Genomic DNA, 69,466 nt, shown 5'->3' with positions numbered 1-69,466 from the left:
CAATGAGTAATCCATCTCCCTCTTCACACTTACAGGGAAACTGAGGCCCTGAGAAGGGAAGGGTCTTGCTGAGATCACATAGCAAGTGGAGGGGGAAAAGCCAAAACAGTAATGCTAGGTGAACATAGAGTGAGGTGAGGGGAATGGATACCCTCCCGGGTTGACGATAAAAATGATCTGTGTTTAGGACAGCACATAAAGTGTTCATTTTTGAAGGACTCTCAGAAATCACCCAGTCCACCCCTGCCATCGAGTTGTGCAGATGGGGAAACCGAGACCTCAAAGGAAAAAAGAACTCTCTCAGGGTCACATTGCAAGTTAGACCCTAAGTCTGCCACACCCCCACACCATATATTTAAATGTCATTCCATGATTCCAAGATGCCCCATTTACTGCCTTCACCCATCCCACCTCCTCTGTCCCCTAACCTGAAGGCAAATTTGCAGAGCCACGGGTTATCTGGAGAGCAGTTTCTCTCCCTGCCACCTGAGAAAACCTACAAACCTCTGGAGCCTGGAAAGTCTGGCCAACCCACCTCGGAACAGAGCAGGGCCTGGTAGGAGCCTTAAAGTGTGGTCCCCAACTCTGCTACCAACTGGCAGGTCTTGTCTCTTGTCAGGGCTTCAGTAACCCCCTCTGCACCTTGCAGGCATTGGCTCTGACCCGGCCTGGGACCGGGCATGTGGGAGGTAAGTCCCAGACACCACCCCAGGCCGATGCACATAGTCTCTCCCACCGGTGCAGCGTCGGGGCTCTGAAAGGCCCCTCCACGCATGCAGATGCCCCTCCCTCTCAGCCGAGCCCCTGCCACCCCACCCCCTCACCTTGCCCTTTGTCAATAAAGCTGGTGATGGTGTTGGCCAGGCCAGCCTCCAACTTCACGCTGCTGTTGCCTCCCTTTCTGTCAGCATCAGACAGTGTCCTGTACAGCGAGAGCATGTACTCGTGGGGCGTGATGGGGGGCGGGCGGAACGGCTCCTCGGGCTCTTGAGGGGGCCTGGTCTCCCTGGCCTTCTTCAGCAGGAAGGGGCTGGGGACAGATCCTGCCTTTGGAGGTGCCTTACCCCCAGGAAGCTGTCCTTTTGGGGTCACCGTCCGCGTTGCCGCCTGCTTTGTCTGGGGAGGGTGTCCTGGCTTGGGTTCAGGGCCGCCCGATCTTGGGGGCAGCTTTTTGGGTTCATCCTTCTTGGGCTGTGTCAGGCCTCCTGTCTGCCCAGTGCCCCCCTTTGCCCTGGCATTGGCGGCCCCCCCACCATAGCTGTGACCCCCTGGCCTAAAGATGCTCCGGGCCAGAGGGGGCCTCTCCTTGGCTTCTGCTTTGGCCAAGCCTGGCCTGGCCCCCTGGGGTCTCTGGCCCAAGTCAGGGGCACCCAACACAGTGCAGATGATTTCCAGGTCCAGCCAAGCCAGGTGCCAAAGCAAGAAAGTGAGGAGTTTGGGGAGTCTCATCCTCTGGCCAGCCTCTGAATGACACCAGAGAGAAGGACGGCAGCAGCGAAGGTGACTCTGGTCTGGCAGGAAAAACCATGAACGGAGTGGACCCTCAAAAGCAGCGGCAGCAGCGGGAGCAGCAGAAGGAAAGGCTTTCTCCTCAGTCTGAGACTCTTTAAGTCTGCCGGGCGTGTGTTTGTATCCAGTCCCATAGTGGAAATGCTCTCGTATCCAGACGTGCACCGTCTCCAGTCAGCAGCTGAAAATAACTCGTTCTTGAAAGGAGAAAGCCGACCGCCCCCTTTCTCCTGCACAACTGACTGAGGGCTTGAAGGAGGCTTGTATAAGGCTGAGGGATTTTTCCAAGAAGGAAGAATGGCGTAATGCTGCCTGTGTGCTCCAGTTTTTTTTTTTTTTTTAAGTTTTGAATCCTTTCCAGTGAAAATACTTCACACACACACACACACACACACACACACACACACGCCTGCAGGTGCTCAGAAAAATCTTTTACAAACCTGAACTCAGGAATTGGAAACGGAATTCCAACCCAAACCAATTTAATTACTCTCTGATGTCATGCTGTCTAAACTCATTTAAGTGCGATATATTTATGTGAAAAAAATCACCGCTGCCCTTTCGAGGCCATGGCTCACGGGGGGCTCTTGGCACAGAGCCCTGCGGCAGGGCTCTAGGCTTAGGGGGCCTCTCAGCCCATGGAGCAGACTCAGGGGTCTTCACCTCCACCTCCAGGGGCAGCCCACCCCACCTTCCTGAGGAGAGATACTAAGGAATGAGCTCAAGATCTTAAGCCCCAGAAGCATGGGGAGTGTGGGTTTTCAGTTAAGTCCTTGGGGTGTTTTAAAGCAGTTTCAACCCCTGCGTCTAGTCTGGGGCCTGATTTGTTGTTGGGGGGGCAGCACAGATGGCAGCATTTACCCACAGTTGCTTTTATTTTAATAAACTTGTGGTGACCCAGAGACAGAAAAATGTCTGTCCCCACTGCACCCCTCCCCCCGAGTGCCACTGATGGAGCTCAGATGATTTCTTCAGGCTTCAGGGAGCACTGCCACCCCCGAGCCCACTCCTTCGATGGAGGCAGGTCTGGGGTGTACCTCACTACCACCCCAGCCAAGACAGACGCGCCCGAGTTTTGTTGGGAAGGACTGGCTGAGCCCAGAGGCTGTAGCCTCAGCCTGGGGCAGCAGCGGCCCCTGCAGGACGCTGGAAAAATGACATCACACTTGATGTTTTTCTGGTAGCTCTGGAAAAAGTCTGATTTTCAGCAGGACTCCTGGGGAGAAGCTGTTCCCTTCACCTGAAATATCAGCTCCCACAACTGGAGGAAGTCCTCCTCATCCTGAGAGCTTCAGCTGAAAATTCACCTCCTCTGGGAAGCTTTCCCTGATCCCCAGATAGGACTAACTACCCCTTCTTGTACCTGTTGCCATGACATTTGTCACACTGTAGGAAGCAGCGTAGAAGGAGTAATCAGGAAAGCTTCCCTCTTAATCTGAGATCCTTTGAGCCTGCTTAATGGGGATCTGTTCTCACTCTAAGGTCACCAGATTGGTTTCCCAGCATGACCTGGCAGAGTAGAAGCTCAGCGGGTGTTTGACGAATGAAGGATGAGACAGGGCTGGAGTGTCCAGGTGCTTGACCAGCCTTTTCATAGTGATGCTCCCAGCTCCTCGCTGACCTTCAGAGCACAGCAGCATAATTTGGCCATTTCAAGCTTTCTGTGTGCTCCTGGGCCCGAATACCCTGTAGAGCTCCACCTCCCCATCTCAGAGGACCAAAGCACCATCAGACACTCTTTGGGGCAGCTTAAAGAAAGAGCTGAATTCATTACTGTCCCCCACTCCCAGTTGCCCACATTCACAACACTCGGTTTCCCTTTGGCTTGTCCACACTGAAGCAGTTATCTCTGACATTCCTCCCTCCTGTCCATCCCCCACCGCCTCACTATCTCGGTCCTTACCGCCTGTTCTACTATAATTACCTGGTTACTGGCTTCTAGGCATCCAGGACCTCTCTGTTCCAAAGCTACCCCTCTCTAAAACTTACCTGTTGAAAAGTGCCAGCTCATGTGCCCTCTCCTCCAGGAAGCCTTCCCTCATCCAACAGAAAATATGCAGTCCTGAATTGCTATCACATCTCTGTGCTCCTGCCCACTTTGGCAGCTCGGACCGTACCCGGTCCTGCCTCTGCCCCGTGTTTTGAACACAGTTCATTTCTTCTACTCCGTGTATGTACGTTTTTCCCATATTTTTATTTTAAAAAAAATTTTTTTTAAATTTTTTTTATTTTTAAAGATTTACTTATTTGACAGACAGAGATCACAAGTAGGCAGAGAGGCAGGCAGAGAGAGAGGGGGAGACAGGCTTCCCGCTGAGCAGAGAGTCCAATGTGGGGCTCGATCCCAAGACCCTGGGATCATGACCCAAGCCGAAGGCAGAGGCTTTAACCCACTGAGCCACCCAGGCACCTCTCCCATGTTTTTTAAAATCATAACTTAATCTCTGACAACTGAAATAATTTATTGAAATTTCTGTCTCCCCCATTAGATGATGACTAGACTGCACTGTATTTATCTCTCACCTACCTCCAGTGCTGGGCACGGGGTCCAGCACATAGCAAATTCTCTGTGTGTGTGATATGGATGAATAAACCTCTAAGTGGCCCTTATATACAAAAGCCATAATTTTCTACCTCAAGGTATAGTGACTTATGGACCTGTCATGACTTCCCTGCTGGACTCTGAGTTTCTTAAAGGAAGGAATTCTGTCTTGCCACTTATCAGGCGCTTGACTAAATGAAGGGATGAATGAATCAAACAACAAAGATGTCCCAGCACATGGTTTGATAAGGAGTAAGGGCCCCTGGAGACACTCTGGTTTGGTATCCTGGTTCTGGTAGATGCTTTCGTGCATTGCATGATTTTTGGAAACCTCTAAACCTCTCTGAGACCCTGAACAAGAATCATGATAGTACTCACCTCCCAGGGTGTTTGTGGAGATTCAGTTAAATGAATCATAAAAGGTATCAGCCTAGCACCTGACAAATATTCATAATAGATACTATTTATTAAGCAGGTAGTCAAATAAACGAGACTCTGGCCCTCGTAGTCTGCTGTACTTCGTACCTTATTTATCTTCCCAATAATCCCATGATGAAGGTGTTCCTGGTATCCGCGCTTTGCAGATGAAGAAAGAGAAGTTCAGAAAGGTTAAATTGCTTTTTAAGCTGAATTTCTGCTTTGACACATTTTGTGCCAAAGAATCCTAACCTGGTCCGTAGAAACACAAGAAGAAGTAAAGGGGTGGTGGGGTGATTCTGGTACTCTTGGCTCTCAGTCAAGGTCTCATCCAATGGCCTGGGACGTTGGGGACATGGAGGAGTCTCAGAGCAGGGCTGGGACTTTGGGGACAGGGAAGAGTCTCAGAGCAGAGACTATTGTTGGAGATCAGGGAACTCCAGAAATGAGATGAGAGCAGGGAAAGGGGACTCTGAGCTTGATGAGAAGGCCCTCTCCAGGGAAGAACCCAGGGGACCGACGTGGTTCTCACTATAAAGGTGACTAATCACTTCAGTCCCCTCTGGTAATTGCAACCAGATGCTGCCGCTGGCAGGACTTCAGTCCCAACATGTTTAATTACTGGGATGCAGAGTCCCTTGGTCTCCCGTGTCCCCCTACCTCCCCTCCTCCTGTCAGCAATATTAATGTCAAACTTGAGGTAGAGGACGGGAGCCTTGGGAAGCCACCAGCATAGAAATAATCTTTATGGTCCCCTCTGCCATGCAGAACCTTTAACTTCTGTATGTTTCCCCATCCATTATCTCATTGGCAGTCCACAAAACATCCTCTTAAAGTTGGTGGGCACAGTATTATCATCCCCATTTCTCAGATGAGCAAACAGTGCACTGAGTAATAATAATAATCCTTTGCTTTTTTCAGGCACTTAGCAGTTCCTACAGTGGTTTCACATCCGTGATGCTATCATGGAGAGAGCCAGTCCGGCAAAGCACAGTAGCTTACAGCAGAGCCTCTAGCCTCAGCTGGCATCCTGCCTGTGCCTCTAGCCAATTCAGTACCCACGGATACTCATTCATTTATGGACTTAATTATTCAGCAACTCTCTGTTGGGTGTCTACCATGTGATAGGTCCCACACCTGAGCACTGGGTTAGACAAGACAACCAAGTCTGTGCTTGCATTCTGATGGAAGAGACAGACAAACCAGCAAACAAAAGCATAATTACAGAGAGTTCCAAATGCTGTGAAGAAAAATTAAGTAGGGTCAAAGGAATGTCTGTTTTAGATAGGAATGTCTCTTTGTGGGGGTGAAGTTTGAGCAGAGATCTGGATGTAGTGAGGGAATGAGCCATGCAAAAGACTGGAGGAGGGACACCTGAGTGGCTCAGTGGGTTAAGCTGCTGCCATCGGCTCAGGTCATGATCCTGGGGTCCTGGGATCGAGTCCCACATCGGGCTCCTTACTCAGTGGGGAGCCTGTTTCTCTCTCTGCCTCTGCCTGCCACTCTGCCTGCTTGTGTACTCTCTCTCCCTCTGACAAATAAATAAATAAAATCTTAAAAAAAAAAAAAAAAAGACTGGAGGATGATCATTCCAGGTGGAAGGAACAGCAAATGCAAAGGCCCTGAGGCAGGAATGTGCTCCGCATATCTACGAACCAAGAGAAGTTGGTATGGCTGAAGCAGAGTGAGCAAGCAGGAGAATGATAGGAGATGAGGTCGGATCATGTCGGGACCACTTCAAGTATGACCTTGCAAGCCAGAGAAAGGATGTTGGATTTTATCTTATTGTGGTGGGAAACTCAATGGAGAGTTTTAAGAAGGAAAGTCTGATTTGTAACATGATTAAGAGCCAGGCTACCTACCTTTAATTCCTGGCTCCCCATTTCACCAGCTGTGTGACCTTAGGTTAATTTAATCTCTCTGTGCCTCAATTTCCTACTATATAAAATTAGAATAATAATAATATGCCTACCTCATGGAATTGTTATCAATTGTAAGTTCATAGAACAGTGTCTCGTGCATAGTAAGCAGTACATAAATGTTACCTATCATCTATAGTTTTAAAATTTTTTTAAAGATTATTTATTTATTTCTGTGAGAGAGAGATAAAGAGAGAACACAAGCAGGGGGGGTAGCAGAGAGAGGAGAAGCAGGCTCCCCACTGAACAGGGAGCCCAACGTGGGGCTCAATCCCAGGACCCCGAGAGCATGACCTGAGCCAAAGACGGACACTTAACCAACTGAGCCACCCAGGCATTCCCTCATCTATATTTTTTAAGGGCACCTGGCTGGCTCAATCAGTAGAGCTTACAACTCTTGATCTTGGGGTTGTAAGTCTGAGTCCCACATTGGGCATAGAGATTACTTCAAAAAAAAAATCACTTCTTTGGATCTGCTTCTTTACCTATAAAATTAGGATTAAAGGGGTGCCTGGGTGGCTCAGTGGGTTAAGCCTCTGCCTTCGGCTCAGGTCATGATCTCAGGGTCCTGGGATCGAGCCCCACATCAGGCTCTCTGCTCAGCAGGGAGCCTGCTTCCCTCTGTCTCTCTGCCTCCCTCTCTGCCTACCTGAGATCTCTGTCTGTCAAATAAATAAGTAAAAAATCTTTAAAAAAAATTAGGATTAAAATGTCTTTATTTATTTATTTATTTATTTATTTATTTATTTATTTATTTTTAAAGATTTTATTCATATATTTGAGAGAGTGAGAGAGAGCACAGAGCAGGGAGGGGCAGAGTGAGAGGAAGCCGACTCCGCTGAGCAAGCAGGCGAATGCAGGGCTCAATCCCAGGACCCTGGGATCATGACCCGAGCTGAAGGCAGCCGCTTAACCGATGGAACCACCCAGGTGCCCCAAAATATCTTCTTTTAAGAACTAAATTGTATTTACATATGTAAAGCACCTTTCTTTCAGTGACCAGCATACAGTAAGGTGCTCCATAATTTACAGTTAAAAAAAAAAAAGATTCAGTTGTTAATATGCTAACCTTGTTCACAAATGAGGAAAATGAGTCTCAGAGAAGTGAAGTGACTGCCACAAGATCACATAGTTAGAAATGCTAGAGGCAGGACTCAACGCATACACAGGACTCAGAATCCAGTGCTCTTCCTGTAAGAAGGAAGGTTGATCTTTTGTGGTATCACCCTACATGCTAGGGTTTTGGACGGGAAGAGGGCCCAGAGCCCCTGACCCTCCATGTTTCTTCTGATCTGTGAAGCCTGATCTGTTCCCATCAACGGAGCCCAGAGAGCCCCGCAAGAGCAGAGCCACGTAATCCTCCCCTCCCCTTTCTGGTTTGTGTTGTTTAAACTTCCCAGGAGCTGCCACTCCTTGGGGCCCTCCCCTAGTGAGCTCTCAATGGCTCCCCCAGCTGAGCTCCTCTGGAACTGCATTTGGTCAGAGCCAGGGCCTTCTGTCCTAGGTCCATCCATGCCAACTCCTATAGTCTGGAAACTGTGTAGGTGTATGTGTGTTTCTGTCTGTTGCAGGTGTGGGGCATGAACAAAGTAACCATAATTTTTCACTTTTATTCTTTATCTCAAATATTTTTGTTTTAGAAGTAATTTAAAAATCCCTTCAAAATTACACATATTAAAGAAATAATACAAATTTGTGATGAAAAAAAATTTGAACAGTAGTACAAAAGAATAGGCAGAAAGACCCAGTTCTTCCGGTCTTTTCTGGAAGCAACCACTCTTATCAGTCTCCTGGATAACTTTTTATGCAATATGAGATATTTTTTAAAACTTTTTAAAAAAAGATTTTATTAATTTATTTGTCAGAGAGAGAGAGCACAAGCACGAGAGAGAGAGAGCTCAGGCAGAGGGAGAAGCAGGCTCTCTTCTGAGCAAGGAGGCCAATGTGGGACTCGATCCCAGGACCCTGGGATTATGACCTGAGCCAAGGGCAGATGCTTAACTGACTGAGTCACCTAGTCACCCCTTTAAAACTTTTTATTGAAGTATGATACCCATACCGAATATATTCTAATTACAAATTAATTCATGTTTACTGTAAAAAATTTTTTTTCAAACAATACCAAAGCTTTTTTTTAAGGTTTTTTTATTTATTCATTTGACAGAAAGAGACGCAGTGAGAGAGGGAACACAAGCAGGGGGAGTGGGAAAGGGAGAAGCAGGCTTCCCGCCAAACAGAGTCGGATATGGGGCTCAATCCCACGACCCTGGAATCATGACCCGACCCAAGGCAGACGCTTAACTGACTGAGCCACCCAGTCACTCCAATACCAAAGTTTTTTAATTAAAAGAGACAATCCCCCTTCCTCTTTCTCTCTCTGCCTGCCTCTCTGCCTACTTGTGATCTCTGTCTGTCAAATAAATAAATAAAATCTTAAAAAAAAAAATAAAAGAGACAATCCTTTTGCACAGCTCCCAGGTCTCCCTTGCTAGAGGTAAGCACTGTTAATATTTGGGACATGAAAACTTTATTGTCATTCTTAAACTCTGAAAGCTCAGATTCTTGCTAGAGTTCTTCTACTCCTCCCTCCCTTCATCTCATCTCATCTCCCACATTGCAAATAAAATTCCAATAGATAAGTATTATTTATCCCCATTTTGCAGCTGAAAGATCTGAGGCTCAGAGAGGGCCTCTGGGGCCGGATGCTCAAGGACACATGGCAGAGCCACAAGTTCAACCCCAGGTGAGTATGTCTGCCTCCAAGCCCAGTGCTCTTTCCACCATGTTCCTCCACCTGATTCCTGTCTGAATCTTGGAGCTTAGTTGCTGTGACACATGAGGCAGCAGGTAAAATCTCAGGTTAGAATATAATTAAGGGCTCTTTTTTTTTTTTTTTTTTTTTTTTTTTTTTTTGAAGGAGAGGGACCTGGTTCTATGGGAACTGTCACCAAACATCCTTTATTGCCCAAGTCCGGAGTGGCGGAATGCCACCCACTTTGAGAAATGTCAAGCTTGCATGAGTTAGTTGCTTAGAGCTTGACTTTGTCAGTAAGAAGGGGCCGGGACTAGAACAAGACTTGTCCCCTGCGGCAGGATCAGAACCAGGGGGGAAATTTGCAGCAGACGGAAGGGTCTGTCTTATTATCTAATTCTCCAATCCAAGAAAATTCATACAATCCTAGGGGCAGAATCAGCAAGAGGAGCTCCTGGAGGAAATCCCCACCCTTCCCCAAACATCCTAGGCTCCCGTACACTACTGTGCCATGCATACTGCTTGGAACGCCCTTCCTGCCTTTCTCTGCTCAGCAGATTTACCCTTTGCCATCAGGTTATGGCATCACTACCTCTCTGAAGACAGCCACTCCCTCTTTATAAAACTTACCACACTGTGTGTATGAAACATGTTATTTTCCTGACTCCTATGTGAGTCCATGAGCTGAAGCTCTAGGCAGGGTCCATGTGTTACTGATCTTTGGGTCTCTTCCAGTGTCTAATTCAGGATTTGGCACGTAGTAGGTGCTCAATCAATATCTGTTTAATGAGGAAAGAATAGACTCAGATGGGCAGCAGCAGGTGGTTCACAATCTATTGTAAGATATTATGTTTTTTTGGTGCTCCGAGCTCTGCTTCAGACTGGTGGCTTGGAGTGAGAAAGGGAGGAATGGGTGGGATTTTTCCTCAATTTCTTCCCCTCAGTCATCCTCAGCTCACTCCAGCCACTCAAGGTGTTGACATGGAGAGGAAGATGGGGAAAGGAGTGGCAAAAGTCTTCTTTGAACTCATAAGTGGCTGGCTTTATGCTTTCCGGGTCTGGCTGACGTTTATAGCTGCTCCTGCCCATCATCAAAACTTCATGGGGATAAAAAAAAAAAAAAAACTTCATGGGGTGCTTTTACAGGCTCTTTAGGGGTTCCCTGCTGAGCCCCTGTCCTGAATTCCCCCTTAGCAAAGGCATCTCTGTTGCCAGTGGTCATTTGTCTTCTTTCTTCTGGGGTCTCTTTTTTCCTCTAGGTGGCCCTACTGAACAGGAGCCAGGATGGGCCTATGCAAGCTTTCTCTCACTTAGCCCACATCTGGCCTACAGAAAACATTTTCTGGAGTGCCTGGGTGGCTCAGTAGGTTAAGCAGCCAACTCTTGATTTTGGCTCAGGTCGTGATCTCAGAGTTGTAAGGTTGAGCCCCAAGTTGGCTCCATGCTGGGAGTGGAGCCTGCTTAAGATTCTCTCTTTCCCTCCCTCTGCGCCTGTACCCAAAAAACAAACAAACGAACAAACAAAACATTCCCTGACAAATTCTGGGAGAGCAGGCCAACTCCAACACAGCAGCACTCTCCTGGGTCTGCCAGCAAAGCAGTTACCAGGCTTGTCTCTTATTGCTAGATTTCCAGGGCAGGAGGAAGATCGAGTCCCTGTGTTCTCCAACTGCAATGGGGGATAGATTTGGCACCTCCGACCCTTCTGGAAGTTCCCTCTTTCAATCACCTGGCTTGAGCAGTTAAATCTTCTCCAAGAAGGGTGGGGTCTCAAAGCCAGAAATAGCTCCACACAACTTCTCTATTCTCCACTCTCTTAACCCCATAGATAAGGGATTTAAGAACTTTAAAACAGGGGCGCCTGGGTGGCTCAGTGGGTTAAGCCTCTGCCTTCGGCTCGGGTCCTGATCTCAGGGTCCTGCGACCAAGCCCCGCATCAGGTTCTCTGCAGGAAGCAGGAGCCTGCTTCCCCCTCTCTCTGTCTGCCTTTCTGCCTACTTGTGATCTCTGTCTGTCAAGTGAATAAATAAAATCTTAAAAAAAAAAACAAAAAACCTTTAAAATAGATTTTAGGCTGTTAGGGGGGAAAAGTGTCTTTTTTTTTTAGCACCTCACTTTGAAATTTCACATATATAATTCTAAAAAGAAAGAAAGTCAGTCAGTGCAGGCAGCCTCTTGGCATGGGGTAGGGAGAATATCTATAAATAACAAGCAAGGCTGGGGTGTACGATCCATACTTTAGCCCCAGGAGAGGGTTAGGATACAAAGCATGTTCCAGAGATGTAATTTGGAGCATAAAGAAAGAAGCCCAGTTCACCTGGAGGGAACCAATGCTGGTTTTCTTTCCACAGATCCATTCTCTCTCCCTTCAGTGCAGGCTCCTTTGAGGACCTCTCCCTACTCTGGTTCGTCAGACAGATTCATCATGGCCAGATGGATTAAGTCTTTCCTCAGATGGCACTAGGGCCTCAAGCAATTCAAGTGATGTGTATTATTATGCATTTGCTTGTCTCAAAAGTTCCTGGCACTTTGAAGAACATTTGAAGGCTGATGTATTCTCAAAGTCTGGAGAACCTCTGGGGGGGAATATTAACCACCTTCACACATCACTGAACTCCACTTTCTGCTCTGGCCCAGACAAAATACCCAGTTGTACTACTTTATGTTTTGATACAATTTCCAACTTTCTCTTAATACATTGTATTATTATCCAATACTAGTACATAATAGGCATTCAGTAAATGTTTGCTGGGTGAATGAATAAACAAACAAGGGACTGAATAAACAAATCCCCCCTTTGCAAAGACTGAAGATTAGTTTGGCTTTAATCCCCTTCTACTACATTTACCCTTTATTGGTAGTATGAAACCTATATTCACTCCTCATGGTCTTTAAACATATTGTATAGTTTGCTGATGGATTTTACGTTATCAGTCTTTGTAATACTGAGGCTGACTTGATTCATTCATTCAATTGATGCTTATTTAACACCTACCATGTATCAGGCTCTGTGCTAACTGCTGGGAATAAGTCAGATATAGTTTCCTCGCCTCATGAAGCTTAAACTTTTAAGGTGGAGAAAGATAATAAGTAAACAAAAAATGATAGTAAGTGGGAAATGCTATGAAAGAAACAGAGTACTGTAATAGAAAATGATAGGATATTATATTGAATAGCATGGTCAGGGAAGATCTAGCTGAGGAAGTATCATCTAAGCTGAGGCCTGAAGAAGGGAAAGGTATCAGTTAAGCCTAGAGATGGGGGAAAAGCCGTCTAGGTAGAAGGCATAGTATACGCAAAGACCCTGAGCAAAGAGGTTGTTTCTTTTCTCTCCATTCCAAATATTGTTGTAGTGAGCATTCTTGCACAGTTCGCATTGCAGGAGTATTTGCCTGGGGTGGATTCCCACACCACTGATTCTTTGCATCTTTTTCTCTGTCCAGTGTCTCTGATGTTTCTTCTTTTCTTCCAGGATAGTTTGCCTTTCAGAGTCTGGGTCCTCCCCCTCTTCTTTTCTCAAAGTAACTGTTAAGAACTTTTTTTGTTCTTATAGGAGACAAGGTACACTTATCAAAGTGTTTCCTTGTCAGGTTCTTTGGCTGCAGATTGTGTTTCACTCCTACTGTCCATTCATCCACTTACCTATTCACTCAGCACTTACTGAGCACCTATTTTGTACCAGGGATTGTGCTGAGTGTTAGAGATACACAGCCTTATCAGTGCTGCTCAAATGTGTCCCTGATGTATCACCTAAGGTATTTGCCAACATGCAGATTCTGGGGTTTCACCTTGGTTTACTCACTCTCTAGGGATGGAATCCAAGACTTTGCATTTTAAGAAGTTCCCCCATTTTTTTTAAATTCCAACTAAAAATTTAGAACCACTGAATGTAAAAGAGGCAGGTAAACGAAATTTACTATTCCAAGATGTTTTGAATGATAATGCATTGATAATTTAAGCACAAAACGCTACGAAATAACAGTGGACCATACAGTTAAGAACGAGTTCCCCAGAGGAAGTCAGGTTTACACAGAAAATTAGACAAACTGCAGTTCTCCGGCCTATGACATTCACGCAGACACCACTCTGTGCAAGACCTGCGCAAAAAAGTGCTGTGCGTCCGAACAACACTAAGTATGCTATGAGTGTCGTGTTGCCTGAGGCTGCTTGGAGCTTCGCGATCTGAATGTGAGAAAACCCAAGAACTGGTCTCCCTGCACGTTTTACCCAGACCGAAGCGCGGGTTCCCTCGTTTCTCACGCAGTTGTTAATTGCATTCCGATTTGTGGGGGGAGCAGTGAGCAGGCGCACATAGAACCGGGCCCCAGACACATGCGCAGTGTGTAACCCCGAAGCCAAAAGGGGGATGATTGAGGGCAAGATTTCTCAGTTACCAAGACTTCCCTTACTCGAATCCAGCAACCCTGGCTGTCGTCATCTCTGGCCAGGGACTCTTACATCTCTTAATGTAATCCCACTGTTCCTTCTGGGCCACTCCAGTAAGTCGGATGCCAGTACTCAACATGGCGGCAGGCCCCGAAGCGGCGCAATCCGACTGCGGGCTCCGGGCTCCGGGGGCGGGGCTCGCCGCCCGGCCGGAGTCGGGGGGGGCGGGGTCTTGGCCGGGACTGGGGGCTGGGCTCCCGCCCCCGGCCGGGCCTTAGTGGCTGCATCTCCCGCTCCCGTGCTGAGGATCACGCTGGAAATCGCGGGAGCCGAGCGTGGTGAGGTGGGGCCTCAGGGCAGGCGGGAGGTGCCCGGGTTAACGGTCCGAGGTCCAGAGACGCTCCCGAAGAGGGCGCCTCAGGGAATCCCGTTCGAGCAGCGGCTTCCCATTTCCCGGGAGGAACCCGAGGCCCAGAGCGGGTCTGGGACCCGTCCTAGGGATTCCGGCCCCTTGCCTCCGCCTCCAGCCGCGGCCACCACTCTGGGCTCCAATCCGCGCAGAAAGGGATCTTCCCGACCCTCGTATCCACAGCTGCCGAGTCCGGAGGTGTCAGGAAAAGGCGCTGTGCTCTCCTTCCTGCGCGCGTCTAGCTCCCGGCTCCCAGAATTTTGCGACTCCCTCTGTCCTTGGGGCTTTGCACGTGATCTGTCCTAAAGCCCAGTCGCACCCGCCGCCCCGCTCCGGAACTCTGGTTCTCCGCGACCCGACTCAAATATCACTTCCTTGGAAACATTTCCCAACCGCTTTCTGCAGGCGCTGTTAATTCCGCAGCTTGGTTTTTGAACTCGTTGCACGGAGTTACTTTTCCTGCCGCCTTGTACACCCGTGCACTTGGGGTGTTATGCCTTGCCTTTTTCATCTCTAGATAACAGAGCCTGGCACATGATGACACTAATAATATTTCCTAAATAGTCACGAAGCGTCAAGTGCTACTAAATGCATTACAGGTGAAGACCCGTTTAATCCTCACAGCAATTTCATAAAGTGGGTTCTATGTCTTCACATTTTATGCATGAAGAAACTGAGGCATTCGAAGATCATTTTGCCTAGAGTTCCACAACTAATTAGTGAGTGGAATGAATTCTAGTGTGTGTGTCCCCACAGTGATAATTTCACTGGATTGCCTTTGGGTTTGGTAAATGTCTATTGCATTGGTTTTTACTTTAACGCCGTGTGTTATGGTGGCCACGGTTATGATGTGCATTTTGACTGAGAGGGCTTGGAAAGAAGATTTGATATCGCCAAATATAGGGAGTGAGTTTGGGACAAAACCCGGGCCAGAACCTGCTTCCTGTCCTCTGTTCCTCAGGCACACTCTACCTTTCTTTGCTCCTTTTCCATCAGAGAGCTGCAGACCTAGACCTCATCATTTCACAGGCTTTAGAAAGTACCCCTCACAGAGCTGTGATTTCATATGTCATGATTTAGGAGGCAGCTTAATGTAATGGATTAAGCCTAGAGTTTGGAAGCAGATTGGGGTTTCATGTTGGCTTGGCTACCAGTCACTTATATCCCTTCCATTTTCTGAGCGTTATTTTTCTTGTCTGCAAAATGAAGACAATGATCTTATCTCAAAGGGTTTTTTGGTGAAGATAGCAAATAATTGTTTTGAGAAAATAAAGTGCTATATAAGCCACATGATCCTTTTTTTGCTTTTTAGAAGGTTGTAGAGCTGTAAGCGTTTTGTAAGACCATTGGTGATGTGGATCATGTTACCTAATGCCCTTCTCTATTCTTTCATTCAGTCAGTCAAATATTTAATGTGTACCTACTCTATACCAGGCACTGTTTTAGGAGCTGGGAATATAAGTCAATAAAACTATTCTTGTACTTGGGAAATTTGCATTCTGATACGTATATTACACATAATAATCAGATAGCGACAGATAACACGTTATAAGGTAAATAGAAATACCAGTGTGTGTAGGGGTGTTGGTATTTTATATTTGGAGGTTAGGGAACAACTTTAACTGAAAAGGTAACACTTGAACAGAGATCTGAAGGTGGTAAGGGAGCGAGTGAATCAAGAAGATAACTGGAGGAAGAGGCCCAGAGATGAGTGGGTGGCTTGGTGTGTTCCAAGCACATGCCACGAGGAGGGCTGTGTGGCTGGAGAGGAGTAGGAAATGGAATTAAAACCATTGGAGGCAGGGATCAAATAATTAGGAACCTCAGGGCCATAAAGATGATTTTGGATTTTCCTCTGTGTAGCCATTGGAGGGTTCTGAGTTGCATAATCTGTCACTGTTTTATTTATTTTTTTTTAAAGATTTATTTATTCATTTGACAGACAGAGATCACAAGTAGGCAGAGAGGCAGGCAGAGAGAGGGGGAGAAGCCGGCTCCCTGCCAAGCAGAGAGCCCCATTCGGGGCTCGATCCCAGGGCTGGATCCCAGGACTCTGGGATCATGACCTGAGCGGAAGGCAGAGGCTTTAACCCACTGAACCACCCAGGCGCCCCAGTCTGTCACTGTTTTAAAAGATCACTCTGAATACTCTGTTGAAAAAGAACAAATTCTAGAATCAGGGGTTCTACAACAGTCTAGGAAACTTTTCCAGTAATCCAGATGTATTAATTCTCTGTCACTGGGCAAGAAATCACCCCCAAATTTAGCAGCTTGAAATAGCAATCGTTATCTCACACAATTGTGAATTAGAAATCTAGGAGTGGGGCACAGTCGGGTTAAGCGTCCGGCTCTTGGTTTTGGCTCAGGTCCTGATCTTGGGGTATGGGATCCAGCCCTGCACTGGATTCCTTGCTTGGGATTCTCCCATGCCCTATGTCTCTCCCACTCATGCTCTCTCTTTCTCTCTCCCTCTCTCTCAAAATAAATTTTAAAATCTTTTAAAAAAAGAGAAAAAAAAAGAATCTAGGAGCAATTTAGCCAGGTGTTTCTGGCTTAGGGTTTCTCAGGACCCTCTCAGGAGATGGCAGTCAGGTTCCCGGCTGCTTTGCTCCCAAGATGTTTCCTTATTGCTGGGCCTTTTCACAGAACTGCCTGAGTGTTCTCAGGACCTGGTGGAGAGAGTGAAGAGAGAGAGAGAGAGGCCATGGTGCCTTTTATGACCTTTTCTTGAAAGTCATTTCTACTTTATTCAGCTTTATTCTAGTTCCTACCCAAGGAGAGAGAATTAGGCTCTGCTTCTTGAAGGAAGGAATATCAAAGAATTTGTGGGTGTCCCTTAGAGCCACCACACCAGGCAAGAGAGAGTGGCTTGTCTTGGGATGGTGGTGGTGAGGGGTTGAAAAGTGATAGGATCTGGTAGAGCGAACAGGTTTGCCAATAGATTGGTTACAGGGTGTGGGAGAATGGAGTAAATATGACCATAGGCTTTGGGCTTGAGGCGCCAGAAGGATGGAATTGCCATATACTGAAATGGGGAAGATTGGAGGAGCAGAAGTCCACTTTTGGACAGGTTAACTTTGAGGTGCCTCTTAGACACCCACGTGGAGAAGTTAAACTGGTGTCTGGACTTAGTCTAGGAGTGTAAAGTTCCAGAGGGAAGTGTGGCTTGGAGGCCTAACACGGGAGTCATGGATGTCTAGGTGCTATTTTAAGTCAGGAAACTGACGGGGATGAGGTTGCCTCAGAAATGAATGTAGATGGAGGAGAGGCCAGAAGCCCGAGCCCTAGGGCCTCCAACCTTGGGGACATGAGAAACCAGCAAAGGAGACTAAAGGGAGAAGCCGGAGAGGTGGGAGGAAAAAAGAGAGAGGCCCCTCATGGGAGGTTTATGGAAGGGGCCACAGCTTTTTTTTTTTTTTTTTTTTTTGCTTCCCAAGTTTTATTTGAGAACTCATACAAAATATTCCAGGTAAATGGATTTTAATCCTCATCTTCCCCTATCGTGGTTAATCTGGAGGTAATGCAACTAATCACGTAGATTATTCTCCTCCAAATAATTTTGCGGTGGGATATTTCAAATACTTCTTGGAAAAAGGCACCTCAGAAATTAACAGCCATCTTGCTCTGGGTTACCGAGATTCCCAGCTTTTCCATTCACTCTGATGCTCTCTTGAAGAAACTGCTCAAAATTGGCAGCATCCATGATTCCAATCCATGGAATCCAAAAAATCCATGACTTTTTTAAAAATTCTTTTTATTAACATATAATGTATCATTAGCCCCAGGGGTACAGGTCTGTGAATCATGAGGCTTACACATTTCACAGCACTCACCATATGACATACTCTCCCCAATGTCCGTAACCCAACCACCCTCTCCCTATCTCCCTCCCCTCAGCAACCCTCAGTTTGTTTTGTGAGATTGAGAGTCTCTTATGGTTTGTCTCCCTCCTGATCCCATCTTGTTTCATTTTTTCCTTCCCTACCCCCCATAGCCCTCGCCCTCCCTCTCAAATTCCTCATATCAGGGAGATCATATGATAATTGTCTATCTGTGATTGACTTATTTCGCTCAGCATAATACCCTCTAGTTCCATCCACGCCATTGCAAATGGTAAGATTTCATTTCTTTTGATGACTGCATAGTATTCCATTGTATATATATATACACCACATCTTCTTTATCCATTCATCTGTTGATGGACATCTAGGTTCTTTCCATAGTTTGGCTATTGTGGACATTGCTGCTATAAACATTTGGGTGCACGTGGGTGCAGGGTGGGTGCAGTCAAGGATAAACCTCAGAACTTGCTTCTTTTTTTTTGTCCCCCCCACCCCCTTGCCACAAGCTTTTTCACAGATGCCATACCATATTGGAGGCAGAAAACATGCTGAATTTTTTGTGTGTCCACAAAGAAACAGAAATTGTTTCTGCAGACAAATATGCGTATATATATATAATATATATATATATATGTATATATATATAGTTTCATTGTTCAGGAAGTAAAATGTTATGCCCTCAAGCATTTTTCCTTTTTTTGCTGTAAGTGACAAATTCTACTTAATGATACTAGTCCCCATCCTAGTCCTTGCAGTATACACACCTCCAAATCTAGGTGGTGTTGCTTCTGTTCTAGACTTTATTTAAATACCCCTTTTGGATTGTTTCGGCGAGGGGAACTCAACATAATGTGTATCACTCTTCTGTCACTTTCCACATTAGGTTCAGAGGTTACTGCCCTTCTAGTCTGATTCCTGGTGAAAAGAGGTGGTCAGTCTTGCTCATGTCTCTATCACTGTGGCAGACTGCCCAGAACTGAGCTCCAATTCATGAGCGTCTGTGGAATAAGTTAATGCATAAAAGAAGTGAATCTTTTTCCTTTTCCTGTCTATTCAGTGCTTTACAGTTTGCAGAGCGCACTGACCTCCACAGTCTCACATGAACATGATCCAGCCGCTAACCATTTGCCAAATACTGACCTTTTCCTTTGCTGGGGAGACGTGGAAACCTACCTTGCTTCTGGCGGTCTCCTAGTTCGTTTCCTGGGAGATTGACAGAGTGTTAATAAAACAGTACTGAACTACATCTTGAGGAAACTCTTTGCTCCCTCTTTTTATTCTAGTTTTAATGAATTTAAGTTTAATGGGGATTTTTTTTGTTTCAATTGTAAAACACTTCAAATCTTTTTTTTTTTTTTAATTTTTTTTACTTCAAATCTTTTTTTTTTTTTTTTTACTTCAAATCATTTTTAAGATAAAACTATTTTGGGGCACCTGGGTGGCTCAGTGGGTTAAAGCCTCTGCCTTCGGCTCAGGTCATGATCCCAGGGTCCTGGGATTGAACCCCATGGCAGGCTCTCTGCTCAGGAGGGGGCCTGCTTCCTCCTCTCTCTCTGCCTGCCTCTCTGCCTACTTGTGATCTCTGTCTGTCAAATAAATAAATAAAATCTTAAACAAAACAAAACTATTTTTAGAACAATTTTATTTTTATTTTTTTTTTATTTTTTTTTTACAATTTTAGATTTATAGGAAAATGGCATTATACAGAGAGTGTCTATATGCCCTGCACTCCATTTCCCCTATTAGTAACATCTTACATTCATATGGTATGTCTGCTATAATTCCAGATCATTTTTTGGGGAAGTGGAGCATATAAATAAAACATGAACAAAATGAAGTTACTGTATTTCTGGAAGCCTCATTTTTCTTACCTGTAAAATGGGAGGATTGGACTAATTTTTTTAAATAGCTCTAAAATGTTTAAATTATCTGCTGAAATAAAATAATCCTATAATTCTAATACAATTCCACTTCTTTACTGAAGCATTACTATCACCTTCCCAAAGAGTGTATACATCTTAACAGCAGCCTTTTTTAAAAAAAGATTATTTATTTGAGAGAGAGAGCGAGCACACACGCACAAGCAGGGGAAGGGATAGAGGGAGAGGGAGAGAGAAAGCCAACTCTGTGCTCAGAGCCCCACTGAGGGGCTCTGTCTCACAACCCATGAGATCATGACCTGAGCTGAAACCAAGAGTCGGATGCTTAACCAGCTGAGCCACCCAGATTAACAGCAGCCCTAGCCTCATCCTAAGAGATGGTTTAAGTATGAGAATTCTGGGGACTGTGGCAGAGCTGCCTGTGGAGATAGTAGGTTGAACTATACAACATTACCATTTTCGTACGTTAAAGATGGGCAAATGTGGCAATTTTGTATGGTTCAGCTCAACATTGGGGGGTAGGAATTCAAAGGAGGGAGAGGATGCCCTTGGGACCTCTGAGACTCCCACTGCGTGCAAAAGCCCAGCCCCAGCGCTCACGGTATTAGGAGAGAAAAAGGTCCGTCAGGTCCCTTGAAGCAACTGAGAGCTACTTTTGTTGCTGGCAGTGTTGGCAGCAAGAGTGGTTTCCCCGCAAGCTCGTGCCTCCTCCACAGGGAGAGACTGAGCCAGCATCTCACAGAGCCCCCGGTGAAGGGGCTGACACAGCTGCGGTGGAAAGGAAGGGCAGAAAGAGAGGATCTTTGGAGTGTGGAGGAAGACCGCATTCACCCGGGTTAGAAGCTAGGAAGAGGCAGCCCAGAGCCCTGGTACCACTCTACCCTTCCTACCCTGTGCACTTTCCTTACGGTCTCCTACAGGCTCTACGAACTCCACGGTCTTCTGTTGTCCAGGAGGTAATGTAAATTAGTAAACTGAACTTTCCTCTGTAACTCTTACAAGAAAAGCAACAGGGGCGCCTGGGTGGCTTAGTAGGTTAAGCCTCTGCTTTCAGCTCAGGTCAGGATCCCAGGGTCCTGGGATCGAGCCCGCAGCGGGCTCTCTGCTCAGCAGGGAGCCTGCTTTCCCCCTCTCTCTCTGCCTGCCTCTCTGCCTACTTGTGATCTCTCTCTCCCTGTGAAATAAATAAAATCTTTAAAAAAAAAAAAAAAGAAGAAAGAAAAGCAACAGCACAAGTGCAATGATAAATAGCCACTAAAATCTGCTCTCGGTGTGAGGGAGAGAATAGGCTGGGGCGACTGGGGTGGTGGGGGTGCTGGGAACTGGTGAACTGGAGAGCATATGCCCCTCCTTAGATAGGGGGCAAACACTCTTAACTGCAGCTGGTCGTTGCCTTGTAGGGATGCGGGTCACGGGTCACTAGATATTCTGCTTTTCCAAAGGAGCCAGAAATCCTTATTTTTTTTTTTAAATTTATTTCTTTATTTTAGAGAGAGAGTGCTGGTGCACACACAAGTGAGAGGGGCAGGGAGAGCGTGAGAGAATCCAAAGCGGACCCCCTTACCCTCCCCAACCACCCTCACCCCTCACCCCCGAGCTGAGTGCAGAGCTAGCCTCGGGGCCCAATCCCATGACCCTGAGATCATGACCTGAGCTGACAATACCAAGAGCCACTCAACCATTTCCACCACCTGGGCACCCCCTGAAATAAGAATTTTTGTATGCATTCTCCCAGTGGAAAATGTTTGTACCTAATTTGAATTCTTAAAAGCTTGACAGAGGCCGCATAATGGTGGAAAAGAACCAGCTGGTCACATTTGTAACCTCTGCTAAGGTTTTAGATCTGCCTGGAGTGAGGCCCACACACGTTTCCTCAGCATCCTAATGACCAAAATGAATTAGACAGCTTCTGCTTTTGCAAATTCACAGATTAGTAGAGAAGATAGATGAGTAATAATGATAAGATATAATATAGTCATTAGACTCTCTCTGTATTATATATACAGTTATATATATAAATGTCTTAAATACATAGGGTCATATATGCAGCTATAAAAGAGATTAACTCTTCCCGAGTACATCTGGGATGACATGATAGGAGATGGCATTTGAGCCAGGATGTAGGAAGTCAGCAGTTTGGTGCATTAAAGGGATTTGGGGCCCCTGAAACTCCCAGTGTATATGCAAATGTTAGATTTGCATTTGCTGTATATACTACTTTCTTTACCGCTGTATATAGCACTTTCTTCAGATGTTCACACTGATGGGGTGCTGGCTGGACCAAGAGGGCAGCTCTAATTTTCTATTTTCTTGATAGGTAATTGGGAAAACAAGTATTCCTTAACCCTTCTAGTGCAAGTCTCATGTCTCAGGGTTAATAAAATGAGAGCTCTAATCTACCCACCTCCTCCCAGGTTATCGTGTGTTTCAGAAGCCTCAGAAACTCAGAGGTAACATGACTGGGAACCTTCATTCATGGATGAGGGACTGAAAGGGAAATGGTATGTTCGAGATCACAGAGCCCATTAGAGGCAGAGCTTGAACTGGCGCCCCAAACTCTTCCTGACCACCATGCCTCCGCCTCTCCATGTCTCTTCCAAGCTCTCTGCTTAGGCTGATGTCCCTCTGTCCCTGTCTCCCCTGCACCCCTGGGGATGGCCCCGTTGCCTTGTTTTGGCCCAGCTCCTGCTGGGTGAGGAGGTTTGCTATCTTACTAAAGTTTGCCATCCTACTGAAGGTGATTTCCCCCCCCCACCCCGCCTCCCCACTGCACCCCCTGCTGTCTCAATGGACCCTCCTGGCCTGAAATGCCTGCTACTCTGTTTCTTCATCAGATGGTCAGACTTGCTGGTATTCAAATCCCTAATAACCGAATGCCAACTGTATGAACTTGGACAACTTGTTTAACCTTTTTAATTTCTTAACGGAGGCTTAATCTTTCTTCGTAAGCTTCAGTTTCTTCATCTGTACAGAGTTCTAATATCACCTACACTGAAGTGTGAAGGCATTGGAAGGTTTCAGGATTCTTGGGATGACAAAATGACCTAGCACGGGTAAAGCAGTGAACTGTGACTGACCCGTAGACATACCTGACAAGGATTAACCGTGGTGATGATTCACACAGTACACAGACCACCAGATTGGGTTAAATGCCAGTCCACTGTTTCCCCTTGCTGTCATTAACGTCTCTCATGATCACACAGACTACATTGTGTTGTGATTGTGTCTTTCTCCCCAACTAGACTAGAAACACCTTCAGGGATTCCTTCCGCAGACGGTTAATAGGGACTGTGCCAGGCATCAGGAACACGCGGGTAAACTGAGCGCTCTTGGTCTAGTGCAGAGTTCCCAAAGGTGTGCCAGAAAACACTGGTCCTCTGAGCTTGTCTCATGGTCCTGCTTAGCCCTTCCCCCCTTAGAGATTAGGGTCCATGTTAGTATTTTAAAGGCTCTGATGGATCCTGTAGTAAAGGAATCCACTTACTTTCCCCAACGCAGCTTTGCCAGACCTAGTGAGTATTTGATGAGTAAATTTGAATCACCTAGGCATTCCTTTCAACTCCTCTGTGTGCTTTGGTCCCCAGCTCAAGAGGAGGTCCAAGTGGCACAGCAATGATTAGAGAGAGACCTTACCGGGACTGAGCAGCCTCTGGCTGGATAGGGGCCTGTGGGCTTACCTGTCCGGTGCTCCCATGGAGACGGGAGGCCCTGGCTTGAACAATATGAAGCCCCAGGCACTGCAGCTGGTGCTGGAGGAGCAAGTACTGGCGCTACAGCAACAGATGGCAGAGAACCAAGCCGCCTCCTGGCGGAAGCTGAAGAGCTCCCAGGAGGCCCAGCAGAGGCAGGCAACCCTCGTGAGGAAGCTGCAGGCCAAGGTGAGGCAGCAGCCCGTCCAGGTAGGCTAAGAGAACACCCCCGAGCGCTGGCTGCTGAGGTGCGATAACGGTTCCAGGAGACAGAGCCATGTAGTGGGAATGTCTCTGAGCAGCCTCTCCTGTGATGCTCACAACTACTCCAGGAGAGAGCGATCCTGTCGCTTTTAAAGATGGCGGTCCCAAGGGCTAAATGGGTTGTCTATGTTTGTTCCCCTCGGCTACAGCGAGGACCTGGCCCTGTGTTTTCTGCTTCCAAAGCCTGTAATCTTACCCCTCCGATACAACAGGCATAGGAAGAGTATTATTAACCCACCAAATGGAAATGACGAGATGTTATGGCCTTACCCCGCTGTTATCACCCAGACCCTGTTCACACAGATTTGCCCCTAAATCTTCCTGGGCCTTTGGTTTGGGCTGTGGGTACCAGCTGTGCCCATCACCCACACGCTGCTCTGTTTGCCTCAGGTGTTGCAGTACCGGACCTGGTGTCAAGAGCTGGAGAAGCATCTGGAAGCCACCGGGGTGAGTGAGACTGTTTTGTGTCCCCCCGGAGCCCTCAGTGAATATACCTGCGAGGAAGGCCTTGTTCGCTGATTGATGGAGGCTGGGGTGTGATAAGGCCGTGTTTGGTGGAAGTCCTTCCTCTCTTCAGCCCCTGAGAGCTTTATCCCACAGATACTCTGGATTGGCTATTCCGGGCCTGTCAGCTGCCAACCCTTGGCTCTCTGAGGACAAAATGCAGCTTCAGGAGATTTAATCAGACTGGAAAGGATGTGGAATCAGAGGGAAGAAATGCATTTTTCCTCCAGAAGGTGTCAGTGTTTATCTGTCTTAGATGTGGGCCTTTGCAAGCCTAAACATGTTTGTGGCAGAGGAATTTATTTGTGCCGTTGGCTGGGTAGAACAGGCTTTGAAAAACTCATTGCCTTTGTTCCAGCTCTCTCTTGGCACCTTCTCACATTACCCTCAGAAAAGTTCTCTCAGAGGAAGGGAAAAAACAAAACTTACTGAGCACCATTCCGTGTAGGCCAGGCGCCATTAGGCATTGTCATATAACGATGTCACTCAATCTACGAGGCAACTTTCTGTGAGGAACGGTGTCTCCTTCATTTTGTAGTGAAGACTTTGCAGCTCAGAGAAGTTGAATAACTTCCCACAGTCCAAAATGTAGTGTAGTAGAAGTCAAGGCTGTTAGTGAAAGCTCTATCTTACACTTCTTGGGTTGAAAGCTCTTTTCCCTACCCAGCGCCATCTTTCAGGAGACATTACTGGTTCACTTTTGGAGAAGGGGAAGTGGTAGATTTACCTTCAGGATGTAGTGATGGAGTAAAGAGGCATATTGCTAACACCGGAGAGGAGGAATAGAAAGAAAGCAGGTGGCTGCAGAAGGGACATCAGGCCATTGGTCTGAATGGTGTTCTCTTTGGTGGTAAAAAAGTCTTGTTTCTGTCTGGCTAAGGGACCAGCCCCTCAGAGGTGGGAAAGTGTGGAGGAGCCGAACCTGGAGCAGCTGCTGGTCCGATTGGAGGAGGAACAACAGAGGTGATGAACCCCAAGTTCTCTGGTCGTGGGGGGGAGGGCGGGCGATTCTGGTGGCCTGTGGGTTGAAAAGGCAGAGGGGGCACCTCGGCTCTGAGTGCTAATAGGGCTCAAACCACGGACCTCAGCCCTAGCCCTCCAATCCCTGGCAATGGAAAATTCCCGTTTTTGTCATCTTACTCCGAGAGGTCCAAGGGTTGGATCAAGCCTTTATTTTGCACTTGCTCCTGCCCCTCCCCAGTGCAGGTGTGAGAGTCTAGCAGAGGTGAACACCCAGCTTCGACTGCACATGGAAAAAGCTGACATGGTGAATAAAGCGCTTCGGGAAGATGTGGAAAAGCTGACAGTGGACTGGAGCCGAGCCCGGGATGAGCTAATGAGGAAGGAGAGCCAGTGGCAGATGGAGCAGGAGGTAGGAGGGACGGGAGGGCTTGCGCTCGGGGCACCAGACTGGTCGGTGCTGCAAAAGGGTACCTTCAGGACCTGGATGGAAGCTGAGCTGTCACTAGAGTCCCCAGCTCTCCTCCCCACTCCGGCTGGCGACTTTGCCCTGCCTCGGCTCTCGGCTGACTCCTGTCCTTACCTGCCTCGTCGAGGTTTTGCTAGCAGGTGGCATGACACTCAGAGCACCTCTGTTACTGCATGAGGGACTAGCTTTGGTTCTAGAAGGATCTGAAAGCTTGCTGACTCCCTTCTTCTGGAGGTCTGCATATCTAGAAGCTAAGGAGGTAGCTATTGAAACCAAATGGGAAAGAAAGACCAGATAAAGACCCTGGGAATGTTCAGATCCCAGTGCAAGGAAACGAATGTTTTCCGAGTCTTTGCTGGGTGCCAGGCACTGTGCTAGTCCTCACTGTAAGTCTGTGGTAGTAATAATGACGGGTTAGCAACTACTATTTCTCTTTTTCTAATCCGCTCAGAGGAAGGTCATATGCCATCTCAAACCCTTTGACTTCTTCAATGCCACTGCTAACTTTATTAAACACTTCAGTGTGACCTGAATATAGACACCCATTCATAAGCTATCTCCTGTAAGTCCCTCCTTCCCTCCCCCGAGTAGTCAGGAGGAATGCAAGACTCCTGTGCTGGCAAAAGATGGCCCTCTGCCCTTTGACATGACCTGGGTTTCTGAATACACAGTTCTTCAAGGGCTACCTGAAAGGGGAGCACGGTCGCCTTCTTGGTCTGTGGCGGGAGGTGGTGACCTTCCGACGCCATTTCCTGGAAATGAAGTCAGCTACTGACAGGTTAGTGTGGGGATAGGAAGGGAGGTTTGCCCCTGCTGATTCTAGACTTAGGACGGTGGGCTGCTCTAGAAGTGGGGGATGAAGTAGGGGAGCATGGAAGAGTGGGTGGGGAGGGAAGATATTGTTGGATTCAGATGATTTTCCCAGACCTGCTCCTCGGGCTTTACTGGGCCTGATCTCGATGCTCCCTTAATCCATCTTTACCGGAGTCTGCTCTTCCCTGCCTTGTACTCAGAGACCTGACGGAGCTCAAGGCTGAGCATGTGAGGCTTTCGGGGTCCCTACTGACCTGCTGTCTGCGCTTGACTGTGGGTGCCCAGTCTCGAGAATCTGAGGGATCTGGGAGACTGGATGGCAGTGAGCCAACCCAGCTGCTGCTTCTACTAACCAAGACCCAGGAGCTGGAGAAGGAGGCCCATGAAAGGAGCCAGGAGTTAATGCAGCTGAAGAGTCAGGGTGATCTGGAGAAGGCTGAGCTACAGGATCGGTGAGATGGGCTGAGGTCTGCTGAGGGTGGTGACTCCCTTAGAGGGATCGAGAGAGCTGATGGGGGTCGGGGGTGGGGTGTGAAGAGCGTTCCCCCCACCGGAGGGGAAGGAGAGGTGCCAGAGGGAGTCTAGTTTGAAACCACAGTTGGGGCCATGTCACTGCCCTCTGCCCTCAGACTGTTGCAGCTCAGCTTCTCTCCTCTTGATTTATAGACCTAACGGTGACTGTTGTCTGTCAACACCAACCTACTCCCATTCCCAGAACAGCCAAGCTCTTCCATGCTTCCCTGCCTTGGTACATGTTGACCTTAGCCTGGAACACTTCGCTCCCTTCTGCCTCCACCTTATCCTTTAAGGCATGGTTCTGAGAAGCCTTCTCTGAGCTCAGTGGCCTGTTAAATTTCTATGCCCTGGTGTGGCCTTTTGACTTGCTTGTTACAGCTTTGATTTCACTGTTTCTCTCTGATTATTTAGTTTCCGGGTTTTTTTGTTTTTTGGGTTTTTTTTGGATTATGACAAAATAGATTTTTAAAAAATAATAGTAAGAAGGGCAGGGACCTGAGCGAAGAGCCCCATTTGAATTTCTGGACAGGTTGGGGCTTATACCCCATGGCTAGGGTTGTGTCACCACCTATTGGTGGTGGATGTAAATAGCAGTTTGTTTTGGGTTGGGTTGGGACAAAGAGACCATGTCTTAGTAAGTCTGTGTCTCCAGTGCTTGGCACTTCATCTACTGTAGAGTAACATTCAATGAATGTTTGTTGAAAGATACAATGATTAAATGAATGGCCATACAGTGAATGAAGGCTGTTAGATATGGTACAGAGTAAAATTATTAAGACTTTGAAAAAAATAATTTTAACTCCTAAATAATATTCGTTTAAGAAATATTTCTTTAGGGGTGCCTGGCTGGCTTGGTAGAGTGTGCAGCTCTGGATCTTGGGGTCATGTGTTTGAGCCCCATGCTAGGTGTAGAGATTGCTTAAAAAATATAAAATCTTAAAAAAATATATTTATTTAGCTATCCATAGAATACTAGGTACTGAGCTCCAGGATGTGGCATTAAGTGACAGAGTTATATGATGATTTCCCTGAACTTTGAGGTTAATATCACAGAGGTTGACCATAATCTTCCCCAAATTGCCCCTTCATTTTCCTTATCAGAGACCCTTGGGCTGGAGGGACCTGGGGACTCTCCCATGTGGCAACTCTGATGTTCTTATTGGCTTCAGGGTGCTTGACTTCAAGACCAAGTGGGGCCTGGAAAGGCCTGGCCCAGGGCTTTCCTTCAGCTCTCGGGCCCTCAAACACGTGCTCCAGCCATGAGATGTGGTAAATCCCTGCATGTGTCTGAGTGCCTTTTGACTCCTGCCTTTCCCCCCAGTTCAAGGCTATAGCGTCATGTGGTACTCAGGGAGTACAGGGGCGGGGGTGCCCAGGTGGCTGTGAGGGGGCTGCAGTGGGAGTGTCTGTTGGGGCTGGGGTGTGCTGCGTGGTAGGCCTGTCCACCTCAGTGGGCCTCCCAGAGACAGTGCTGTGCTCTTCTCTTCAGGGTGACTGAGCTCTCTGCTCTGCTGACCCAGGCTCAGAAGCAAAATAAAGATTATGAGAAGATGCTAGAAGCTCTGAGAGAGACAGTGGAGATCCTGGTACGTGGCCATTTGTTCTGGAAAGGAGTTGGGAGTGGGCCTGTAGGTTCCTTGTCCTTTAAGGACAGATGATGCGGGATACCAGTTAAATGTGCCTTGATAAAAACAAACAAACAAAAAAAAGTTGCCTGAGTCTGACAATTAATTAACTCATTGATTTATTCATTCATCAGTAAATACTGTGTCCCATCCCTTCTGCATTCCTGGGGAAACTACAGTGATGTGCGCACCCAGTATGTCCTCCTCAGAGAGAGTGGGACACGCGTTACGAGGCACATCGGCAAAGAGTGAGGTTGTGTGAGAGATTCAAAACCTAGTCACATGGGGAACAACTGAGGAGAGAGAAGGGCTTGAGGGAAGACATAATGGCTGCCGCCACAGACCTGAAGGACTGACATCTGGGGAAGGAGTTGGCTTGTTTAATGTTTTCCGGTCGGCACAGGCAGTGTCGGTGACTAGAAGCTACAGGCTGGGACAGTTCAAGAGAGGCTCTGTAGTTGAGAAGTCTGTCCTGTGAAAGAGTGAGGTTCGTGTCCCTGGCTTCTCATCTGCCAGAGATATTATCAAAGGGACTCTCTGAAGGTTCGACTAGTTAGAACCTCTGGCTTGATTCCACATTTCCTTTCGTTTCTTAGAATTTTCAGATCTTTCTCTTTAGGCAGTTCCTGAATGACCATCTACATGCAAACCTCTGGTCTTCATTATCCAAGCTGGGATCAGCCAGGACTCAGAGTTGTTTATGCCTTTTGGCTCCTTTTGGTCAGAAATTTGCAAAGTCCATGTCTGCAGTGCCTAGATAATGCCAAAGAGTGAAGTGGGTTCAGTTGTAAAGATTCTGGTTGGTTGCCCAACGTTGTCATAGTTAGTTTTGAGTACAGTAGGGGACGCTTGATCTCAACATTAAGGAAACAAGGAGGCATTGTAGGGACCACGGGACCCCAAAAAATACAAGTCTCCTCTAGCAGAGGCACCCACTGTTCAACTTCAGAAAATTATTGCCATGGGGGCCTGGAGGCTGGTGTGGCTCATCTGTTAACTTTTTGAGAAAAACCAGAAGGTCAGAATTTCTCAATTCATAAAATCTCTCAAAATCTCTCAATCTATAAATGTCAGTTCAAGTTCTGTTCAAGAAAATACAGGTGCAAGTGTGTGTCTTCAGGCTTTCACTAACAATATGATCAGAAGAAACTGAGGAAAGCTTAAATGTTCAGGCTCTGGGACTTGGGGTTTCTCTGGTCTCACCTTAGGTCTCCAGGATCACTTTGATGTTCAGGGACAGCTGCCACCCTCCCTCCCATGACAGCTGACATTCACTGAGCATTTTCCTTGTGCCGGGCACTGTGTTGAGTAACTTACATGCATCTTTTTCATTTAAGCCTCAACACAAACCTGTGAAGTAGTTGCTGTTAATTTTCTCTTTTTTAAAGAGAAAAGAAACCCAAAGAAGTAGCGGCCTAAGGTTGCCAAGCTAGGACGTGATCGAGTAAGAACTCTAACCTAGGCATTCCCATTTGGAGCTCTGATTCGCTTACTCTGAACTCTTAATCACCACATCCCACTGTCCTCAGAGTCCTGGGACAACAGTAGCATTCACCTGTGGTCAGGGAAAAAGTAGCGTTGACCGAAGAGACAGAATGAGCTTCTGATTCATTTGGAGCCTGGAACGGTAGATACTTCTGCAAGTTTGGCTCACAGCTCTGTCTTGTTCCCTGTTCAGGAGACAAATCATGCAGAATTAATGGAACACGAGGCATCTCTCAGTAGGAGTGCCCAAGAGGAGAAGCTGTCTTTACAGCAGGTGATCAGGGATATAACCCAGGTACTGGTAAGCCTTCTGTTTGTGGAAACCGGATCATGGCTCACCGCTCCGCAGGCCTCCATGTCCTCTTAGTCGTGCCTAGGTTTCCACACTCTGAGATGCTTGGGCTTAGGGTCTTTGAGGAATGAGTTCTCTGAGTGTCTTTAAGGACTGGCTTGCTAAGGGGTAGATAAGCATTCACGTGCTGGTCCTGCCTGCTGGAACAGGCCCTCTTCCTTATTGGCATCTGCAAGTCTCAGGCCAGTGGCTGGACTCTGGTCTTTGTTACATCAGTGTCCTCTCCTTTCTTCATTTCTTCTTTTGTTAATTGCCTCAGAGAGTACTCTAGCCTTCTTGCTAGTCCTAGGTTTGGGTGACCAAAGGTGAGGGATTGGAGGAACCAATCCTTTTTGCTCTCAGATACCCTCCGCCCACCTGCATGGGAAAGGACATGAGAAGGAAAACGTCAGGTTTGTCCAGGATGTAGCCATTAGTCTTGTCTAGTTAGTCTTCCAGTTAGTCTTCTGTGCGGACTGTAGGCCTTGGTCAGTAGGGTAGTGACTCTGCTGTGTCGGGTTTCAGGTCATGGTGGAAGAAGGGGACAACATGGCCCAAGGCTGTGGTGCGGATTGCTCCTTGGGGTTGGACGCTAGTGGCCTCTCCTCCCAGTTTGATTCCCAGGACCCAGAAAAGGCCCTTACTCTGGTGCGTTCAGTGGTGACTCAAAGACGCCAGGCTGTGCAGGTGAGAATCTGACCATTCCTCCTCAGCCACGGGTATGGGTGTCCGAACTGCTCTGTGCCCCAGGTACCTTCCTCACCTGGACTGCCCCTTTCCTTTTTTTTTTTTTTTTAAGATTTTATTTATTTATTTGAGAAAAAGAGAATGAGAGAGAGAGAGCATGAGAGGGGGGAGGTCAGAGGGAGAAGCAGACTCCCCGCCAAGCAGGGAGCCCAATGCAGGACTTGATCCTGAGACTCCAGGATCATGACCTGAGCCAGAGGCAGTTGCCCAACTGACTGAGCCACTCAGGCGTCTCTGCACTGCCCTTTCCACTATGTTGACCATTCATGAGGTATTTTCAACACTCCCAAAGTGTTCATTAGAATCTCTCGGTGTCTGCCCAGTTGTCCTTGTGGCTAATGGGCACATTCTGTGTGCCCAGTGGTATGCTTCCCGTGGCATGCCATCTTTGTATAGCACTACACAAAGACAGGCCACTAGAGCCCTGGGAGACCAACAGTAAGTGTTCCGGACTCTAAGGGTTCCAGCCATACTTAACCATCTCCGTGACCGCACCCCTGCACACATTTGAAGATGATGGACCCCGAGACTCCAGGCAGCACAGAAACCCAGTAGTAATCTCTCATCCTCTGTCTTCTTGACTGGCCACGTCTCTATTCCTGGCTTACCCTTGTACCAGCCCTCAGCCGCCTCACCCAGCCCCACTCTCAGGGGGCTTCATTCTGCCCTCTTGGTCACCATCTCACTTCTGTCACTCTCCCTCCATAGGACTTAAGGCAGCAGCTTTCGGGCTGCCAGGAAGCTATGAGCTCCTTGCGGCAACAGCATGATCAGTGGCAGGAGGAAGGCGAGGCCTTGAGACAGCGGCTGCAGAAGCTCACTGGAGAGCGAGACACTCTGGCGGGGCAGACGGTGGACCTCCAGGGGGAGGTGGAGTGTCTTAGCAAGTGAGCAGGGGCTGTTCATCCTTCCCCCTCCCCACTTCCAGCTCAGTCCTTATCCAGCCATTTACTCACTCCCTGGATGTTTTTGGTTGCCTGACCCTGCCCTCCCTGACCGCCAGGGCTGTCCAGGACTGTCTTGCTTTGTGTTGTGCTTATTCCTGCTCACTCACTTTGGGGTCTTTGTGATAATTTAAAAAAAAAGTTTCCTGCTCAAAAGGGACGATGAGATTTTGAAAGGAAACAGACACCTCTGTCCTTTGATCCTGTGATTGTCTGCTTCCGGGAAGGATTAGAGGGTCCAAGGTTCCTGCTCATCTCTGGTCTGCTCTTTCCAGGGAGCGCGAGCTGCTGCAGAAGACCAGGGCAGAGCTGCAGCAGCAGCTGGAGGTGCTGGAGCAGGAGGCGTGGCGGCTGCGGAGGACGAACGTGGAGCTTCAGTTGCAGGGGGACTCAGCTCAGGGCGAGAAGGAGGAGCGGCAGGAGGAGCTGCACCAGGCTGTCCGGGAAAGGGAGCGCCTGTACGTGTGCCCGGTCCCCTCCCTGAGGCTTGATTGTCCCTTCAAATTCCACACCCTCCTCCATGCACTCCCATCTCGTAGAAAGCAGAGTAAATCGAAGCCCGGTGTGCGGTGGGTTTCCACTAGCTTACTCTGCTTCTTTTGCAGTAGGCTGCATACAGCAAGTTCACCCAGGCTTTTCTGAGCCCCGCTGAGGGCTGAGGCACTGCGGGGTACAGAAACAAGTAAGACTCAGGCCCTGATCTCAAGCAGTTTGCAGTCTCATGGGGAAAACAAACAAGTAAATAGCAAACTGTGGCATGAGGCCAGATGAAGTATGAGGGACCAGGGCTTCCAGCTGGGTCCTTTGGATGCATGGGAGTGACAGTTAATAATGGAAAGCCTCATGGAGGAGAGGGTGGTCTTTGAGCTGGGCCTGGACATATTTTGATTGGTAGAGAATGGGAGAGGGGCCGGAGGGACAGATTAGCAAAGAAAAGGATGCAACAGGTTCGTGGCATATACAGAGTAGGCTAGGCTGGCTGGAGAGTAGGACTTGTCCCAGGTAGTAATGGGAAATGAGTTGATCAAAAAGGGAGGTCCAGAATCAAGAAACCTAAAGAATCTATAAATGCCGGTATATAATGTCATAGGAAAAGCAAGGACTTCCGAGCTGGCGAAAGCTTAGTTAAAATTATGGCTCTGGGGTGCCTGGGTGGCTCAGTGGGTTAAAGCCTCTGCCTTCAGCTCAGGTCATGATCTCAGGGTCCTGGGATCAAGCCCCAGGTAGGGCTCTCTGCTCAGCGGGGAGCCTGCTTCCTCCCCTCTCTCTCTGCCTGCCTCTCTGCCTACTTGTGATCTCTCTCTGTCAAGTAAATGAATAAAATCTTAAAAAAAAAAAAAATTATGGCTCTGCCACTTGGGTAGATTTTTTTTTTTTTAAGATTTTATTTATTTATTTGACAGAGATCACAAGCAGGCAAAGAAGCAGGCAGAGAGAGAGAGAGGGAAGCAGGCTCCCCACTGAGCAGAGAGCCTGACGTGGGGCTCGATCCCAGGACCCTGAGATCATGACCTGAGCCGAAGGCAGAGGCTTTAACCCACTGAGCCACCCAGGCGCCCCTGGGTAGATTATTTTATTTGTAAAATGGGGATGATAGTATTTGCCTTGAAGGATCCGTGGGAAGGTTAGAGCACTGTATTGCAAAATGCTGGCATAGAGCCTGGCATGTCGTAGGTCTTCAGTAACTGGTAGCAGGGACTGTGTTCTTCCCCTCTGGTAGATTCCCCTCCTCCCCTGTGCTCTCACTCCTTGCAGCAGGAGGCATGGATAATGGAATCTTGAAGGACTACTGTAAGAATCATGACTCATGCAAGCAATGGTCTCCCCTGTACCAAGGAGAAGAATAGACAACCCACAAAGATAATTATGTTTTTAAATTTAATTAGTGTGAACTGGCAATACATATATCAATATTTATTATGACCTGAAAGTCAAAACTATTGAAAAAGACAAACACAGGGGTGACTGGGTAGCTCAGTCGGTTAAAGCATCCAACTCTTGATTTTGGCTCAGGTCATGATCATGGTCTAGAGCTGGGCATGGAGCCTGCTTAAAAGCCTCTCTCCCTCTCCCTCAGCTCCTCCCCAACGTTTCTCTTTAAAAAAAAAAAAAAATAGACAAACACAGAGATCCTCTTCTCTGTTTCATCCATCCCATTTCCCTTCCTTCTATAGGCAACCTCTTAAACTGCTTTGTTTGTCTTTCCATCTGCTTCATGCAAATACATGCATATATTCTTTTTTTAACTAAATTTTATTGTTTTTATTTTAATTTATTTTTATTTTTTTAAAAGATTTTATTTATTTGACAGATAGAGATCACAAGTAGGCAGAGAGGCAGGCAGAGAGGGGGTGGGAAGCATGCTCCCCACTGAGCAGAGAGCCCAATGCAGGGCTTTATCCCAGGACCCTGGGATCATGACCCAAGCTGAAGGCAGAGGCTTTAACCCACTGAGCCACCCAGGCGTCCCTATTGTTTTATTTTAAGTAGGCTCCAACACCCAACATGGGGCTTCAACCATGACTCTGAGATTAAGAGTTTCATGTTCTACAGAATGAGCCAGCCAGGCACCCCTATGCATATTCTTAATTTCTCCCAATATCTGACTTTTTTCACTTATATGTCATGGAGTTCTTACTGGTTTTTAGGGACCTTCTTCATCCTTTTGCGTGGCGAAGGTAATCACACTCCTGTTACCTTTTGGGGTGTGGCCACTCTCTGAAATTGCCCCCAGGCTCCTCTCCTTTCCATCCTAGTCAGGAGACGCTGGCGGGCCTGGAAGCCAGACAGTCAGAATCGCTCAGCGAGCTCATCACTCTTCGGGAGGCCCTGGAGGCGAGTCACCTGGAAAGGGAGTTGCTGAGGCAGGAGCAAACGGAAGTGACCTTGGCACTGACCAGGGTAGGTGGGCCTCCACCCCTCGCTTGCTTGGGGAAGGTGAGGAGGGTTTTAGAGAGTTGTGTTTCTAGGCAAAGGACATGCAGCCTGACTCATTCATTCTTCACCTTCCCAGCCACAACCCTTAGTGTTCCTACATCACTTAGTTGCCTCTGCTTTTGGCCTCTGTCCCTCCCAATGTACTCTCTATGCCGGAGTTAGAATGGTTTTCCAAAGTGTAAATCTGGTGATGTCGATCTCCTTCCTGTAACCATTCAGTGGCTTCCCAGCTGCTTGGTGACACGTTCAAAGCCCTTTGCGTCTGCCCCAAACTGTTTCCAGCCTCTTCCTCTCTCCAGATCCTCTCCTAACTCCCCATCCTCTGCGACTCCTGCCACCCAGCCCTGATCACGTGGTCAGCTGCACCCTGCTCTTTCCTGCCTCCGCTGCTTGGGGGCTCCTCTTCCCTTTGGCTGAACTGCGTCCTTCCTCTCCCTCTACCCACAAACTCTTCCTCACCTCTCAGTACCCACCTTCGCTGCCAGCTCTTCTACCAAGCACTTCTGATTCCCCCAAACCGAGTAAATGCAGTAAATAATTTCCAGAGCACTGTGGGGCTGCATTGCCTATGAAGTCATTGCAGTTCTAGTTGTTTGTACATCCTGATGTCTTTGCCTCTACCGTGAGCTCCTCTCCTACTTCTCGATGATTGAAGGAAGGGAGGGAAAACTTGTTTCGAATGTAAGGGAAGGAATGGAGTGTTCTCTGTACAAGGACAGCAGCAGGTGTTGGGGACGTGAGCTGCTCACCATGGCAGGAAAGCTGGCGCAAAGCATCCCTTTAACTCTCCTTGTTTTTAGGCAGAACAGTCAGTTTCCGAACTGTCAAGTTCTGAGAACAGCCTGAAGGCTGAGGTCGCCGATCTTCGGGCTGCTGCTGTCAAGCTCAGTGCCTTAAATGAGGCTTTGGCCTTAGATAAAGTTGGACTGAACCAGCAGCTTCTCCAGGTGAGCAAAGACTTCTCTGATCTGCAGGGTAGGTCTGGGCCCTGACGGAAGGCCAGCCAGTGACTGATAAGCCTGATGCCCGTAACAGGGAGGAGTCCGTAATAGATCAGCCCAGGACAGCTCAGCTCCTAAATGTAGTCCTGAAATGAGCAAAAGGAGCATTGGGGGTGCAGAGGACAGCCAAGATTGGAACACCTGGGCTTGGCCATTAAAAATAGTCCCCTTTCACACTTCCAGCAGAACCACCTATAGGCTGTAGGGTAAAATCACCAGGGCCAGGAAGAAGGCCCGCGTCCTCTGGAAGGAAGACGAGGTGTTTAATCTCATCGCATGAGATAATAGCAATCACCAGGAAAGGATCTGCTGAAGAGCCTACATCTCAAAGAGTCTTCTCTATGGGTTGCAGATGTAACATGGCTCTTCACTACCGCTGTTACCTTGAGCCCTGGAAACGTTCCAGAGTCCCTTTATTCTGAATTCTTTGAGAGTAAGCATTTTTGCCTTTTAATCACCATCCGCAGCATCAACCCATCCAGTGCCTGGAACAGACACCAGAGCAAACGAATGCACATAGTCCGCCTCTCCCATAAGCCTTCCTGTGTTCCTCTTTGGAGAACAGAGTCCCATCTCCCTCGGATTCCTGTCTTAGCACTTGATCTGTAAGCTGTAACCACTGGTCTTTGACGCCTTTCCCGTTCTGACCAATAGCTCGAACAGGAGAACCAGTCCGTGTGCCGCAGAATGGAAGCAGCAGAGCAGGCGAGAAACACTTTGCAGCTGGGCCTGGCGGAGGCCGAGAGGGGCCGGGAAGCCCTTCAGGAGAAGAACACTGTCTTGGAGGCTCAGCTGCAGAAGGCGGAGGGGAGCAGGGCTGAGCTGCAAGCAGACCTCAGGGGCATCCAAGAAGAGAAGGAAGAAATTCAGGAGAAGCTAAGCGAGGTGAGAGGACAGAACTGATGCCATTACACGAAGGTATCGCACAAACCTATCATAAAAGATAAAAACTCAACAGAAATGGTTCAGAAAGTGGGAAGATCTTACTTCCTAAAAATGACCAATATTACTAGTTTGGGGTACATCTCCCGATTTTTTTTTTTTTTTAAGATTTTGTTTATCTGACAGAGAGGGGAGGAACACAAGCAGGGGGAGTAGGAGAGAGAGAAGCAGGCTTCCCATTGAGCAGGGAGCCCGATGCGGGACTCGATCCCAGGACCCTGGGACCATGACCCAAGCCAAAGGCAGACGCCTAACGACTGAGCCACCCAGGCGCCCCACCTTCTGGTTTGTTTTTTGTTTTTTTTTTTTAAGATTTTATTTATTTATTTGACAGACAGAGATTACAAGTAGGCAGAGAGGCAGGCAGAGAGAGAGAGGGAAGCAGGCTCCCTGCTGAGCAGAGAGCCCGATGCGGGACTCGATCCCAGGATCCTGAGATCATGACCTGAGCCGAAGGCAGCAGCTTAACCCACTGAGCCACCCAGGGGCCCCTCACCTTCTGGTTTTTTAAGAGAATTCCTGTAAGAATCCTTCAGTTCCCCCAGCACCTCACACCCTCTGGCTTGAATTACATGCCTGTCCTAGGTGCTCTACCTCCAGAATATTCCAGCTACCACACCACACACAAGACACACTGTGGTATAATTACCCATTTATAGTCTCCACCGTTAGACCAAAAGCTCCTTGAAGACAAGGCTGTGTCTTACTTGTTTTTATTCTTCCATCTTTTTTTTTTTAAGATTGATTGATTTATTTATTTATTTTAGAGAGAGAGAGAGAGAGAGAGCATGCAAGAGCATTAAGAAGGGGCAGAGAGAGAGGGAGAGAGCACTTAAGGAGACTCCATGCTGAGCACGGAGCCAGCAGACCCAACGTGGGGCTCGATCTTACAACCCTGAGATCACGACCTGAGGCAAAAACCAAGAATCAGGGGTGCCTGGGTGGCTCAATGGGTTAAAGCCTCTGCCTTCGGCTCAGGTCATGGTCCCAGGGTCCTGGGATCGAGCCCTGCATCGGGCTCTCTGCTCAGTGGGGAGCCTGCTTTCCCCTCTCTCTCTGCCTACCTCTCTGCCTGCCTCTCTGCCTACTTGTGATCTCTGTCAAATAAATAAATAAAATCTTTAAAAAAAAAAAAAAAACAAGAGTCAGCCACTTAACTGACTGCGCCCCCCAGACCCCCTGTTCCTCCACCTTTTAACAAAATGTCTTGACACCTAGCAGCAACTCAGTAAATTTTTTTCTGAGCCAGTGGCTCAGCTCAAAGGTCGTCTTTCTCCTCTACCAAACTTCTCACTGCCCAAAAAATGATACATAAACCTCCTTTCCAGAGTGCCTTTCTCAGAGACTGATCACTTTCTTCACACTTTTGGGTGCCTTACTCCTTAAGACTAAAAGTTCATTAGAGGTAGTTCTCTTGCAGCCCTAATACACAGGGTCTCACACAAGAGAGAGCGTGCTTCCTGGCCTGGGAGTTCTGTAGGCTGATGCAGAAAGTAGGATTTGCATGAGCGGGTGACCATCGGACTCACAGAGCTGGGTCGGGAATGCCTGAAGGGCCAGCAGCCCTAACCTGTGATAGCAACCCGGTCGGTGGCGGGGGGCGCAAGGTTGGTTCCTGCCTCCACTCTGTAGCTTGCCCATTTCTTCCTCCCAGGCCCGTCATCAGCAGGAGGCTGCCTTAGCTCAGCTGGACCAGCTGCAGCAGGAGACAAAGCGACGGGAAGAAGTGCTCGCTCGGGAAGTCCAGGAAAAGGAAGCCCTAGTGCGGGAGAGAGCCGCCCTCGAGGTGCGGCTGCAGGCTGTGGAGCGAGAGCGGCAGGACCTCTCCGAACAACTGCTGGGGCTCAGGTGGGGCCCAGACCCAGTTCGGACAAGGGCAGAGGGAGCGTTGCGAGGCGAGGGGGAGCCAAACCAAGTTCCCTGCCCAAAGGATCACAACTCCTAAGTGAGTTGTGAATTTATCGTTGGTCCCTAATTTCTCCGGGTGGTCAGTACTTAGAACCCAACTCATCTTAAGGAAAGTTAAGGGGCCTGATGGGTCAGAACTCTTCCTGATTCCTGAACCTCACAGCTCAGCCAAGGAGCAACTGGAGAGCAGTCTGTTTGAGGCCCAACAACAAAATTCTCTGATAGAGGTCACCAAGGGCCAGCTGGAGGTCCAGATTCAAACTGTCACTCGTGCCAAAGAAGTCATTCAAGGTGAGACCCCAACTGGAATGGGGACGCTTCATTCCATGGGGATGTGGAAAGCCAGCAAGGCCGTGGGAAGTTATCAGAGGTCCTGCTGTAGCCAGGCCCAGGGCCTCCGAGACCGGAGTTTGCTCCCAAGGTCTGAGGAGAGGGGAGAAAGAAGGAGGGCAGAGGCTGAGTGGGAGCTCACCCATCTGTGGCATCTCAGGGGAAGTGAGGTGCCTGAAGCTGGAACTGGACACTGAGCGGAGCCGCGCAGAGCAGGAGCGGGAGACAGCAGCCAGTCGGCTGGCCCAGGCTGAGCACGAGGGGCAGACGGCCCTGCAGCAGCAGAAGTCAGCCCATGAGGAGGAGGTGAACCGGCTCCAGGAGAAATGGGTAGGTCATGGATGTGGCTGGGGACGGGAGAGGCAGAGCTGACCTCCCTTCAGTGGGTACTCCACCCGCTGACTCTTGGGCCAGAAGAGGCTGCTTATAAGAATGAAATCTGGGGGCGCCTAGGTGGCTCAGTGGGTTAAAGCCTCTATGCCTTCGGCTCAGGTCATTATCCCAGGGTCTTGGGATCGAGCCCTGCATCGGGCTCTCTGCTCAGCAGGAAGCCTGCTTCCCTCTCTCTCTCTGCCTGCCTCTCTGCCTACTTGTGATCTCTGTCTGTCAAATAAATAAAAAATCTTAAAAAAAAAAAAAAAAAGAATGAAATCTGAATGGGACTAACCTTTGCACTCCAAGGTGCAAAATCCAGTTTCTAGCTATTAAATGAGTAGTATATGGAGAACCCTGAGAATGATTTCTGACATGTAGTAAGCTCTGTATTTGTGTTGGCTGTTATTGTTGTTGTTGTTGTTTTGCTATATACGGAGAATTAAGCACGGATCTTGGGATTTACGGTTGTTAAACTGGCCCCAGGGCACAGAGGAATAGCTTGGACCCCTTCTTCCTGGTTTAGAAGTGTATTTCTTTTGTCTTTTAATTATATAATTTAGTCCCTTTGCTTTGATTGTCCCTATAGGTACATTTGGATTTATTTCCGCCACTCCTATGCTGTTTTTCCTGCCTTTTTATATCTTTTTGGGGTGGGGAGGTCATTTTTCTTAACTTTTAGGGAGTTCAGTTGGATGAGTAAGTTGTATTCTTTTCTCAGTTCTTTTTCTCTATTACTTAGGATGGTATATTCTCTATTTTTTTTTAATTTTTGTAGTTGTTTCCTTTAATATTTAAAAATATGTACTTACGGGTGCCTGGGTGGCTCAGTCATTATGCATCTGCCTTCTGCTCAGGTCATGATCCCAGGGTCCCGGGATCAAGCCCCACATCAGGCTGCCTGCTCAGCGGGAAGCTTGCTTCTTCCTCTCCCATTCCCCCTGCTTGTGTTTCCTCTCTCACTGTCTCTCTCCCTGTCAAATAAATAAATAAAATCTTTTTAAAAATAAAAAATAAAATAAAAATACATACTTAATAAAATCTCAAATTACTTGGTATGTTTCTTGTTTTCCTGAATGATATAGGGACCTCAGAACATTTTACCTTCATTCACTCCTCCGACCCATTGTACGCTTTCATGCAATGTCTTGTTATAACTAGTTTGTTAACACCATAAATTATTCTGACCTTTTGTCTTATACAGTCAATATTTGTTTTAGATACACTGAAAAATGACCTTTTTTTCACTGATCACTTCACTGATCATTCCTTTTTGCATATTAAACTTTCATTTGGATTCATTTTCCTCCTTGGGATAGAATTTATTCAGTGAGAGTCTATTGGTAATTAATTGTCTGAAAATATTTCTATTTTACTTTTATTCATGAAGGATAGTTTCACTGGGTATAAAATTCTAGGATGGTAGTTATTTTCTCTTAGCATAGTGATTATTCCATTGTTGGTATTGGGAAGACCTTGATTAGTTGTGTGTCAGACCTTCTTACAGTATCCTCCATGTATCTTAACTCTTACATTTTCCATGTTCATTTTCTTTTTCTATTCTGTGTTGTAGATGATTTTTTTCAGATCTCTCTTCAACTCCCCATTCAGCCATGTCTAATCTGCTATGTAGTCTATTTGCCAAGTTTTAAATTTCACTTACTAAATTTTTTAAAATTTCTAGACAGTATATTCTGTAATTTTTTTCAAATCTTCTTTGTCACATTTTAATCATTTTTCCCTATTTTGTATTTTCATCCTCTTTTATTCTTTTAACACATGAAACGTATTTTTATGCTGTCTAATAATACCAATAACTAAAATCTTTTTGGGCCTGACGCTGTTATATGTTGTTTCCATCGGTTCTTACTCATGTGTTTTGTGGTTCTTGACTCTGAGCTCATGTGCTTTAGAAATTTTTCTTTGGGAATCCTTGTAGGCCTCAGATGAAGGAGTTTTTCTTCAGAAGATTTGCTTTCATTTCTGTTAGGAATTTCCTGGCAGAAGAGGAGGACACTGTTGTTATCCCCATTTTTGTAGATGAGGAAACTGAGGCATAGAAATATGATAGAAATTAACTCAGTTCACTTATTCTAGTAGTGTTGGATTAAAGGTTCTAGCATCCCAGAATATCTCATCTTAAAATAAAATTTTAATTTAAAATGAAACAAAATTTCTGTTGAAAGTGTTTGGGGTCCATTCAGGCCCTGCACCCATATGAAGACCAGGTTGTGGTTGACTTCTTTTTTTTTATTTATTTTTTATTTTTTTATTTTAATAAACATATAATGTATTTTTATCCCCAGGGGTACAGGTCTGTGAATCGTCAGGTTTACACATTTCACAGCACTCATCATAGCCCATACCCTCCCCAATGTCCATTTCCCCACCACCCTCTCCCGTCCCCCCTCCCCCCCGCAACCCTCAGTCTGTTTCTTGAGATTGAGTCTTTTATGGTTTGTCTCCCTCCCAATCCCATCTTTTCATTTTTTCTTTTCCTACCTCCCCCCAACCCCTCCCCCGCCTTGCATCTCCACTTCCTCATACCAAAGAGATCATATGATAGTTGTCTTTCTCCGATTGACTTATTTCGCTAAGCATGATACCCTCTAGTTCCATCCACGTCGTCGCAAATGGCAAGATTTCATGTCTTTTGATGGCTGCATAGTATTCCATTGTGTATATATACCACATCTTCTTATCCATTCATCTGTTGATGGACATCTAGGCTCTTTCCACAGTTTGGCTATTGTGGACATTGCTGCTATAAACATTCGGGTGCACGTGCCCCTTCGGAGCACCACGTTTGTATCTTTAGGATATATACCCAGGAGTGCAATTGCTGGGTCGTAGGGTAGCTCTATTTTCAGTTTTTTGAGGAACCTCCACACTGTTTTCCAGAGTGGTTGCACCAGCTTGCATTCCCACCAGCAGTGTAGGAGGGTTCCCCTCTCTCTGCATCCTCGCCAGCATCTGTCATTTCTTGACTTGTTAATTTTAGCCATTCTGACTGGTGTGAGGTGGTATCTCATTGTGGTTTTGATTTGTATTTCCCTGATGCCGAGTGATGTGGAGCATTTTTTCATGTGTCTGTTGGCCATCTGGATGTCTTCTTTGCAGAAATGTCTGTTCATGTCCTCTGCCCATTTCTTGACTGGATTATTTGTTCTTTGGGTATTGAGTTTGATAAGCTCTTTATAGATTTTGGATACTAGCCCTTTATCTGATATGTCGTTTGCAAATATCTTCTCCCATTCTGTCAGTTGTCTTTTGGTTTTGTTAACTGTTTCCTTTGCTGTGCAAAAGCTTTTGATCTTGATGAAATCCCAATAGTTCATTTTTGCCCTTGCTTCTGTTGCCTTTGGCGATGTTCCTAGGAAGAAGTTGCTGCAGTTGAGGTCAAAGAGTTGCTGCCTGCATTGTCCTCAAGGATTTTGATAGATTCCTTTCACACATTGAGGTCCTTCATCCATTTTGAGTCTATTTTCGTGTGTAGTGTAAGGAAATAGTCCAATTTCATTTTTCTGCATGTGGCTGTCCAATTTTCCCAGCACCATTTGTTGAAGAGGCTCTCTTTTTTCCATTGGATATTCTTTCCTGCTTTGTCGAAGATTAGTTGACCATAGAGTTGAGGGTCTATTTCTGGGCTCTCTATTCTGTTCCATTGGTCTATATGTCTGTTTTTGTGCCAGTACCATATTGTCTTGATGATGACAGCTTTGTAATAGAGCTTGAAGTCTGGAATTGTGATGCCACCGACTTTGGCTTTCTTTTTCAATATTCCTTTGGCTATTCAAGGTCTTTTCTGGTTCCATATATATTTTAGGATTATTTGTTCTATTTCTTTAAAAAAAAATGGATGGGATTTTGATAGGGATTGCATTAAATGTGTAGATTGCTTTAGGTAGAATAGACATTTTCACAATATTTGTTCTTCCAATCCATGAGCATGGAATATGTGGTTGACTTCTTTTTTTTTTTTTTTTTTTTTTTTTTTAATTTTTATTTGACAGAGAGAAGGATCACAAGTAGGCAGAGAGGCAGGCAGAGAGAGAGGGGGAAGCAGGCTCCCCACCGAGCAGAGAGCCCGATGTGGGGCTCGATCCCAGGACCCTGGAATCATGACCTGAGCCGAAGGCAGAGGCTTTAACCCACTGAGCCACCCAGGTGCCCCTGTGGTTGACTTCTTGAGGGAGATTTTTTTTTTGAACCCTGTGTAAAGATTGAAACAAACAAATGTTCTTATTGTTTCCTTTTGTGGGGTTTTTGTTTTGTTTTCTCTCCTACTTTCTCTCTGCTTTTCTTCCCCATTTGTCTCCTCTTTAATCTCTCAAGTTTATCCTTCTACTGAGGGCACCTTAGCCCAGAGATAGGCAAGGTTTTGGTAAAGGGCCACATACTAAGCTTTGTGGACCTTATGGTCTTTGTCGTAATTAACTCACCTCTGCTGTTGTAGTACAAAAGCAGCCATAGATAATATGTAACCAAATGAGCATGTTTATATTCAAATAAAACTTTAAGTGCAGACACTGAAACTTGAATTCCATATAATTTTCACATGTCACAAAGTCTTTTTTTTTTTTAACTTCTTTTTTATCATTAAAAATGTAAAAACTACTAATTGCTCACAGGCTGTACAGCAAAGGAGGCTGGCTAGATTTGGCCAACATGCCATAGTTTATTGACCTCGGTTAGCCCTTCAAGAGTGCAGCTTTATGTGGGAATCTTCTATTGGACTCCCCACCCTTGTCTTCTGTTTTCTTTTCCCCACATAGCATTAAGATGAATTTCAAGGTTATTAGGTATAGCAAAGGCCTCCAGAAGACAGACAGTTCTGTGCTCATTTACCTCTTTGGATCACAAGTCTTGGCTTTATTTTTGACTTCTCTGAAATTCCTGCTGGCTCAATATACATTGAAATGTATATTTAATATTTTATCCAGTATTTTTTGCCATTTTGCAGCTAGATTGTTCAGAGATCTTGTTTGTCAGATTTCTGGAAGTGGAAGTTGACTTGTATTTTGTGTGTATTTGTGATTCGACTTCTATTACAAGGCTGACTTGTTGGCAAGATGGCAGCCGAAGTTTGCTTCTTTGGGAGTTATGTGCCTAAAGTAGGGGAGAGTAGGCAGCAGAGAACCAATCTGCTTCCTCAGTTCATAGTCATAGCATCAACCGTGGTGTGGTTGGTTTAAAATGACAGATACTGGGGCACCTGGGTGGCCCAGTGGGTTAAAGCCTCTGCCTTCGGCTCAGGTCATGATCCCAGGGTCCTGGGATCAAGCCCCGCGTCGGGCTCTCTGCTCAGCGGGGAGCCTGCTTCCCTTCCTCTCTCTCTGCCTGCCTCTCTGCCTACTTGTGATCTCTATCTCTCTGTCCAATAAATAAATAAAATCTTTAAAAAAAATAAAGATTTTATTTATTTATTGGACAGACAGAGATCACAAGGCGCCCCAATAAAGAAATCGTAAAATAAAATAAAATGACAGATATTTGTAACTTGCATTAGGGAGAATTGCACTTTAGAAAACACTTTTTCATGTATCATTTGACTTTTTTTATAAATCTCATTTGAGTCTCATAAAATTTGATGAGATAGGTAAGGCAGGAGTTAGCAACCTCGCTTTATCGATGGGGAGACAGACCAAGGGAGGGCCCAAAGACTGTCAGCCGGGGAGGGTGGACCTTCTCTGCTCCAGCCCCCCTCATGCCTCTTCTCCTCACCCCCTGGGTTCTAACAGTGCTTCCTTCATGTAACCAGGAGAAGGAGCGCTCCTGGCACCAGCAAGAACTGGATAAGGCCCTGGAGAGCCTAAAGAGGGAGAAAACAGAGCTGGAAATGAAGCTGCAGGAACAGCAGGCAGAAGTGGAGGCCATCCGGAGGCAGAGGGAGAAAGAACGGGCAGAGGCAGAGAGCGCCCTCTGCCAGGTGGGAAGCTGGGGAGACTGGAGCTGCGATTCCCCCTACCTCTGACCACTTCCTTTTCCACTCCGGAGCGTGCTGCTGCAGGGGGCTTCCAGAAGAGAAGTACCTGCTCCCTTTGCTGCTAGTGAGCTGGACGACCCCTGAGTTAGCTGCAGGGCCTACGGCATGTCACACTTCCTGAGGGAGGGCCGATGCTCACCACATCCTGTCAGCTCACAAACCAGGGACAATCTTTGCACTTCCTGGTTCTTAACAAGCAGGTCCAGACCTTCTTTGGCCCTGGGTCCCCTCCCCATTTGCCGGAGGAGCCCTAGAGCAGCGGGAATGTGCTCGTGGCCTAGCAGGTGAGCACGGTGACCCCTGAGATGGCAAGCTCTCGCCTCCCTGCCCCTCCACAGATGCAGCTCGAAACAGAGAAGGAGAGGGTGTCCCTCCTGGAGACGCTGCTGCAGACCCAGAAGGAGCTGGCAGATGCCAGCCAACAGCTGGAGCGGCTGAGGCAGGACATGAAGGTTCAGAAGTTAAAGGAGCAGGTATGGAGGCTGGTCCTGGGCAGGGAGGCAAGGCGGCGCAGCCAGCCCTCTGGTGCTTCTGTGCACCTGGTCCGGGGCAAGGTGCCATCCCAGGACAACCATCAAGGTGCACTCAGCTGTGAACGTGACACACGTGGTCCCTGTCCTCAAAGAGCTCACGTTCTAGTGACGGAGCATACAAAAATGCGCAGATAGAGAATACATGAGATGATGGCGGGTGGGAAGGAGTGCTGCGAGGGAGACGGATAGGGTATAAGAAATGTCCAGAATGGGCAAAGCTACGGACAGAAAGCAGATGTGTAGTCGGGAGTGGGGATAGGAATAGAGAGGGTATAGGGGTGATAAAAATATTCTGAAATGTGGTGACATGTACAACTCTGAATATACTAAAAACCATCAAATCATATGCTTAGGGGCGCCTGGGTGGCTCAGTGGGTTAAAGCCTCTGCCTTCGGCCCAGGTCATGATCCCGCAATCCTGGGATCGAGCCCCGCATCGGGCTCTCTACTCAGCGGGGAGCCTGCTTCCTCCTCCCTCTCTGCCTGCCTCTCTGACTACTTGTAATCTCTATCAAATAAATAAATAAAATCTTTTTAAAAAAATCATATGCTTAAACGAGTGAATTGTATGATATGTGGACTATGTCTCAGTAAAGCCCGTTTATTTTTTTTTTTTAAGATTTATTTATTTGAGAGAGAGAGAGAGCATGCATGCACATGAGTTGAGGGGGGCAGGGCTGAGGAAGAGGGAGAAACAGCCTCCCCGCTGAGCAGGGAGCCTGATGCGGGGCTCAATCTCGGAACCCTGGGATCGTGACCTGAGCTGAAGGCAGCTGATTAACTGACAGAGCCACCCAGGTGCCCCTTAGTAAAGCCCTTTTTTAAAAAAGAAGAAGAAGAAGAAGCCAGCTATTTGAAGATCAGTTTTGGCAGGGGAAATAGCCATGGTCAGGACAGTGGGACAGAGAGAAAGGGCTTGAGGAGTTCCAGGACAGAAAGGAGGCAAAGTGGCCCCAGTGTGATAGGCTCAGGGGCGAGTGGAGAGGTAGGCAGGAGCCCTTGGTCAGCACGGGAGGAGCTTGGAATTTGTTCTAAGGGCAGTGGGAAACCATTGGATGGTGTTTAAAAAGCAGAGTGGGTCATGATTTACTACATGCATTTAAAAAAGTACTTTAGCTGCTGAATGGAGAAGTGTGTGCATGTTTGTGCATGTGCACACACATGTCAGGGGGTGGTTTGCGGAGTGGAAGTAGGGATTTGCCACGGGAGCCTGCTGCAGGGGTCTGGGTGACGAACTGCTACCAACTCAGGCACTGACGGGGTGAGCCAGCACGGTCTGTGGGGGAGGAGACAGTCTAGGAGGTGAGGGCCAAGGTGGCATCATGGAAACAGCATGGATTGCTGGGTCCTGCCTCAGCTTTTGCCACCAACCCATTTGAAAAGCCGGTATTTATATGACACAGACTTTAAGACACAGGCCCCAATGGGAGCTTTCTCCTGCTCACTGTCGTCTTCTCCCTTGGCAGGAGACCACCGAGATGCTGCAGACCCAGCTCCGGGAGGTGCGGCGGGAGCTGGAGCAGGCAGGCCAGCAGAGCAGAGACGACCTCGCTGCCCTCCGAGAAGAGTGCAGGGCCCTGCTACAGACGAAGATGGACCTGCAGGGACAGGTGCCTCCTTCTCTCTCCCAGCCCTATAGCCAGGCTGTCCCGATCCCTCTGCGCTAAAGGGGAGCCCTGGGGCTGCTTGGGAAGGAGAGGAAAATGGAAGGGCACTTAGAGCAGAGCACATGCCCTTGGAGCCCTGGGACAGTCACCTCTCCCTGTCGTGACCACAGAACTTAGATTTTCCCAGGCAGCCCCTGTGCCCTTCATTCTTCCCACCCTCCCCAGAGATCCAGTATTTTAATATTCCAAGTTGCTTTTCCTACTCTGATTGCTTTTCCTTCTCAGAATCCTATTATCAGCTGGTGTTCTGATTGTTGTTTTTTTTAAAGATTTTATTTATTTGACAGGGAGAGAGAGGGGGAGAGTACAAGCAGTGGGGAGTGGCAGGCAAAGGGAGAAGCAGGCTCCCCGCTGAGCAGGGAGTCCAATTCGGGGCTTGATCTCAGGACCCTGGGATCATGACCTGAGCCGAAGGCAGATGTTCAACTGACTGAGCCACCCAGGCACCCCTCTGATTGTTTATTTCAAAAAATACAATCACAGGGCGCTTGGGTGGCTCAGTCGTTAAGCGTCTGCCTTCGGCTCAGGTCATGATCCCAGGGTCCTGGGATCGAGCCCCACATCAGGCTCCCTGCTCGGTGGGAAGCCTGCTTCTCCCTTTCTCTCTGCTGCTCCCCCTCTTGTGTTCCCTCTCTTGCTGTGTCTCTCTCTGTCAAATAAATAAAAATCTTAAAAAAAAAAAAAATACAATCACTATACACTTGCCCATCCCTTTTTCACCTGCCTTTGAGTGGTTATATTCAGCCAAGATTTTGATTTGTGCCTGCCTTTACACAGCAGATGTGAGGCTGGGAGACCACAGCGAGGCCGGACGGTACAGAGAGAGGGGTGCTAAGAATAGTGTGTAAGCATTGGCAGAAACCCCCAGGGCACTGGAAATGGGCCAGTGGCTGTGACCCCAAAGGACCTGGAGCTCTGGTGAGAAGCCTCCCCACCCCACTGGGCCCCCTGCCCTTGGTCATCACGTGGTATCTTTCCAGGTGGAGGACTTGAAGTCTCGGCTGCTTTCCAGGGATGACTCCAGGAGGCTGGCGGAGCAGGAGGTTCAGGAGAAGCTGAGGGAGGCCCAGGAGTATAGCCGAATGCAGAAGGAGCTGGAGAGAGAGAAAGCCAGGTAGGTTCGACAGGCCGCGGAGCAGGCTTTGTCTGTCTAGCTACTGTGGTCACTGTGAGGTGGACAGCTCTTCCCTCAGGTACCCAGCTGCTCATGTCTCTAGCCCCGGCCTGTACACGTTAGGCACCAGGCACTGTGCCAGGGGCTGGGGACGGCCCCCTGCCTCAGCAGAATTTACCATTTTATGGGGAAGATGTTAATTAAGTGATCCCCCAGAGAAATCGGTGCAGGTTATGTTACATGGCATGGAGGGAAGAAGCAGGATGCTGAAGTCAAAATAGGGGGGTGGGGATGAACTTTTTTTTTTTTTAAGATTTTACTTATTTATTTGACAGACAGAGATCACAAGTAGGCAGAGAGAGAGAGGAGGAAGCAGGCTCCCTGCAGAGCAGAGAGCCCGATGCGAGGCTCAATCCCAAGACCCTGAGATCATGACCTGAGCCGAAGGCAGAGGCTTTAACCCACTGAGCCACCCAGGTGCCCCCGGGATGTACTTCAGATGAGGTTTCAGAGAAGGCCTTCCTTAGGGAGGTTGCATTTAAACTGATCACTGTGGAGGAACTGGAACCAGCCAGGCAAAGGGGTGAGGGAGAGCTCTGTGGTAGGAGGAGAAATCTCAGGGCCCAGAGACGGCTCAGAACTCAAGGTATTTGGGGACACCGGAAGCACTGCGTGACCAGAGCCTGGTGAATAAGACCCGGGTGCGGGATCTGGGCAAGTCTGTGTCATTGGGGATTTGTGGGCCATGGCCAGGAATGTGTAGTTTATTTTAAGTTTAGTAGGAAACCGCTGGAGGGTTTTAAGCAGGGAAGTCAGCACAATCCAGCTCAGGGTGTATCAGAAGAGGTAGTGATGGCAAGAAACCTCCAGGGTGAGTTAGGGCCATCCGGGTGAAGCATGGCGTGTCTTCTCGGTGACATAGGAGCTTGAAGCAGAACAAACCGTCTTGTTGAGGCAACCACGGGCAGCAAGACATGTTAGGAGACAAGTGCAGTTGTCTGCCTGAGAGATACTAATGCTGCACCAGGGTAGGGGGAGTGGGGAAGCGGAGTGGAGGAGGAGCTCAAGGGACGTTGAGGGAGTTGGAGTCCATTATATGTCATCACTGATTGGACTTAGGTGGGATAAAGGGAGAACTCTGATGTGGTCAAGGCTGCCAAGTTGGACCACCGGGTGGATAAAAGTGCCGTTCGCTGAGCTAGGGAACAGAGTAGGGGATGGCTGGGGGGAGGGGGGTGCAGAAAGGATGGGAAGAACCAGACACAGTGAATTTGAGCTGTTGCATAGATATCTCTGGAATCTGCCAGAGAAGAAGCTGAAGCTGAAAGGAGGTATCACGTGCTGGAAGTACCTGGGAGCACTCAGTTGGTGCTCAGTAAATGCTGGCTTCTGTTGTTATGCCGCCCTTGTGATCTCACTATTTCTCTCTGAAGGATTAATGCCATGTTTAGCACAGTCAGATGAGAAGGTAGTTCTTCATTCTCTGAGAGAATGACCTTAGTCCTCTGGCCTCTCTGCAGCCTGACTCAGTCGCTGATGGAAAAGGAACAGAAGCTCCTTGTTCTCCAAGAAGCTGAGTCTGTTCACCAGCGAGAGCTGAGCTCCCTGCGCCAGGACATGCAGGAGGCCCAGGGAGAGCGGAGAGAGCTCAGCACCCAGGTACTCCCCACGCCGCCCGCGGGCCCCGTTCCTCGGCAGAGGCCTGCTCCTGGAGTGGAGAAGCCGGTTGCTCAGGACCCTCCCGTAAAGAGGACCGTTCTCTTGTTCCGTATTACAGGGTGTGCTGGGATTGCAGCAGCCCCTCCTGCCAGGAGGGGCATGTCAGATTGGGCGGGGTGGGGGCTTGGGAACCTGACCCAGAGCTGAGGAGGCTCCCGTGAGGGTTCTGACAGCCCAGAACATGGTGCCCAAAGGGGCGGGGTCCCGCGGGCCTGGGTCGAGCGTGGCCGCATCTAACTGTGCTTGGTCAGCTTGGCGAGACACAGCAGCGGAACAGATCAGCCAGGCAGCACTGAGAAGACTTCAGGACTCCATCTGCTCACAACCAGGACCCCAGACCTTGGGCACAGAGGAAAGCAGGAACCAGGAGGGGAAGAGGGAGGTGGTCAGAACTGGAAGGGAGACTAGGGTAGAGAGGGACTGGGTCGGGTCATCGGTGCTGGCTTTGGCTCTCAGCAGTCCAGCTTGCAGGTTGCGTGAGCATCGGTTTCTTCATCCGTAAGATGAGGATGATCATTCTTAGCCATTAGGGGAACGTATGAAGTGTAAGAACACAGCAGACATTCTATAAATGGGAGCCGTTATTATCGTGACCGGTTTCATGTAGCTCAGTGTCAGGGTTTAGGCCGAGTTCTGATTGAAGCAGGGGGCTGGTGTGGCTGCCTGGGGGACTAGGACCACAGCCCATTTGCATCGCCTAGGTACATGTGACAGGAGTCAGTAGGCGGGCAGGTAGGTCGGATGGAGGGTAACACTCCTTCCAGAGCCCTCCTTACCCATTGGAGAGCTGAGCCTCCTGGCCCCGATGAAGGTGAGCCCAGGGCTTGATCGGGGTGAGGCCGGGGGTGTCGATCGAGGTATCCACTCCCTGCTCAGAGTGACAACATTGCCTCCCCGGCAGGTGGAATTCCTGAAGCAGGAGGCCAGGGAGAAGGAGGCGGACTTTCTGGCTCAGGAAGCGCAACTGCTGGAGGACCTGGAGGCAGCTCGGGTAACAGAGCAGCAGCTGCGAGCCTCCCTACGCGCCCTGGAAGCCAAGGCCGCCCAAGTCCAGCTCCGCCTGCGCGGTGCAGAGACCCGGCTGGCGGCGCTGGCGGCGGAGCAGCAGCCCGGGCACCAGGCCCAGGCCCAGCTGGCCAGCCTCTGCTCCGTTCTGCAGCAGGCCTTGGGGTTCGCCTATGATGGCAGGCCTGAGCTGCGTGGTGGGGGAGACTCTGCTTCCCTTTGGGGCCCTGAGCCAGGTAAGGCGGCCACGCAAGGACTCGGTCCTTTGGGCCAAAGCCACACCTGGCTCCCTGGAGGGAGAAGGCAGGGGGCCCCCAGTTCCTTAGGCAATATCACAGCAAGGTTAAGGCCACAGACTCTGGAATTAATACAGTCCTCTCTGAGCTTGATTTTTTGTTTCTTAGAGAGAGAGAGCATACATGTGTAAGCAGCGGAAGGGCAGAGAGAGAGGGAGAGAGGATCTTAAGCAGACTCCCCTCTGAGCACAGAGCCTGACTTGGGGCTTGATCTCACAACCCTGAGATCATGCCCTGAGCTGAAATCAAGAGTGGAACGTTTAACCAACTATGCCACCCAGGCGCCCCATCTCTAAGGATTTTTCTAAGGAGTTCCTGAGAGTACATAAGTCAAAGAGGTCACACAGTTCCTGGCGTTTAATAAATGCCTAACAGGTGACAGCTAGCATTATCTAGTGCCCGCCACAGCTCCTGGCACATAGGAATGCAGAAAGTGCCTGATGAATGATCTGCTCAGGAGGGGTTCTTTGGGGAGAGGAGGGATCTGTGGGAAGGCCAAGACTCTCTGGGGAGGTTTGGCTGTTTCCTTTCGTAGGGCAGCCAAGTGAGGAGCTGTTTCCTCATTTTTTCAGACCAGAATGGAGCTAGGCTCCTCTGTGAGAAAGGGCCCCTCCTGGCAGCCCTGTCAGCCGAGGCAGTGGCATCTGCCCTCCAGAAGCTTCACCAAGACCTGTGGAAGACTCAGCAGGCCCGGGTACGATGCCCTGTTCTTCCTTGAACTCTTCACTCCCCGGAAGAGGACGCATGAAGCAGTTTGAGCTGTTTTATTCCCAGCTTCGGATGAGTTCCATCCCTAGCCTTTCCTCACGGGGCAAGCATGAGCATAGCATTTGGTTTCCTGGGTCTGGGTTTCACTAGTCAGTTGGGGGCAAACCATGCCCGCCTCAGGGTTGTGAAGATAGAGCGAGTGAAGGATGTGAGGGGCTCTGAACTAGAGAAGCCTACACAGACGAGGGATATTGTTTTGTATGATTTTCCTCTCAGCTGTGAATTACTTGTTCTTGGTGCCGATCCCTCCAAGAACAACCAGACAAACGGACTGCTGAGATTTGAGGCTGCCATTTATAGGAACATTCCAGGCCTAAGGCTAAACTACATGTCCCATAAATTCCACCTCTCGGTGAACCTATCATTCAGTAAAAATTGAATGCCACCTCTGCTCCAGCCAGTGTGAGCTGACGGCTCGGAAAGGAGAAAGACCAATCTCCACCCTCGAGAAGGCTGAGGAAGGAAACTGCCTTCTAAAATAAGCAGAACTGATAGAATTCACCGGATCAGTTACAGATGCAAATGATAATGACAGGAGGAAGGGACAATTCATTCCTACTTGGGGAGGGTCACAGGGAAGGAAGAAGGGACCTTGGAGCTGAGCTTTGAAGTAAGAGTTTGGACAGAGGACAGGTGACCCCGGGCGAAGGCGCACAGGGGTTAGACAGGGATTCTAGGCTCCAGACCGTTGGAGCAGAGCCTTTCACGGCTCCAGGGAGAGATCTGGGAGCAGATCCGGGGCGGGGGGAGGGGGGCAGATCCCACAGAGGCTGAGAGGAAGGGGGGCTGGCACTTGCGTCCCGTCCCGGGCTGGGATAGCTTGGTGGGGGATGAGGAGGTTGGAGTCCAGTCTTGCCCTTCTTTCCCAGGACGACCTCAGGGAGCGGGCTCTGAAGCTGGAACAGCGTCTCGCTGATGCAGAGGCAGAGAAAAGTCAGGTCTGCACAGAATTACAGGATTTGCAGAGACAGCTCTCCCAGAACCAGGAAGGTAAGAAGCTCAAGGCAAGTGGGGAGATTTGGAGGGAAGTGAGAGGAGACACCGGAAGCCCAGAAGCAGTAGCCGCTCTTTGTTGCTCGCTCCCAACTGTGAGAAGCTACCTAGGAAACCTCTCCAAAGGGGTGATGACCCCTGTGAACGGTTTTTCTGCTTTGCTTGGCCTTTGAGGAATTCAGGGGGACAGGTTAGGTGAATTGAGAGAAGTTCCTGGCTGGGCTTCCACTTTCTCTGCCTGCGGATTAAAAAACAGGCAACCTAGAGCCAGGACTGTGAGAATGTTATAAAATTCTGTGTCTTTTGTCATTTATCTGTGTTACTTGTTTTTGTCATCTCCAGCTGTGTCATCAAAATTATTGACCTTTGACAGCAGAGGGATTATGGGCTTGTTCAGGAGACACCGAAGTGGGGGGGCCTGGGGAGAATGCCCCCCGGCACGGCCAACGGCGTGGGTGGTGACTACTTGGAAAAGAAAGGAGGGGGCGAGTCTTGGGGGCCAGGGCTCTGTGGTAGAAGAGAAGAGGACAACTTGGGGAGGGGGGGTCAGGTCTTGAAAGTATCCCAGAGGGCTCCCTGAGAGCCACACACACAGAGCTGGTGGGTTTTGCAGAAATGGGGGACAGCCCGTAGAGCGACAGTGGTCTCTGGGAACCTCTGCAAACCATAGAATTAGAGACTAGAAAGGACCTCCAGCATCTTTGGTCCCCCCCCCGACCCTTGGATCTGGAATCCAGGGCTGGAGATCACTACATGGTGAGGGTGAGGTAGTGTTGGGAGGAGAGTCAGGCAAGTGCCGGCACCGGGCGGCAGCTACGGATGCAAGTGTGGGAGCCGCAGGGGCCCAGACAAACCCGGACCAGCTGGCTGATGGGTGACGTGGCTGTGAGACTGGACGTAATTCTCTCCTTCCTCGCCTTCTTCCCCTTTGATTCTGTTCCTCCCCCTCCATCTGCCTCTGTGTCCCTCTCTTCCTTCACCCTGGGCCTCGCTGTACCACCTCCCCTCTTCCCAAAGAGAAATGCCAGTGGGAAGGAAAGCAGAACTTGCTGGAATCCGAGCTGACAGAACTGCAGGAAACCGTGACGTCTCTGCAGAGTCGTCTGCGGCAAGCAGAGCTGCAGGGACAGGAGGCCCAGGTGAGGTGGGCCTGGTCGGGGGCAGGGACTTTCTTCAGGAGGAGTCCTTGGGGGCCAGGCTGAAGCTCCAAACCCACCTGGGCCTGTGGTCATGCCCCATCCACATGCCCAGCGTCCTTGAGCAAGGGGCTCAGTTTTCCCTGGCTGTCTCCTTGAGGTCCATTAGGAAGGCCCTGGTCAGTTTTCCTGAAAGGAGGCTGAAATATTTGTCCCCTGCCCTGAAGGACCAGAGTCTGGGATGGCTCATTTGTTTCAGGCTCTCTCCTCTGGGCCTAGCAGAGCCCTGGAATTCGGTAAGGACAATCTTTTACTAGATCAGCTTAAGTGGAAGGCACCAGTTCTCTTTGTCCCTCCTTGCTGGTGCTGGGGCTGCAGGGAAAGGAGACGAAGGGCCTGCACTGGGCAGATGGTATCCGGAAAGTGTAGCCTAAGGTGGTTTTTCATCTTCTTTTCCAGAAGGAGCGAGAGCTCCTGCAGGCAGCCAAGGAGAACCTGACGGCCCAGGTGGACCGTCTGCAGGCGTCTGTGGCAGAAGCCAGGGCTCAGGCCAGTGCTGCCGGGGCTCTGGAGGAGGACCTGAGAACCACTCGCTCGGCCCTGAAACTCAAGAGCGAGGAAGCGGAGACCGAGCGTGAGCGAGCCCAGGCTCTGCAGGAGCAGGGCGAGCTGACAGTGGCCCAGTGGAAGGCTCTGCAGGAAAATTTAGCTATCCTGACCCAGGCCCTCTCTGAAAAAGAAGGGGAGGTGGAGGCTCTGCGGGGAAGCATCCAGGAGCTGGAGAAACAACGGGAGATGCAGAAGGTTGCTTTGGACGCCCTGTCTCTGGACCTGGAGAAGAGGAGCCAGGAGGTGGACGCGCAACACGAGCAGATCCAGGAGCTGGAGAAGTGCAGGTCTGTCTTAGAGCATCTGCCCCTGGCTGTCCAGGAGCGGGAGCAGAAGTTGGCCGTGCAGAGGGAGCAAATCAAAGAGCTCGAGAAGGCTCGAGAGACCCAGAGGAGCATCTTGGAGCATCAGCTTCTCGAACTTGAGAAGAAGGCCCAAGTGATAGAGTCCCAGAAAGGACAGATTCAGGATCTGAAGAAGCAGCTGGTCACTCTGGAGTGCCTCGCCCTGGAACTGGAGGAAAACCATCACCAAATGGAGTGCCAGCAAAAGGCCATCGAGGAGCTGGAGGGCCAGAGGGAGATGCAGAGGGTGGCCCTCACCCACCTGACACTGGACCTGGAGGAGAGGAGCCAGGAGCTGCAGGCCCAGAGCAGCCAGATCGACGAGCTGGAGAGCCACGGCACCCTTCTGGCGAGAGAACTCCAGGACAAGGACCAGGAGCTGAAGTGCCAGCGAGAGCAGATTGAGGAGCTACAGAGGCAGAAAGAGCGTCTGGCTCAGGACCTGGAGAGGCGGGACCAGGACGTGCTGCTCCAGAGGGAGAGGATTCGGGCCTTAGAAGACCAGAGGACGCTGCAGACCAAGATGCTGGAGGAGGACCTGGGCCAGATCAAGCTGTCATTGAGGGAGCGAGGCCGGGAGCTGGCCTCCCAGAGGCCACCCTTGCAGGAGCAGGCGGAGGAAGGGAAGAGCCCGAGTAAAGCCCAGCGCGGGAGCCTCGAGCACCTGAAGCTGATCCTGCGTGATAAGGAGAAGGAGGTGGAATGCCAGCAGGAGCGTCTGCACGAGCTGAGGGAGCATAAGGACCAGCTGGAGCAACAGCTCCAGGGCCTGCACAGGAAGGTGGGGGAGAGCAGCCTGCTCTTGAGCCAGCGAGAGCAGGAGCTAGTGGTCCTGCAGCGGCACCTGCAGGAGGCCAGGGAACGGGGAGAGCTCAAAGAGCAGGCACTGCAGGCTCACCTGGAGGAGGCGCAGAGAGCCCTGGCTCAGAGGGACCAGGAGCTCGAGGCCCTGCGGCACCAGCAGCAGCAGGCGCGGGCACAGGAGGAGACGGCAAAGGAGCAGGCGAGCGCGCTGCAGGGCACCGTGGAACGGGCCCGCGTGCAGCTGCAGGAGCGCCAGGGAGAGCTCGAGGAGCACAGGGAGCACGTACGAAGGCTCCAGGAGGAGCTGGCCGTGGAGGGACAGCGTGGGCAGGCTCTGGAGGAAGTGTTGGCTGACCTCAGGGCCGAGTCTCGGGAGCAGGAGGAGGCTCTGCTGGCCCTCCGGCAACAGTGCGCCGAGCGGGCCCAGGAGCACGAGACAGAGGTCACGGGCCTTCGGGACCGCCTGCTGCGGGCAGAGGCCGCACTCAAGGACCGGGACCAGGAGCTGGAGGCCCTGCAGGCGGCCAGCCTGTTCTCCGAGCAGCGGGAGGAGACAGCCCGGGAGCAGGCCGAGGCTCTGCAGGAGGCCCTGAGCAAGGCTCAGGCCGCCCTGCAGGAGAAGGAGCAGCGGCTGCTGGGGCAGGCAGAACTGAGCCGCAGCCTGGAGGCCAGCACAGCCACCTTGCAGGCCGCCCTGGACTCCTGCCAGGCACAGGCCCGGCAGCTGGAGGACGCCCTGCGGAGGCGGGAAGGCGAGATCCAGGACCGGGATCTCCGGCACCAGGAGGCCGTGCAGCAGCTCCAGCGGGCACTGGCCCAGAGGGACGAGGAGCTGAGCTATCAGAAGAGGCAGGGGCAGCTGCTAGAGCAGTCTGTGGCCCGGAGGGCCCGAGAAGATGCCCTCCCAGGGAACCAGGGTCCGGAGCGGGAGAGAGAAGAGGAAGAGGTGCGGGGCCTCCGTGAAAGCCTAAGGGAGTTGCAGCTGACTCTAGCCCAAAAGGAAGAGGAGATCGTGGGGCTGAGGGAGGCCCAGCAAAGGAAGAATCTGGAGGACTCAGCCCACAGCTACGCAGCCTCCCCAGCGGAGGAGCCCCTTACAAAGCTTGGCGCTGCCGGGCCCCGGCTGCAGCAGGAGCTGGAGCGACTGCAGGTAGCGCTGAGGCAGACGGAGGCCCGGGAGATAGAGTGGAGGGAGAAGGCCCAGGACTTGGCGCTGTCCCTTGCCCAGAGCAAGGCGAGCGTCAGCAGCCTGCAGGAGGTAGCCATGTTCCTGCAGGCCTCTGTTCTGGAGCGGGACTCGGAGCAGCAGAAGCTGCAGGTGAGTCACTCCACGGGTGGTAACGGCTAGGGAGCAGAGCCTGACATCTGGCTGAGCTCAGAGGCTCCCTGCCACCCCGGGCTTGTGACACCTCAGGATGCAAGAGGGCGGAGATCGATGGAATCCAGGGTATTGTGCTCATCTGGGAGGATATGGAGAGACGCCCACAGTTCCATAGAGCTTATGGTCTAGCGGATAAGCACTTGGAATGCAGTGTCTAGTTCAAGTCAGAGCCTCGTTAGGGAAGTTCGTCGTGCTCTTGAGCACACAGAGGACACCCAGCTGGCCTCTCCTAGTGGTAAATCCTAGAAGGCTTCCCAGTCAAAGCAGAGTTTCAGATTAGATCTGAAGGAACCAGTAAGGAATTAGCCAAGCACAGGTTGGGGAGGAGGTTTCTGGGGAAGAGGAAAGAGGAAGGAGAGCATGGAGCAGCCGTACAAGACTTAAGGCTGAATGGGACGTAGAGGGGCAATTGGCCACAGAAGACAAGGCAGCGAGGGCCCCATCATTCAGGGCTTCGGAGTCATGTCGAAGAGCTGGATGACCAGTGGGATCTGGATGAAGTGTTTGGGGCAGTGGGGGAGGGTGACACATCCAATGTCACAGTAGATCTGGGGAGACCGACAAGGAGGTGGTCCTCGAAGTCGTGGGACAAATGATGACCGAAGACAGGAAGGGTGGACGGTGACACGGGGCGGGGGCAGCCTAGAAGCTCACAGGACCTCTGGCAGCTGACTGGCTAAGAAACAGGGGAGTAAAGAAAGGGCAGAAGGAAACCAAACCCCCCAGGTTTCTGCTCAAAGGCAGGTTTCGGGAATGCTGTGGAATGGCAGTGGAACGAGGTGCCTGTGGGACCTGTAGGGGGTGAGGTCCAGGAAGCAGGTCTGTGAAGTGATCTGAAGTTGAAGGGTGAGGCTAGGGATAGACTTGGGGTCCTCAGCAGTTAAGGATAAGTGAACTCTTCTAGGTGGAATATCGAATGAGAAGGGAAGTGGACTTTAGGGTGTAGCATTCAACTTCAAGGTCAGGGGCCATGTCTTAGTCCCCTTTGCTGCCCCAGCACTGGCCACAAGGCCTGCAACAGAGCAGACAGTCAGGAAAGCAAGGTTGACCGTTGGCCATAGAGAGGCATTGCCTCTTTTGCCAAGAACAACCAGCCCATTTTTTCCAGGAAATTGACCCCACATCTTGGGGCCTTGACCAGGGCTGAGCCCCAGAGAACCCCTCCCATCCTCTCAGACACAGCGCTGCAAGGACTTACCTTCTGGGGGCAATATGCTGAGAAGGGGATCCAAGTGTGAACTTTGGAGTCAAGTTCCTGGGTTTGCAATACCATCCTACAGTTTATGGGCTGTGTGACCCCAGATAAGTGCCTTCACTTCTCTGATTTTTGGGGCAATAGCAATACCAGCCCTGTAGGGCCATCTTGAATATGTAAAGAGATAAGCATTTGATAAGTAGAATCTTTTCCTATCTTTAGGCTCGTTCTTACAGTAACAGAACAAGTAAAGTCCGTTGCTGGACAGGAGGTTGCTGAGCAGTATTGTAGCTCCGGTCAGCATCCCCCTGCATTGGCCCCCGCCCAAACACTCGAGAATATCTTTCAGATACAGCCCTTCATCCCACTGCCGTCATTTCTTCTTTTAAGCATTTTCCATGCTGAGAAGTTGGAATTATCTCGTTTATAGCTCAGAGAGGCCAAGTAACTTGTCCAAGGTCATATGGCCAGTCAGTGGATCTAGGGAGATCTAGGGAGTCTGACTCTAGAACGCAGCCTGTTTGCTGAACTCCCCCTGTGAGACATACGGTGCCTAGAAAATATCTAGCCTGAGGTCCTCACTTATCAGGAGGGATTGAACCCCAGAAGCCTGATCTATGCTTCATGGAACATGTGGTCATTTTACAAATGAGGAAATTAGGTTTTGGAGAGAGCTCATATCTTGACCCAGGTCATAGAGCCAGTAAGTAGCAACAGAATACCCCACTCTGTGTGTCCCCAGAGTCCATGCTTGCTTTCTTTCTTTCTTTTTTTTAATATTTTATTTATTTCACAGGTAGAGATCACAAGTAGGCAGAGAAGCAGACAGAGAGAGGAGGAAGCAGGCTCCCTGCTGAGCAGAGGGAGCCCGATGCGGGGCTCGATCCCAGGGTCCTGGGATCATGACCTGAGTAGAAGGCAGAGGCTTTAACCCCTTGAACCACCCAGGCGCCCCCCATGCTCTTTCTACAACACCTCAGTGCTCCAGGTTGCTGCTTAATTTATGCAAGATCTCAAGCCAGGTTTTAGTCCTAGCCCACCATATAACTTTGAATAGACCCCTCTCCACTTCTTTGCTTTGTCCATCTGTAAATAAAGATTCTGCCCTAGAATAGCTCAGAGGCTCCAGGAACAATAAGACTATAACCTGTTGAGAGAATTCAGTGGTTTTGATGAGGATGGAAGGTAGCGTGGGGCTGGATAGGAGGTTGTCATCGTGTGATTTGCTCCACACCTCGATATCCCAGGATGAGTTGGAGCTCACCAGGCAAGCTCTGGAGAAGGAGCGGCTCCTGAGCCCCGGCTCAACCAGCAGAGCGGAACGGGGACCCAGAGAAGAGGTAGGTGCACAGCTGGAAGAGGTGAGCTGGGGGCGTGGTAGGAACCGATGGCCAGAAGGAAGCTCCTTTCCAGGGGCTTGTTCCCCTCCTTTGGGAATTGGGTCCCTGAAGCTCAGACCTGCCACGCTGGTCCGTTTGCCCTCTGTCTGTTCCCCCATCGGTCTAAGGGGCTGGCCAGGTGAGAGTCCCCGGGATGTCCCGCAGGTGCCCGGAGTAGAGGCTGAGCCTGGTCTCGGGACAGAGGAGAAGCAGCTCTGGGGACAGAGGCTGGAACACCTCCAGCGAGCAGTGGCACAGCTGGAGATTGACCGGAGCAGGCTGCAGCACCACAATGTCCAGCTGCGGGCTGCCTTGGAGCAGGTGAGTCCTTTCTCGTGTCCTCAGCGTCCTCATCTGGGGCTCAGCACACCGGTATCTCGCTTCTCACGGAGCCCCCGGAGCAGAGTGATCAGCTGTAGCCCAGGGGCCATATCCAGCCTGCTGCCTCTTGCTGAAAAGCAGTGTTCATGCGAACACCAGCATAGTGGAGTCAAATAGTTGGGCCAGAGATCTGACGGCCTGCAAAGCCCAAAATACTACAGAAAGCATTTGCTAAGCCCGGCCAGAAGGCCTGAGAGGCGGGCCCTACCTCTTCTGCCCCAGCAGCACCTCTCTGCTCCCAGGGCTGCCCTGGCCCGCACTCTCCTCACCCCTTCTCGAGGTTGCTGTCCCCTGCTCACCCCTACACCCACAGCCGCACCCACGCCAGCCTCCTCTCGCGGGAGGCAGTTCTGCTCCCGCCCCAGAGCCAAGCCGAGCCCTGACTTTTCACCTGCATCTCGGCAGGTGGAGCGAGAGCGCAGGAAGATGAAGAGGGACTCCATGCGCGCATTGAAGACGGGCGTCCTGGAGGTCAGGGAAGCCACAGCTTCGTCCCCCACACAGCAGGTTTGCAGGGGGACACGGCCACGTGAGCTGCTCCGGGGAGCCCCTCCGGGCTGGCTTCTGCACAGCTCAGTCTGTCCCTGACTCAGGAAGGAGGCCCATCTTCGTGGGTGGGGATGGAGTCACGGCTCGCAGCCCTACCTTCTCAGGAGCTCAAAAAGCCTTCCCTGATGTGTAACCTCCCCGCTTGCAGACCAGGGCCTCGGGCTCATCTAGGAGTGGGGCTCATCAGGTTTCTGGTCAGAATCCCGGGCGAGTGGGTGTCGGGTGGTACTTGCCAGACCCTGACATGCCCATGAGCCTTATAGCAGCTTCATGGGCCTCTCGGAGCTCCTCCCTTATAGGACTGAATCTTCGAGGTTAGAATCCATGGGATTTCCTGGGACTAGACTCCCTTTTTGGGGTAAGGAACTGGGGGAAGACTCCCCATACCAGGACTCTTCTAGCTGAGTTATGCCCATCCATAAACAGTGCTGTGGCCTGTCGGGAAGAGACTGCTTCTGCTAGCTGAGCGTCTCCCAGCTCTCCATCCCCCTTCCTTTATGAAAGCTTCCCAAGGGCAGGCACCTCATCTTCCTTTCTGCACCCCTAGTTCACGGCCCAGGGCTGCCACAAGGCAGACGCATGTTATACTTCTGTAAATTAAAAGGTGACTTCAAGAAGCCAATGCCATCCAAACCTTTTGGATGTTCAGCATCAGGTCTCTGGGGGGGTGTCATCCACTAGGCTGGCTTGGGCCCTCCCAGGCTTGCTTGCCCAATGGTCATGGTGCCCCATGGAGTCCAGTCTGGGTTCTGTCACATAGCTCTTGCCTTGGCCCCCAGGATTGGGATGAGCTGGCTAAAGATGCCTTTTTCAGAACCCCCAGGGCAGGAAGGCCTATTCCAGTAGGAATGGTATTTGTCTTCCGTAGGATGGAAGAGGAGGACAGAAGGGCTCCTCAGATGCCAAGCACGTGGCCGAACTGCAGAAAGAGGTATGTTCTGGAAGGATCAGCTTTCTAAGCCCCCTTTCCCTCCTTTGCCATCAGGCAACAAAGCATGAGTGTCTGCTGTGTGCCTGACCCTTTGTGCCCCTCCAGCAGGGAGACGGGAAATCGTTCCTCCCTCAGAGGAACTATTGCCTCTGTGTGAGAGGCAAGAAGAGCCCAGTCCCAACTCAACCTCCCATCTGCTTAGGGTAGGAGGAGGGAAGAAAGCATGCTCCAGACCCCAGACCGCCAGGTTCCTAGCTAGGAAGGAGAAGGAGAAGAAAGAGGGCTGAGGGGCAGCCCGAAGATTCTAGGAGGACAGAGGAAAGCAAACAACAAGCATCCCAGCCTCCTCTGCCCTCACATGCACCCGTGCCGGCCGGACTGTTGCCAGCACACCAGGCAGAATAGCCACCAGCACCAAGATCCACACCTCAGAGCGCAGCTCCAGCTGCCACGCCCCAGAAAGCCAGGATCAAGTGCCTTCTTGCCTCCCAGGCCTCACCTGAAGGCTCACCCTGTCTCTCAAGGCCCCAGAGTAGTAAGAACCGTGGCATTTTTATTTCTGAGCCTGTTTCAGGAACTAATAGTCACTACCAGCAGAGCCTGACCATACGACTAGACTCAGCTATTAGTTGGAATTCACACGAAGCAGTCCCAAGATGGGGCCCAGGCTGGGGTGAGGCAACAGAGGCACCCAGGTGAGAATTTAAGGAGATGTTCACTGGTGACCTGGAGTCCCTCCTTAAATTCCACACCCCAGGGGCGTCTCTGCCTCACCCTAGTCCTGGCGCTGCCCTGAGCTCCCCATAAGCACCTCCTGGTGCTGTGTACTCATCGGAGAAACAAGGGTTCATCAGTGATTCCCAGCCCTGGCTGCACCTGAGAACCACCTGGGGAGCTTTGAAAAAACACTGACGCCCAGGCCTCAGCACCATCTGATTAAGTCAGAGTATTTATCAAGAGTCTCCAGGGTAGAGCGTACTGCAGTGATGATAAAATACTCTGGATCTCAATCGGGATAGCGGTTACGCACACGCGCGTGTGTGATCAAACTCATCACAACGTGTTCTTAAAATCCCGGCATTTTATTACATGCAAATGATCCCTCAATAAAACGGATGAGTAGTTTTGTTGTTGCTGTTGTTTGTAAGGTCCCTATCTGAGTCTCCTACAGAGCCAGGATTGAGGAGCCCTGGATTTCCCATCACTCCCAAGGGCCCTTGCCCCAGACACCCTAGAGCCTGATCCTGAGATCGGCGTGCCGTAGTTGATTCAAATGCTCTCTCCCAGGAGCCCCAGGAGCGGAGCAGGAAGACCTGGGGCCGCTTCAAGGCCCTTAATTACTCTTTCCCTCTTGGTCCCCTCCCCCTCCACCGACGCAGGTGGCCCTGCTACGAGCCCAGCTGGCCTTGGAGCGGAAGCAGAAGCAGGACTACATCGCTCGCTCGGTGCAGACCAGCCGTGAGCTGGCGGGCCTGCACCACAGCCTCTCCCACTCTCTGCTGGCTGTGGCCCAGGCCCCTGAGGCCACCGTCCTGGAAGCCGAGACCCGCAAGCTGGACGAGTCCCTGACTCAAAGTCTGACGTCCCCAGGACCAGTCCCGCTGTGCCCCAGCCCCAGCACTACCCAGGCCATCTCCAGGTAGCAGCCACAGCCGGGGCAGGATCCAGGCCAGCCTGGGACTGCATGGACAGACAGCTGGCTGTCATGGCCCAGGAGGAGGGAAGGAAGCCCACAAGGCTGGGAGCAGGCCCCGGCTCCCATGGGAGTGAGGCAAGTCACAGCTGCCCGTAGCCCACAGAGTCACCTACAGAAGCATCCGCTGCCTCTTGTCTCAAGTGTGTTGTCCCAGCACCTCCCCGCCAACAATAAACCCCGCGTCTCTGCGTTTGTTCTCTGCCGCTGTCTCCACTTTGTCACTGGGTGGCCGCAGCACAGTGGGGCATCTGTGAAGGAAGAATTTGCCGCAGATTCCTGTCAGGCGGCTTGAGTTCGTTGTCTGCCTGCATTCTGACAGAGAAGGCTTGTGGCAGACGCACCAAGACAAAGCCCCTGTCCACAGGGAGCTTGAGTCCAGTTGGCGAGAACACGGATGAGTCACAGCTCTGTGTGCTGACCAGAAGTGCATAGAAATTCCGGGGACCGAGGAAGGAAGGCTTGAGCTGGCCGTTGAAGGATGGCACAGTCAGGCGGGGTTGCTAGGCCTGCTGGTGAGGTCGGTGGGCCTGTGGCGGAGCATGCTAGGGCCGAGGGTGGATGGGGAAGGAGGGGGATGATAGAGAGGCTTAGAATCTAGATTTGAGGGACGCCTTGGTGGCTCAGTTGGTTAAGCAGCTGCCTTGGGCTCAGGTCATGATCCCAGCGTCCTGGGATCGAGTCCCACATCGGGCTCCTTGCTCGGCGGGGAGCCTACTTCTCCCTCTGCCTCTGCCTACCACTCTGTCTGCCTGTGCTCACTCACGCTCTCTCTAACAAATAAATAAATTAAAAAAAAAAAAAAGAATCTATATTTGAACTCACGGAGGATGAGGAACTATCATATGTTCTTAAGTTCTAGGGCTTTGGAAACACTGAGTTGACCTTTGGCTAGTCGGTCTCTTGAGTTCAGACACTCCCCTTCTGCTCTGGGTGAATGCCCCCGGCTTCCCTTCCCGGGCATACCAGCTGGGACCAACTCTGGTCCCCCATAGTCCAACCACGTGTCAAGCCAGTAAAGAGGCTGGACGATGGCAGAATTCGCCACTTATGGCCTGACCCTGGTGGAGGCACCCTGGACTAAACCCCATTCACTGGCTAAGACTTACAATTGGCAACTTCTTCGAAGCCTAAGAGAACAGTTTTCTTTAAAGAAGCTGGGCTTGGCCTTCTTCTGGCCCTTCAATTGTAATCTGGAATTCCTTTTTCTAAGCCTGAGGATGGGGCTAAGGCCGAGTTAAAAATGTGGGGGTTTGGGGCGCCTGGGTGGCTCAGTGGGTTAAAGCCTCTGCCTTCGGCTCAGGTCATGATCCCAGGGTCCTGGGATCAAGCCCCGCATCGCATCGAGCTCTCTGCTCAGCAGGGAGCCTGCTTCCCCCTCCCTCTCTCTGCCTGCCTCTCTGCCTACTTGTGATCTCTGTCTGTCAAATAAATAAATAAAATCTTAAAAAAAAAAGGTTTGAGAGCACCCCACTACCCCAAACCTACTCACTCAGGGCTCAGGCCCCTTGTATCCCCTCGAATCACACGGAGTGGATGGGGGAGGGGGATTGTTCACCACTGCTGGAGCTTTGTTCTAAAAATTCATGGTACGGGACTTGGCAACAGATACTTAGTAAAAAGTCACAGTTTAGAACCCCTCCCCACCCCCAAACTATACCTGAGGCCCCAGAGATTCTGAACCCTGGATGCCACCTCTGGTCAGGCTCCCTGTGATTCAGAATCCTTACCTGGCCTTTTCTGTGCCAGGAGTTCTCAAAGACAAACAGGACTTCTCTTGGAACCTTCTTTTCCAGTCTCTTAACTCTAGTTCTCTAGCTTAGAGTGTGGACCTTCCAGAAAGGACCCAATCTTACCTAAGGGCATTGGGCCAGCGCTTCCTTTCATTATCCTTGTCCTGTGCCACAGCAAATCGGTGGTTGGGTTATGTTCCTGACCAGCTAGGTCTCATGGATGTATTTGAGGATGGTGAAGTTGGTCACCAGAACCCTAAGGGGAAAGGTCAGAGCTGAGCGCAAGGGTCTCCTTTCACAAAACTTCTCCCTCCAACCTCCTCCTCGTCTGTTTTGCTAGAGGCTGGTACAGGCCAGAAAGCCCTGAGAGTAGAAAGGGGCAAGAGCTGAGCCAGAGCCTGGGCCATGTTCCTGTTCCTAGGGAGTGCCTAGGTCTGGGGGGTGCGGCACCCCACTCTCAACGAGTCTCCGTACTGTGTGTGTTAGAACAAGGATCACCAGAGCATAACCTAATTACCTAGACTCATCCATCTGCTTCCCTACTTGGGACTAGCAGCAGCTTGAAGGCAAAAAAGCTGCCCGGCATGAGGTAGGGAAGGAAAAACTGGCTATTTGTTAGCGAGGGGGTAGGGAGTGTAGTCACAGGCGGCCTAGTGACAGCAAGATCAGCATTTACACCAAAAAGCCGAGGGGTGGGGTGCCTGGGTGGCTCAGTGGGTTAAAGCCTCTGCCTTCGGCTCAGGTCATGATCCCAGGGTTCTAGGATTGAGCTCCGCATCGGGCTCTTTGCTCGGCGGGGAGCCTGCCTCCTCCTCTCTCTGCCTGCCTCTCTGCCTACTTGTGATCTCTGTCTGCCAAAAAATAAATAAAGTCTTTAAAAAAAAAAAAAGCCAAGGGGTGTCCACTCCAGGCCTGGGGCCTCCACCAGTCACACCACCTGGTAAGCGGTGCCCTTGTCCACAACGCTCAAGACCGTGCAGTCCACGCTACATCTGGAAGCTTCCACAGCGTGTGGGAATTCTTGCCAGCTCCCGGGCCCTCTCAAGTACTTTATGTACAGGTAGGCTCTGTTGGTTACCCTTGTTCCCTGAACCTAAAAATGGGGCCTGGTTCATTCTGCAGAGACAGGAAGTCAGGAGGGCACTGGGGTTCACAGGCCAGCACTGCTCACCACCCTCACCCTCCCGCCCCCTCTGGGACCCAGTGTGCTACTCAATGGTGGATGTCCCATGGCGCCAAGACTGCAGATCCCCTGAGTCCCGCACTGTTTAGCACGGGACAGGCATGGGCGGGTCTTGGGTTTGCTGCGACCTGGGGATCGGGGATCAGCTGAAATAGTTCCTCCTTGACCTGCTGGACCCGGGTTGGGTCTCCCAGCATCAGTGCCTGTGGAGAAGAGCACAGATCACTTACCACTTGACGCCCACATTCTCACACAGAGGAGGCTAGACCCCATTGAAGTGGAAACGGAGTCAGGGAGGGGATACAGCCCAGAGCCCGGGAACTCCAGAGACGGAGGTCTCTAGCTCCATGAGGAGCTTTGGAGCCCATCTGGAAGTGTTGGTCAGACCAGGCAGACAGCCTGCCCATGAAAACAGGCTATGCAGATGTGGCACCGTGGTGAGTAACCTCAGAGCCTCTGCAGCTCTGGGGCCAGCAAGAGAACTTTCCAGAAGCACCGTGGAGGTGGGATCCTTCACCCACAAAAGCATCAAGGCAACTCCCAGGCTAAGACTTTGCATGCAGGCCTCCTCTCAGCCTGTGAGACAGGTCCCTTTCAGCCAGCTGATTGTTTAATTAATTGGTCTTTGGACAGATGACACCTTCATGTGCCGTGTTCTCCCCAGCCCCACCCCCTGATCCACTGACCACCTGTTCGCTCCCCAGGCCAGGGGAAGGGAACAGCTGAGCTCTGTGCAGACACTAGCCCTGAAGAGCAGGGCTGGTGGCAGGGAGGCAGGGGGCAGGAGGGGCGGGGCACATCCCCTGTGTGACCCTCCAGCACAGTGGGAAGGGAGCACAGGCTCAGCTCCTCTCGCCACGCTTAGAAAGTAGGCAAGGGAGCATGAAGACCACAGAGTCTTACTTGGCGCCCTGGAATTTGCTCCGTCTACTCTGCTGGGGCCCGGGTTTGCCTAGACCCCCATGGAGGCAAGGCCGAGAATGGAGGCTCCTCCGGAGAAGGTAGGGCTGTGCTCATGGGGTGTCACCCAGTTCGTTTATATTGGTGGCCTGTCAGTGTGGACATCATGACCTTTCTTCTTTGTTAACCAATGTTAACAGCTTTTTGTATGCCTTTGTGAGGCCCAAAGCCTCACGCAAGTGGGAGGACTTGGAGGTAAAAAGGTGAATGGGTCAGGGGTCCGAGGAGAGTGCGTTTCTCCGCTAGTGCTGTGCCTTGTGTCCCTCTGAGAGTGGCTACTCTCTGATCTCAGCACATGGCCCTGTGTGTGGAGGTGGACAGGGAGAGGAGAACTTGTTTTCAAATTTGGTTCTTCCTTAACTACTGCCTGTTGTCCAGGTGAGGGAATCAGGGAGGGCTTTATCCAGTGTCTGGTGATCCATACGTCACTCTTAAACCTCCTCTCTTGGTTTCCTGTCATAATCTCTCCTAGATCTGAGTATTCGGCCCTGCCAGGCAGCTCCAAGAGTCTAAGGCTTGCTCCTGGCCAAGAATAGCCTCACATTCTAGCAGGTGCTTCCCTTGCCTTCTGCTAGTGCCTGGAGTAGACCTAACTCCCTGCTCTGCATAAGGGCCCACCTCTCGTCTGCCCAACTCCAGACATAGAAACCTTGTGGAGAAAATGGGCTGATTGCTGCCCCTGCCCCGGATCCAGTCTTCATTCACTTGGCAAATGCTCATCACACCTGTGTGTCACGAAGCTGCACAGTGAGCCCTGAAAAGAGGAGCTCTTCCCCGGGAAAGACACGCCTGGGCATAGACAGACACTCGCAGAATGACCCGGATGTCCAGAAGAGACTCACTGGCCACTCGATGAAAGCCAGACAAAGTGCCGCAGATCATCATGGTGGAAGAGACCTCTGGAGAGCCCTTTCAAAGTGTTTCCAAGCTGACTGGATGGATACACTGGGATTACGGGGTCCAGAGGTGCGTCTGTGCATCCCAAGAATGATGGCAGGCCCTTGGAGCTCTACCAGCCAGCCTGCTCAGGTCAGACCTTCCTGAGCAGAGCGGAAGCATCAGCCACAGGTGAGCATCAAGGCGGCCCACAAGCCTAACATCCACCACGAAGGCTTCATTACAGTCCCATGCACTGGGCCAAGAGGCGGGCCGACTCAGACACCAGACACTGGGAGAAGTAGGAAGCTGTGGTCACGGACATCACCAGCACCCCACTGCGCTGGCGGCCTCCCGCACAGTCACCTGCTAAACTCTACAGGGTGCGCCACTGGAGGCTGAGAGGACGGGGCGGGGGGGGGGGGGGGAGAGGCAACATTTGGTGTATCCTGTACCCTTCCTGGAGGAGACGGGGTTGATGCCCCGTGGGGTTCTTCATGGCAGCCCAGTATCAGGGACCCCGCCGCACAGGTCACATTGTGAGTTCCTGCCTAGAGACCTGGGGGATAATCGCCTTCCTCTTGGCATTCAGCCCAGGGTCCGGCCGACAGGGGAGGGCTTGGAAATCAAGGATAATGGGGACAGGAATACAACAGACTGTCGTATCCCCTCTCTCTGAAACGGGGGCCTCTATTGGCAGTGCAGGGGTTCTGGGCCTAAGGCAGAGACGGGGAGAGGA

General features: G+C 50.1%; 2 protein-coding genes across 3 annotated transcripts in view; one reads left to right on the top strand and one right to left on the bottom strand.

The window, feature by feature from the left end:
- Positions 1-1,449, bottom strand: part of GDF5 (growth differentiation factor 5) — a gene marked incomplete at both ends in the record, with an annotated part of 3,613 nt that extends 2,164 nt beyond the window's left edge. The window contains one exon of the mRNA XM_080814372.1: positions 825-1,449. Coding sequence (XP_080670498.1) covers positions 825-1,449 — 625 coding nt within the window. The remainder of the gene's footprint in view (positions 1-824) is intronic.
- A 12,376-nt stretch (positions 1,450-13,825) lies between these two features.
- Positions 13,826-64,750, top strand: CEP250 (centrosomal protein 250). 2 transcript variants are annotated; one of them, XM_080812595.1, is made up of 33 exons: positions 13,826-13,868; positions 23,241-23,534; positions 24,000-24,056; positions 24,994-25,076; positions 25,320-25,485; positions 26,214-26,320; positions 26,556-26,807; positions 28,361-28,457; positions 30,175-30,276; positions 30,838-30,999; positions 31,768-31,946; positions 32,279-32,461; positions 34,760-34,904; positions 35,741-35,887; positions 36,596-36,826; positions 38,538-38,731; positions 38,955-39,082; positions 39,282-39,451; positions 45,255-45,422; positions 45,818-45,952; positions 47,478-47,621; positions 48,659-48,792; positions 50,313-50,451; positions 51,413-51,752; positions 52,385-52,506; positions 53,450-53,570; positions 54,591-54,712; positions 55,169-57,784; positions 60,290-60,382; positions 60,587-60,742; positions 61,208-61,273; positions 62,220-62,282; positions 63,662-64,750. In XM_080812595.1, exons 2-33 carry the CDS (start codon positions 23,349-23,351, stop codon positions 63,923-63,925), a joined length of 7,272 nt encoding a protein of 2,423 aa, XP_080668721.1. In that variant the 5' UTR covers positions 13,826-13,868; positions 23,241-23,348; the 3' UTR covers positions 63,926-64,750. The 2 variants fall into 2 exon arrangements, with proteins under 2 accessions (XP_080668721.1, XP_080668720.1); XM_080812594.1 differs by lacking the exons at positions 13,826-13,868; positions 23,241-23,534; positions 24,000-24,056; ... (9 more) ...; positions 34,760-34,904; positions 35,741-35,887 and adding an exon at positions 36,350-36,374 and having other exon boundaries at positions 61,208-61,309.
- Positions 64,751-69,466: the final 4,716 nt, after the last annotated feature.

Source organism: Martes martes (assembly GCF_963455335.1).
Source record: "Martes martes genome assembly, chromosome: 9".
In the NCBI taxonomy this organism is placed as follows: domain Eukaryota; kingdom Metazoa; phylum Chordata; class Mammalia; order Carnivora; family Mustelidae; genus Martes; species Martes martes.
The sequence above is the reverse complement of the archived record's forward strand: the minus strand, read 5'-3'. Positions and strand labels throughout refer to the sequence as shown.

Bases quoted from the DNA above. Each gene is read 5' to 3' on its own strand.
- CEP250 (XM_080812595.1), top strand. From the start codon at position 23,349: ATGGAGACGGGAGGCCCTGGCTTGAACAATATGAAGCCCCAGGCACTG. The intron at 32,462-34,759 runs GTACGTGTGCCC...TTTCCATCCTAG, and splicing joins GTCCGGGAAAGGGAGCGCCT to TCAGGAGACGCTGGCGGGCC. The intron at 35,888-36,595 runs GTGAGCAAAGAC...TCTGACCAATAG, and splicing joins TGAACCAGCAGCTTCTCCAG to CTCGAACAGGAGAACCAGTC.